The 72,089-nt window shown below is 42.2% G+C and overlaps 1 protein-coding gene across 1 annotated transcript; it reads right to left on the bottom strand.

Annotated features, from left to right (window-relative positions):
- Window positions 1-24,889: 24,889 nt before the first annotated feature.
- LOC140406288 (uncharacterized) lies at window positions 24,890-30,831 on the bottom strand (the record flags this gene model as incomplete). The annotated part of the gene is made up of 2 exons (XM_072494401.1): window positions 30,174-30,831; window positions 24,890-27,387 (listed from the first exon to the last, which is right to left on the bottom strand). A coding segment is annotated over exon 2 (2,450 nt), but the record flags the coding sequence as incomplete, so codon positions are not given.
- Between the last annotated feature and the right edge of the window lie 41,258 nt (window positions 30,832-72,089).

The following is a 72,089-nucleotide window of genomic DNA, read 5'->3' on the forward strand; positions in this document are numbered from 1 at the left end:
TCTATGACCCCTTCTGCCTCCCGAATGATCCGAAGTTCTTCCAACTCCAGCTCCAGTTCCCTAACTCGGTCTTGGAGGAGCTGGAGATGGCAGCACTTCCTGCAGGTAAAATCAGCAGGGACACTAACTGCATCCCTCACCTCAAACATCCTGCAGGAGGAACATTGCACTCCCTTCCCTGCCATTCCTCTAACTTTCTACCAAGATCTGGCTAACAACTAAATTAAATTTTTATTAAAAAAATAATAATATAATAAAATATGGTACTTACCTCAGACCAATGGGTTTTATTATTAGGTTAGAGGAGGAGGGTGGGTGGGAGACACTACACGTGTAGTGTCTCGGGTTACCTCTCCACCAGAATTTATTGGTGAGGGTCTTCCCAGACGTCCGCGGGTCGACTTCCTATTCCCGCCTAAAAAACTAATTTAAAAAAAAAGAAAAATTCTCAGCTCCTGCTGAAATTGACTAAGCAGCCAGCTCCACTCCCGCCGAAATCGACTGGCCTGCCCCTGCAAAGACAAGTGTTTTTAAAGGACAGACTTACCTCCCAGCAACCTCCTTCCGCAATGCTCCCGCTGAAACTGACTCACCAGCTGTTCTCCCGCCGAAATCGACTGGCCTGCCCCTGGAAAGACAAGTGCTTTTAAAGGTTGACTTACCTCCCAGCAACCTCCTTCCGCAATGCTCCCGCTGAAACTGACTCACCAGCTGTTCTCACATCGAAATCGACTGGCCTGCCCCTGCAAAGACAAGTGCTTTTAAAGGTTGACTTACCTCCCAGCAACCTCCTTCCGCAATGCTCCCGCTGAAACTGACTCACCAGCTGTTCTCACGCCGAAGTCGACTGGCCTGCCCCTGCAAAGGCAAGTGCTTTTAAAGGTTGACTTACCTCGCAGCAGCCATTTCCGCAATGCTCCCGCTGAAACTGACTCACCAGCTGATTCTCCCGCCGAAATCGACTGCCCTGCCCCTGCAAAGAAAAGTGCTTTTAAAGGTTGCCTTACCTCCCAGCAACCTCCTTCCGCAATGCTCCCGCTGAAACTGACTTACCAGCTGTTCTAACGCCGAAATCGACTGGCCTGCCCCTGCAAAGACAAGTGCTTTTAAAGGTTGACTTACCTCCCAGCAACCTCCTTCCGCAATGCTCCCGCTGAAACTGACTCACCAGCTGTTCTCACGCCGAAATCGACTGGCCTGCCCCTGCAAAGACAAGTGCTTTTAAAGGTTGACTTACCTCCCAGCAGCCACTTCCGCAATGCTCCCGCTGAAACTGACTCACCAGCTGATTCTCCCGCCGAAATCGACCACTGCGAGTATGATCACGGAAGTCCTTTATATACAACGTGTCCATGTGTGACGACCGCGTCAGGTTTAGATCGCTGGTTACTTCACAGCATCAACTTAATTGGAAGTTTGAACCTGTCTTACCGTCAGCGCTGATGGCGGTTTCCACATTTCCAAAACATGTTTGTTTAAACTAGTATGGCAGGGGGGTGGGCAAGGGAGCAATAGGTCAGAAGGTGAGAGCATTGAGGGAGAACTAGGGAATAGGGACACTGTGGCTCAGAGGCAGAGCAGACAGGGAGACGTTGCTGAACACAGCGGGCCTGGTGGCCTAAAGTGCATATGTTTCACTGCAAGAAGTATTACGGGTAAGGCAGATGAACTTAGAGCTTGGATTAGTACTTGGAACTATGATGTTGTTGCCATTACAGAGACCTGGTTGAGGGAAGGGCAGGATTGGCAGCTAAACGTTCCAGGATTTAGATGTTTCAGGTGGGAGAGAGGGGGATGTAAAAACGGAGGCGGAGTTGCGCTACTGGTTCGGGAGAATATCACAGCTGTACTGCGAGAGGACACCTCAGAGGGCAGTGAGGCTATATGGGTAGAGATCAGGAATAAGAAGGGTGCAGTCACAATGTTGGGGTTATACTACAGGCCTCCCAACAGCCAGCGGGAGATAGAAGAGCAGAGAGGTAGACAAATTTTGGAAAAGAGTAAAAACAACGGGGTTGTGGTGATGGGAGACTTCAACTTCCCCAATATTGACTGGGACTCACTTAGTGCCAGGGGCTTAGACGGGGCGGAGTTTGTAAGGGGCATCCAGGAGGGCTTCTTAAAACAATATGTAGACAGTCCAACTAGGGAAGGGGCGGTACTGGACCTGGTATTGGGGAATGAGCCCGGCCAGGTGGTAGATGTTTCAGTAGGGGAGCATTCCGGTAACAGTGACCACAATTCAGTAAGCTTTAAAGTACTGGTGGACAAGGATAAGAGTGGTCCTAGGATGAATGTGCTAAATTGGGGGAAGGCTAATTATAACAAAATTAGGCGGGAACTGAAGAACATAGACTGGGGGCGGATGTTTGAGGGCAAATCAACATTTGACAAGTGGGAGGCTTTCAAGTGGCAGTTGAAAGGAATACAGGACCGGCATGTTCCTGTGAGGAAGAAGGATAAATACTGCAATTTTCGGGAAACTTGGATGACGAGAGATATTGTAGGCCTCGTCAAAAAGAAAAAGGAGTCATTTGTCAGGGCTAAAAGGCTGGGAACAGACGAAGCCTGCGTGGAATATAAGGAAAGTAGGAAGGAACTTAAGCAAGGAGTCAGGAGGGCTAGAAGGGGTCACGAAAAGTCATTGGCAAATAGGGTTAAGGAAAATCCCAAGGCTTTTTACACGTACATAAAAAGCAAAATGGTAGCCAGGGAAAGGGTTGGCCCACTGAAGGATAGGCAAGGGAATCTATGTGTGGAGCCAGAGGAAATGGGCGAGGTACTAAATGAATACTTTGCATCGGTATTCACCAAAGAGAAGGAATTGGTAGATGTTGAGTCTGGAGAAGGGGGTGTAGATAGCCTGGGTCACATTGTGATCCAAAAAGACGAGGTGTTGGGTGTCTTAAAAAATATTAAGGTAGATAAGTCCCCAGGGCCTGATGGGATCTACCCCAGAATACTGAAGGAGGCTGGAGAGGAAATTGCTGAGGCATTGACAGAAATCTTTGGATCCTCGCTGTCTTCAGGGGATGTCGCGGAGGACTGGAGAATAGCCAATGTTGTTCCTCTTTTTAAGAAGGGTAGCAAGGATAATCCCGGGAACTACAGGCCGGTGAGCCTTACTTCAGTGGTAGGGAAATTACTGGAGAGAATTCTTCGAGACAGGATCTTCTCCCATTTGGAAGCAAATGGACGTATTAGTGAGAAGCAGCACGGTTTTGTGAAGGGGAGGTCGTGTCTCACTAACTTGATAGAGTTTTTCGAGGAGGTCACTAAGATGATTGATGCAGGCAGGGCAGTGGATGTTGTCTATATGGACTTCAGTAAGGCCTTTGACAAGGTCCCTCATGGTAGACTAATACAAATGGTGAAGTCACACGGGATCAGGGGTGAGCTGGCAAGGTGAATACAGAACTGGCTGGGCCATAGAAGGCAGAGAGTAGCAATGGAAGGATGCTTTTCTCATTGGAGGGCTGTGACCAGTGGTGTTCCACAGGGATCAGTGCTGGGACCTTTGCTCTTTGTAGTATATAGAAATGATTTGGAGGAAAATGTAACTGGTCTGGTTAGTAAGTTTGCAGACGACACAAAGGTTGGTGGAATTGCGGATAGCCATGAGGACTGTCGGAGGATACAGCAGGATTTAGATTGTCTGGAGACTTGGGCGGAGAGATGGCAGATGGAGTTTAATCCGGACAAATGTGAGGTAATGCATTTCGGAAGGACTAACGCAGGTAGGGAATATACAGTGAATGGTAGAACCCTCAAGAGTATTGAAAGTCAAAGAGATCGAGGAGTACAAGTCCACAGGTCATTGAAAGGGGCAACACAGGTGGAGAAGGTAGTCAAGAAGGCATACGGCATGCTTGCCTTCATTGGCCGGGGCATTGAGTATAAGAATGGGCAAGTCATGTTGCAGCTGTATAGAATCTTAGTTAGGCCACACTTGGAGTATAGTGTTCAATTCTGGTCGCCACACTACCAGAAGGATGTGGAGGCTTTAGAGAGGGTGCAGAAGAGATTTACCAGAATGTTGCCTGGTATGGAGGGCATTAGCTATGAGGAGCGGTTGAATAAACTCGGTTTGTTCTCACTGGAACGAAGGAGGTTGAGGGGAGACCTGATAGAGGTATACAAAATTATGAGGGGCATAGACAGAGTGGATAGTCAGAGGCTTTTCCCCAGTGTAGAGGGGTCAATTACTAGGGGGCATAGGTTTAAGGTGAGAGGGGCAAGGTTTAGAGTAGATGTACGAGGCAAGTTTTTTACGCAGAGGGTAGTGGGTGCCTGGAACTCGCTACCGGAGGAGATGGTGGAAGCAGGGACGATAGTGACATTTAAGGGGCATCTTGACAAATACATGAATAGGATGGGAATAGAAGGATACGGACCCAGGAAGTGTAGAAGATTGTAGTTTAGTCGGGCAGCATGGTCGGCGCGGGCTTGGAGGGCCGAAGGGCCTGTTCCTGTGCTGTACATTTCTTTATTCTTTGTTCTTTGCATAAACAAAAGCAGCAGCACATTTATAATTAGACGAAGGTGTGTTCTTTTCAGAGATTGCATTGTTCTGTTTTAAAAAGAGCCTTGTGCCACCTGATCTCATAGTGCGGAAACCCAAGTTCGATTCCAGCTCTGTACAATAACTGACCTACCAAACTTTGTCAATTACTCACAACCTAAATGGAGGAAAAGAGCATTAACGATTATCTATGATAGTTTCCTTGAAATTTCGCAACAAGATTGGTTACGCAGGCAAATTGATTAATCCATTTTCTTCGACGTGAAACGCTGCTCCCCAGATCCCAAGAACACTCAGGGATTTGGAAAGCATCCAGCACCAAGCAGTGCGTTTGATTGCTCCTCCTGCCACAAGCATTCAATCCCTCCGTCACAACCATCCCAAAATGCACCGCTATAACTCAACAAAGTTCCCCGGGCAATTGTTCCTCAGGTAGAACCTCCACACCTCCGACCACTATCATTCTGAAGAACTAGACGAGCCCCTACTTGGGCCAATCACCAACTGGAATTTCCTCTCCAAATCACTGACCAGTCCCTCTTGGAACCACATAAACGTTCCTGCAGGTTAACGGGGAAACATCATTTGGCTTCATCCCGAAAATCACTTTGGGTTTACCCAAACGTCAGGGCCAGCAACGATTCAAGAAAGCAGCTCACCACCACCTTCTGAAGGGCAACAAGGGATGGACAATAAATTCTGTCCCAACCAGCATCTCTAACATCCAGTAAAAGTGATCGTATTAATACATTGGTGCTTTGAACTTCTGGGGCCTGGGATGAACAGTTCTCCATTCATTAAAAAAAAAAACATCGAGTATCCAATTCATGTTTTCCAATTACGGGGCAATTTGTGGCCAATTCATCTACCCTGCTCATCTTTGGGTTGTGTGGAAGAAACCCACGCAAAAACGGGGAGAAAGTGCAAGCTCCACACGGAGAGTGACCCAGAGACGGGATTGAATCTGAAAATTTGGCGCCCTGAGTCAGCAGTGCTAACCACTGCGCCACCGTGCTGCCCCTGTTTGTCATTTTACCGGTGGAATGAATCATGTAACTTCTGCTTCAGAGGATACTGGATCGAAGTTATTTCTAACAGCATGAATCCTGGAAGACAGAAACAATGTGCTTGCTGCAGTAAGGTGGAAGGGAGTGATTTGCAATGTACTCCAGCATTAAACGCTCTCTCCCCCTTTCTCTCTTTACCACTCTCCTTTATTCTGTTTCTGTTTTGTTTCTATTGGGATCGGGTGAAGTTTTGATTTGCTGTGAGTCTCTTGAACAAGATATTCTTGTTCATCGTTTTCCAGTCAGACACATTCTGCGACTTTGTTGCTTTTTGCAACCACAGCAAACATGATGAATAATTGGAAATTCACAGCACTGAAGGATGCTCTTTGCTCCACAATTAGTGTGCCTGCCCATTATTACTATTCTACAGATACATGGTCAGATTATTGAAGACAGGAGTTGGGACGTCGTGCTGAAGTTGTACAAGAAATTGGGAAGGACACAGTTGGAATACTGTGTACAGTTCTGGTCACACTAAGATAGAAAGGATATTATTAACCTAGAAAGAGGGCAGGAAAGATTTGCTGGGCTCCTAGCGAACATGATAGTTTGAGTTAAACGGAGCAGCTGGTCAGACTGGAACATTTTTCTTGGCGGCTAGGGATGATCTTGACGTCGGCTATAAAATAATGAGGGGCATTAATGAAGTAAATTTTCCCAAAGGTAATGGAATCCAAAACTAGAGGGCATAGGTTTAAGGTGAGAGGGGAGAGATACAATAGGGTCCAGATGAACAATTGTTTCCAACAGAGGTTGGTGAGTGTCTGGAACGAGCTGGCAGAGGCAGCAGTAGAGGCGTGTACAATTCTGCCTTTAACAAGCATTGAGATAGTTATATGGAGAAGATGCGTATAGAGGAATATGACCAAATGTGGACAACTGGACAGGCTTTGTGTATCAAAAACTGGGCGGCATGGACAAGTTAGGCCGAAGGGCCTATTTCCATGCTGTAAACTTCGATGACTCTATGACCTGTCCCCCGTCCAGATCTGTGGCGCTGCAGATTCGAGCACACCATCGAAAGTCCAAATCGGTTTGAAATGTTGCTGTGGGTGTCTGCCTCGTTTTATCTGAACGACAGTGAACTTTGAGAGAATGAAAGTATCTTAGGAACAGGCATGAAATTACATTGAGGCAGAAGCTCAGTTGTGATCAAACTGAATGTTGGGGCAGGAGTGAGTGGCCCTGTTGTAATTTTCTATCAGTTCCAGTTGCCACAGCACTCGCAGCTCACAGGTGAATATAACTGCGAGGTAAGATTTTTAAGTTACATCTTTCGAACAATTATTACAATGTGCTGGGATAGATTTCAGTTACCTGGTCTGCACTGTCTGTGAGATTGGCGGAGGCAGATACAACAGTGGCTTTCGAATTTCAATGCGAGAAACAACAGCAATCAAATGCATGCCTCTGGGGATAGTTCGGTCGAGTGGGATTGAATGATTTGCTAATCTAAAGAGGCGCTGAGGTTAAACGGAATGAATGTCCTCCGTTGTTACTTCACGCACCTTTACATTTTTGGTCACGTCTGGCTGTGAGGTGATGTGCAGCGACACCTGGAGATTCCCCTCAATGCTCCCCACCACGGCGAGTGTGATCACAGTAATCCTTTATATACAATGTGTCCGGCTTGGACGTCAGCGTCAGCTTTAGCTTACTGCTTACTTCACAGCATCAACTTTCGAGTACGTTCGAGCCTGTCTCACCGTGGGCAATGCCTGGCGGTTTTTATATTTTCAAAACATGTGTGGTGCATAAATAAAAGCAGCAGCACATTTATAATTAGAAGTAGGTGTACTTCGTGACAGGCTGCATTGATCTGTTTTCAAAAGCAGCTTATGCCACGTCTTTACTTTCTGGGCTCGCACTGCGGAAACCCGAGTTCGATTCCAGCTCTGTACAATAACTGACCTGTCACACTTTGTCAATTACTCACTACCTAAATGGAGGAAAAGAGCATTAACGATTATCTATTATACATTTTTTGAAATTTTGGAACAAGATTGTTTACTCAGGCAAATTGATTAATCCATTTTCTTCACGTGAAGCGCTGTTCCCCAGATCTCCAAGAACATTCAGGTAGTTCGAAAGCATCCAGGACCAAGCAGTGCGCTTGATTGCTCGTCCTGCCACAAGCATTCAATCCCTCCGCCACAGACATCCCAAAATGCACTGCAATAACTCAACAAAGTTCCTCAGGCAATTGTTCCTTCGGCAGCATCTTCCAGACCTACGACCACTGTCATTTTGAAGAACTAGACAACCCCCTACTTGGGAAAATCACCAACTGCAATTCCCCCTCCAAATCACTCACCACTCCCACTTGGAATCATATAAAAGTTCCTTCACGGTAAAGGGAAACAAATCATTTAGCTTCCTCTCTTAAAGCACGTGGGTGTACCCAAACCTCAGGGCCCACAACGATTGAAGAAAGCAGCTCACCACCACCTTCTGGATGGTAACCAGGGATGGGCAATAAATTCTATCCCAACCAGCACCCCTCCCAACCAGTAAAAGTGATCTTGTTAATGCGTTGATGCTTTGAATTTCTGGTGCCTGGGAATGAACTGTTCTCCAATCTTCAAAAAAAAAATACAGTGCCCAATTCCTTTTTTCCAATTAAGGCGCAATTTCGTGTGGCCAGTCCACTACCCTGCACATCGTTGGTTGTGGTGGAGAAACCCACGCAAAATTGAGGAGAATGCGCAAACTCCACACGGAAAGTGACCCAGAACCGGAATCGAACCGAAGAACTCTTCAGCGTGATGCATTTAATGCTAACCACTGGGCCATCCTGCTGTCCCTATTTGTCATTCTAACGGTGGAATGAATCATGTAATTTCTGCTTCAGAGGAAAGTGAATCTAATGTATTTCTAACAGCATGAATCTTTGAAGATAGAAACAATGTGCTTGCTGCAGTCAGATGGAAGGGAGTGGAGTGCAATATATTCCAGGATTAAACGCTCCCTCCCCCTTTCTCTCTTTACCATTCTCCTTTATTCTCTTTCTGTTTTGTTTCTATTGGTGTCGGGTTAAGATTTCATTAGCTGTGGGTCTCGTGTGCAAGATATTCTTCTACGTTTTTTCAAGTCAGACACATTCTGCGACTTTGTTGCTTTTTGCAACCACAGCAAACATGATGAATAACTGAAAGTTCACAGCACTGAAGGAGGCTCCTTGTTCCACAATTACTGTGCCTGTGGCCGTTATTACTATTCTACAGATACATGGTCAGATTATTGGATACAGGAGTTGGGACGTCTTGCTGAAGTTCTGCAGGGCTTTGGGAAGAACACACTTCGAATACTGTGTACAGTTCTGGTCACCCTAAGATAGAAAGGATATTATTAACCTAGAATGAGGGTAGAAAAGATTTGCGAGGCTGCTACCGGACTTCATGATTTGAGTTATAAGGATCGGCTGGATAGACTGGAATATTTTTCGAGGCTAGGGATGATCTTGACATCGGCTATAAAATAATGAGGGGCATAGATTAAGTAGGTTTTCCCAAAGGTAGTGGAATCTGAAACTAGAGGACATAGGTTTAACGTGAGAGGGGAGAGACTCAAAAGGGTCCAGAGGAACCATTGTTTCACACAGAGGGCGTTGAGTGTCTGGAACGAGCTGGCAGAGGCAGTAATGGAGGCGTCTACAATTCTGCCTTTAAAAAGTATTTACATAGATATATGGAGAAGATGGGTATAGAGGAATATGACCAAATGTGGGCAATCGGCAGGCTTTGGGTAGTAAAAACTGGGCTGCATGGAGAAGTTAGGCCAAAGGGCCAATTTCCATGCTGTAAACTTCGATGACTCTCTGACCTGTCCCACCTTCCACATCTGTGTCGCTGCAGATTCGAGCACACCACCTAATGTCCAAATCGGTTTGAAATTTAGCTCTGGGTGTCTGCCTCGATTTATCTTTCCGACAGTGAACTTTGAGGGAATGAAAGTATCTGAAAAAGGCAGGAATTGACATTGAGGCAGAAGCTCAGCTGTGATCAAACTGAATGTTGGGCCAGGAGTGACCGGCCTTGTAGTTTCCTTATGTTGTAATTTCCTATCAGTTCCAGTTGGCACAGCACTCGCAGCTCGCAGATGAATATAACTGCGAGATAAGATATTTAAGGTGCATCTTTCGAATAATTATTTCAATGTTCTGGGATACAGTTCAATTATCTGGTCTGCACTGCCTGTGAGTTTGGTGAACGCAGGCACAGCAGAGGCTTTCAAATTTCAATACGATAAACGACAGCAATGAAATGCATGCCTCTGGGGAAAGGTCGATCCAGTGGGATTGAATGAACCACTAATTTAAAGAGCCGCTGATGTTAAACGGAATGAATGTCCCCCGTCGGTAATTCACGCACTTTTATGTTTTGGTCACGTCTGGCTGTGAGATGGTGTGCACCAACACCGAGAGTTTCCAGTCAATGTTACCGACCACGGCGAGTATGATCACGGTAATCATTTATATAAAATGTGCCCATGCGCGGAACGGACGTCAGCTTTAGCTCACTGGTTACTTCACAGATTCAACTTAGTTGTGCTTTCGGACATGTCTCACCATGGGCGCTGATGGCGTTTTTCACATTTCCAAAACATGTCTGTTGCACAACCAAAAGCAGCAGCACATTTATAATGAGAAGAAGGTGTTTATTTTCCAGTGATTGCTTTATTCTGTTTTAAAAAGAGCCTTGTGCCACCTGTTCACTTTCTGATCTCACACTGCGGTTACCCAAGTTCGATTCCAGCTCTGCACAATAACTGACCTATCAAACTTTGTCAATTACTCACACCCTAAATGGAGGAAAAGAGCATTAACGATTATCTATGATAGGGTCCTTGAAATTTCGGAACAAGATTGGTTACGCAGGCAAATTGATTACTCCATTTTCTTCGACGTGAAACGCTGCTCCCCAGATCTCCAAGAACACTCAGGGAGTTCGAAAGCATCCAGCACCAAGCAGTGCGCTTGATTGCTCCTCCTGCCACAAGCATTCAATCCCTCCGCCACAGCCATCCCGAAATACACCGCAATAACTCATCAAAGTTCATCGGGAATTGTTCCTCAGGCAGCACCTCCACACCTCCGACAACTATCATTTTGAAGAACTAGACAAGCCCCTACTTGGGCCAATCACCAACTGGAATTTCCCCTCCAAAATCACTGACCACTCCCTCTTGGAACCACATAAACGTTCCTGCAGGTTAACGGGGAAAAATCATTTGGCTTCCTCCCGAAAAGCGCTTTGGGTTTACCCTAACGTCAGGGTCAGCAACGATTCAAGAAAGCAGCTCACCACCACCTTCTGAAGGGCAACGAGGGATGGGCAATAAATTCTGACCCAACCAGCATCTCTAACATCCAGTAAAAGTGATATTTTTAATACATTGGTGCTTTGAATTTCTGGGGCCTGGGGTGAACTGTTCTCCATTCTTTAAAAAAAACCATTGAGTATCCAATTCATGTTTTCCAATTACGGGGCAATTTAGCGTGGCCAATTCATCTACCCTGCACATCTTTGGGTTGTGGGGAAGAAACCCACGCAAAAACGGGGAGAAAGTGCAAGCTCCACACGGAGAGTGACCCAGAGACGGGATCGAACATGAAAATTCGGAGTCCTGTCAGCAGTGCTAACCACTGCGCCACCTATTTATTCATTCTAACGGTGGAATAAATCATGTAACTTCTGCTTCCTGACACAGTATGTAGATAGGCCAACGAGAGGCGAGGCCGTATTGGATTTGTTACTGGGTAATGAACCAGGACAGGTGTTAGATTTGGAGGTAGGTGAGCACTTTGGTGATAGTGACCACAATTCGATTACGTTTACTTTAGTGATGGAAAGGGGTAGGTATATACCGCAGGGCAAGAGTTATATCGGGGGAAAGGCAATTATGATGCGATAAGGCAAGACTTAGGATGCATCGGATGGAGAGGAAAACTGCAGGGGATGGGCACAATGGAAATGTGGAGCTTGTTCAAGGAACAGCTACTGCGTGTCCTTGATAAGAATGTGCCTGTCAGGCAGTGGGAAAGTGGTCGAGCAAAGGGAACCGTGGTTTACTAAGGCAGTCAAAACACTTGTCAGGAGGAAGAAGGAGGCTTATGTAAAGATGAGACATGAAGGTTCAGTAAGGGCGCTCGAGAGTTACAAGTCAGCTAGGAAGGACCTAAATAGAGAGCTAAGAAGAGCCAGGAGGGGACATGAGAAGACTTTGGCAGGTAGGATCAAGGATAACCCTAAAGCTTTCTATAGATATGTCAGGAATAAAAGAATGACTAGGGTAAGAGTAGGGCCAGTCAAGGAGAGTAGTGGGAAGTTGTGCTTGGAGTCCGATGAGATAGGAGAGGTGCTAAATGAATATTATTCGTCAGTATTCACACAGTAAAAGACAATGTTGTCGAGGAGAATACAGAGATTCAGGCTACTAGACTAGAAGGGCTTGAGGTTCATAAGGAGGAGGAGTTAACAATTCTGGAAAGGGTGAAAATAGATAAGTCCCCTGGGCCGGATGGGATTTATCCAAGGATTCTTTGGGACTCTAGGGAGGAGATTGCTGAGCCTTTGGCTTTGATTTTTAAGTCATCTTTGTCAACAGGATTAGTGCCAGAAGACTGGAGGATAGCAAATGTTGTCCCCTTGTTCAAGAAGGGGAGTAGAGACAACCCCGGTAACTATAGACCAATGAGCCTTACTTCTGTTGTGGGCAAAATCTTGGAAAGGTTTATAGGAGATAGGGCGTATAATCATCTGGAAAGGAATAATTTGATTAGAGATAGTCAACACGGTTTCGTGAAGCGTACGTCGTGCCTCACAAACCTTATTGAATTCTTTGAGAAGGTGACCAAACAGGTGGATGAGCGTAAAACAGTTGATGTGGTGTATATGGATTTCAGTAAAGCGTTTGATAAGATTCCCCACGGTAGGCTACTGCAGAAAATACGGATGCATGGGATTCAGGGAGATTTAGCAGTTTGGATCAGAAATTGGCTAGCTGGAAGAACACAAAGGATGGTGGTTGATGGGAAGTGTTCATACTGGAGTCCGGTTACTAGCGGTGTACCACAAGGATCTGTTTTGGGGCCACTGCTGTTTGTCATTTTTATAAATGACCTGGAGGAGGGCGTAGAAGGATGGGTGAGTAAATTTGCAGATGACACTAAAGTCGGTGGAGTTGTGGACAGTGCGGAAGGATGTTACAAGTTACATAGGGACATAGATAAGCTGCACCGCTGGGCTGAGAGGTGGCAAATGGAGTTTAATGCAGAGAAGTGTGAGGTGATTCGTTTTGGAAGGAATAACAGGAAGACAGAGTACTGTGTTAATGGTAAGATTATTGGCAGTGTGGATGAGCAGAGAGATCTCGGTGCCCATGTACATAGATCCCTGAAATTTGCCACTCAGGTTGAGAGGGTTGTTCAGAAGGCGTACGGTGTGTTAGCTTTTATTGGTAGAGGGATTCAGTTTCGGAGCCATGAGGTCATGTTGCAGCTCTACAAAACTCTGGTGCGGCCGCATTTAGAGTATTGCGTGCAATTCTGGTCGCCGCAGTATAGGAAGGATGTGGAAGCATTGGAAAGTGTGCAGAGGAGGTTTACCAGAATGTTGCCTGGTATGGAGGGAAGATCTTATGAGGAATGGCTGAGGGACTTGAGGCTGTTTTCGTTAGAGAGAAGAAGGTTAAGAGGTGACTTAATTGAGGCATACAAGATTGTCAGATGATTGGATAGGGTGGACAGTGAGACCCTTTTTCCTCGGATGGTGATGTCTAGCACGAGGAGACATAGCTTTAAATCAGGGGAGATAGATATAAGACAGACGTCAGAGGTAGGTTCTTTAGTCAGAGAGTAGTAAGGGTGTGTAATGCCCTGCCTGCAACAGTGGTGGACTCGCCAACACTAAGGGCATTCAAATGATAATTAGACAGGCATATGGACGATAAGGGAATAGTGTAAATGGGCTTTAGAGTGGTTCACAGGTCGGCGCAACATCGAGGGCTGAAGGGCCTGTACTGCGCTGTAATGTTCTATGTTCTATGTGCTTCAGAAGAAGCTGGATCGAAGGTATTTCTAACAGCATGAATCCTGGAAGATAGAAACAATGTGCTTGCTGCAGTAAGTTGGAAGGGAGTGATGTGCAATGTATCCAGCAGTAAACGCTCTCTCCTCCTTTCTCTCTTTACCACTCCTTTATTCTGTTTCTGTTTTATTTCTATTGGTATCGGGTGAAGTTTTGATTTGCTGTGGGTCTCTTGAGCAAGATATTCTTGTTCATCTTTTTCCAGTCAGACACATTCTGCGACTTTGTTGCTCTTTGCAACCACAGCAAACATGATGAATAATTGGAAATTCACAACACTGAAGGAGGCTCTTTGTTCCACAATTACTATTATACAGATACATGGCCAGATAATTGAATACATGAGTTGGGACATCTTGCTGAAGTCGTACAAGAAATTGGGAAGGACACAGTTGGAATACTGTATACAGTTCTGGTCACCTTAATATAGAAAGTATAATATTAACCTAGAAAGAGGGCAGAAAAGATTTGCTAGGCTCCGACAGGACTTGATAATTTGAGTTAAACGGAGCGGCTGGATAGACTGGAACATTTTTCTTGGAGGCTAGGGGTGATCCTGACGGCGGCTATAAAATAATGAGGGGCATTGATGAAGTAGATTTTCCCAAAGGTAGTGGAATCCAAAACTAGAGGGCATAGGTTTAAGGTGAGAGCGGAGAGATACAAAAGGGTCCAGAGGAACAATTGTTTCACACAGAGGGTGGTGAGTGTCTGGAACGAGCTGGCAGAGACAGTAGTAGAGGCGTATACAATTCTGCCTTTAATATGCATCTGGATAGCTATATGGAGAAGATGAGTATAGAGGTATATGACCAAATGTGGACAACTGGACAGGGTTTGTGTAGTAAAATCTGGGCGGCATGGACAAGATAGGCCGAAGGGCCTATTTCCATGCTGTAACTTCGATTACTCTATGTCCTGTCCCACCTTACATGTCAGTGTCGCTGCAGATTTCAGCACACTAGCTAATGCCCAAATCGGTTTGAAATTTTGCTGTGGGTGTCTGCCTCGATTTATCTTAACGATAGTGAACTTTGAGGGATTGAAAGTATCTGAGGAACAGGCAGGAATTGACATTGAGGCAGAAGCTCAGCTGTGATCAAACTGAATTTTGGCGGAGGAGTGAGTGGCCCTGTTATAATTTTCTATCAGTTCCGGTTGCCACAGCACTCGCAGCTCGCAGGTCAATATAACTGCGAGGTAAGATTTTTAAGTTACATTTTTCGAACAATTATTACAATGTTCTGGGATACAGTTCAATTATCTGGTCTGCACTGCCTGTGAGATTGGTGGCGGCAGATACAACAATGACTTTCGAATTTGAAAGCCAGAAACAATCAAATGCATGCCTCTGGGAAAAGGTCGGTCGAGTGGGATTGAATGATCTGCTAATCTAAAGAGCCACTGATGTTAAACGGAATGAATGTCCTCCTTCGGTACTTCACGCACTTTTATGTTTTTGGTCACGTCTGGCTGTGAGGTGATGTGCAGCGACACCTGGAGTTTCCCCTCAATGCTACCCACCATGGCGAGTAGGATAACGGTAATCCTTTATATACAATGTGTCCATGCTTTAAGCCAGCGTCAGCTTTAGCTCACTGGTTACTTCACAGCATCAACTGAATTGTAAGTTCGGACCTCTCTCCCCATGGGCGCTGCCTGGTGTTTTTAATATTTCCAAAACATGTGTGTTGCATAAATAAAAGCAGCAGACATTTATAATTGGAAGTTGGTGTATTTTGTTTAGAGCTAACATTAACCTGTTTGAAAAAGGTGGTTATGCCACGCCTTTACTTTCTGATCTCACACTGCGCAAACCCAAGTTCGATTCCAGATCTGTACAATAACTGACCTATCACACATTGTCAATTACTCACAACGTAAATTGTGGAAAAGAGCATTATCAATCATCTATTATACATTTTGTGAAATTTCAGAACAAGATTGGTTACGCAGGCAAATTGATCAATCCATTTTTTGTCCAAGTGAAACGCTGTTCTCCAGATCTCCAAGAACGCTCAGGGAGTTCGAAAGCATCCAGGACCAAGCAATGCACTTGATTGCTCCTCCTGCCACAGGCATTCAATCCCTCCAACAGCCATTCCAAAATGCACCGCAATAACGCAACAAATTTCCTCAGGCAATTGTCCCTTAGACAGCACCTTCCATACCTACGACCACTATCATTTTGAAGAACTGGACAAGCCCTTACTTGGAAAAATCACCAACTGGAATTTCCCCTCAAAATCACTCACCACTCCCACTTGGACCCATATAAAGGTTCCTTCGCGGTAACGGGGGAAAAATCATTTAGCTTTCCCCACAAAAGCACGGTGGGTGTACACAAACCTCACGGACTGCAACGTTCCAAGAGCGCAGCTCACCACCACCTTCTGAAGGGCAACTGGGAATGGGCAATAAATTCTGTCCCAACCAGCAACTTTCACATCCAGTAAAAGTGATCTTTTTAATGCATTGATGCTTTGAATTTCTGGGGCCTGGGATGAACTGTTCTGCATTCTTTAAAAATAAATATAGAGTACTCAATTTATTTTTTTGAAAGCAGAGGCAATTTCGTGTGGCCAATTCCCTACCATGTACATCTTTGCTTGTGGGGGCGAAACCAACGCAAACACGGGGCCAATGTGCAAACTCCACACGGACAGAAGGGCAAGGTTTAGAGTAGATGAACGAGGCAAGTTTTTTTACACAGAGTGTAGTGGGTGCCTGGAACTCGCTACCGGAGGAGGTGGTGGAAGCAGGGACGATAGGGACATTCAAGGGGCATCTTGACAAATGTAGGAATAGGATGGGAATAGAGGGATACTGACCCAGGACGCGTAGAAGATTGTAGTTTAGTCGGGCAGCATGGTCGGCACGGGCTTGGAGGGCGGAAGGGCCTGTTCCTGTGCTGTACATTTCTTTGTTCTTTGTTCTTTGTTGACAGTGACCCAGAGCCGAGGTCGAACTTGAGAACTCGGCGTCGTGAGGCAGCAGTGCTAACCACTGGGCCATTGTGCTCTCTCTGTTTGTCGTTCTAACGGTGGAATGAATCATGTAACTTCTACTTCAGAGGAAACTGGATCTAAGCTATTTCTCAAGCATGAATGCTGGAAGATAGAAACATTGTGCTTGCTGCAGTAAGGTGGAAGGGAGTGGTGTGCAATGTACTCCAGCATTAAACGCTCTCTCCCCCTTTCTCTCTTTACCACTCTCCTTTATTCTGTTTCTGTTTTGTTTCTATTAGAATCGGGTGAAGATTTGATGAGCTGTGAGTCTCTTGATCAAGATATTCTTCTTCATTTTTCCCGTCAGACACATTCTGCGACTTTGTTGCTTTTTGGTACCATTGCAAACATGATGAATAATTGGAAATTCGCAACATAGAAGGAGACTCCTTGTTCCACAATTGCTGTGTATGTGCCCATTATTATACAGATGCATAGTCAGATAATTGAATACAGGAGTTGGGAGATCTTGCTGAACTTGAACAAGACTTTGGGAAGGACAAACATGGAATACTGTGTACAGTTCTAGTCACCCTAATATAGAAAGGATATTATTAACCTAGAATGAGGGCAGAAAAGATTTGCTAGGTTGCTACCGTACTTGATGGTTTGAGTTATAAGGAGAGGCTCGATAGGCTCGAACATTTTTCTTGGAGGCTCGGAGTGATCATGACGGCGACTATAAAATGATGCGGGGTATAGATATTGTAGATGTTCCCAAAGGTAATGGAATCCAAAACTAGAGGGCAAAGTTTTAAGGTGAGAGGGGAGAGATACAAAAGGGTCCAGGTGAACAATTTGTTCGCACTGAGGGTGGTGAGTATTTGAAATATTGGCAGTAGTACAGTCGTCTACAATTCTGCCTTTGTAAAAGTATTTAGATATTTCTGTGGAGAAGATGGGTATCGAGGAATATGACCAAATGTGTGCAATCGGGCAGGCTTTGTGTAGTAAAAACTGGGAGGCATGGGCAAGTTAGGCCGACGCACCTATTTCCATGCGGTGAACTTCGATGACTCTATCACCTGTCCCACCTTCCAGATCTGTGTCGCTGCAGATTGGAGTACTCCATCTATATGTCCAAATCGTTTTGCTGTGTGTTTCTGCCTCGATTTTTCTTAGCGACAGTGAACTTCGAGGGAATGAAAGTATCTGAGGAACAGGCAGCAAATTACATTGAGGCAAAAGCTCAGCTGTGATCAAACTGAATGTTGGGCAGGAGTGATATGCCGCGTGGTCTCCCGATGTTGTCATGTGCTATCAGTTGCAGTTCCCAGAGCACTCGTAGATGATGATATCTGCGAGATTAGATTGTTAAGTTACATGTTTCCAACAATTATTTCAATGTCCTGGGATACAGTTCAATTATCTGGTCTGCACTGCCTGTGAGATTGGCGGAGGCAGATACAACAGTGGCTTTCAAATTTCATTGCGAGAAACGACAGCAATCAAATACATGCCTGTGGGAAAAGCTCGGTCGAGTGGGGTTGAATGATCTGCTAATCTAAAGAGCCGCTGATGTTAAACAGAATGAATGTCCTCCTTCGGTACTTCACGCACTTTTATGTTTTTGGTCACGTCTGGCTGTGAGGTGATGTGCATCAACACCTGGAGTTTTCCCCGAATGTGACCCACCACGGCGAGTAGGATGACGGTAATCCTTTTCTACAATGTGTCCGTGCTTTAAGCCAATTTCAGCTTTAGCTCACTGGTTACTTCACAGCATCAACTTAATTGTAAGTACGGACCTGTCTCACCATGGGCGCTGCTTGGCGTTTTTAATATTTCCAAAACATGTGTGTTGCATAAATAAAAGCAGCAGCACATTTGTAATTGGAAGTTGGTGTATTTTGTTTCGAGGTAACATTAACCTGTTTGAAAAAGATGCTTCTGCCACGTCTTTATTTTCTGATCTCACACTGCGGAAACCCAAGTTCGATTCCAGCTCTGTACAATAACTGACCTATCACACATTGTCAATTACTCACAACGTAAATTGTGGAAAAGAGCATTAACAATCATCTATTATACATTTTGTGAAATTTCAGAACAAGATTGGTTACGCAGGCAAATTGATCAATCCATTTTTTGTCCAAGTGAAACGCTGTTCCCCAGATCTCCAAGAACGCTCAGGGAGTTCGAAAGCATCCAGGACCAAGCATTGCGCTTGATTACTCCTCCTGCCACAGGCATTCAATCGCTCCAACAGACATCCCAAAATTCACCGCAATAACTCAACAATGTTCCTCAGGCAATTGTCCCTTAGACAGCAGCTTACATACCTACGACCACTATCATTTTGAAGAACTAGACAAGCCCCTACTTGGGAAAATCACCAACTGGAATTTCCCATCAAAATCACTCACCACTCCCACTTGGATCCATATCAACGTTCCTTCGCGGTAACGGGGGAAAAATCATTTCGTTTCCTCCATAAAAGCACGTTTGCTGTACCCAAGCTTCACGGACTGCTTCGTTTCAAGAAAGCAGCTCACCACCACCGTCTGAAGGGCAACTGGGAATGGACAATAAATTCTGTCCTGACCAGCTACTTTCACATCCAGTAAAAGTGATTGTTTTAATGCATTGATGCTTTGAATTTCCGGGGCCTGGGATGAACTGTTCTGTATTCTTTAAAAATAAATATCGAGTACTCAATTCATTTTTTTCAAATAAGGGGCAACATCGTGTGGCCAATCCACCTATCCTGCACATCTTTGGTAGTGGGGGAAAAACCAACGCAAATACGGGACCAATGTGCAAACTCCACACGGACAGAAGGGCAAGGTTTTTGAGTAGATGAACGAGGCAAGTTTTATTACACACAGGGTAGTGGGTGCCTGCAACTCGCTACCGGATGAGGTGGTGGAAGCAGGGACGATAGTCACATTTGAGGGGCATCTTGACAATTACATGAAGAGGATGGGAATAGAAGGATACGGACCCAGGAAGTGTAGAAGATTGTAGTTTAGTCAGGCAGCATGGTCGACACGGGCTTGGAGGGCCGAAGGGCCTGTTCCTGTGCATTTCTTTGTCCTTTGTTCTTTGTTGACAGTGACCCAGAGCCGAGATCGAACTTGGGAACTCGGCGTCGTGAGGCAGCAGTGCTAACCAGTGGGCCATTGTGCTGTCTCTGTTTGTCGTACTAATGGTGGAATGAATCATGTAATTTCTACTTCAGAGGAAACTGAATCTAAGTTATTTCTAAGAGCATGAATCCTGGAAGATAGAAACAATGTGCTTGCTGCAGTAAGGTAGAAGGGAGTGGTGTGCAATGTACTCCACCATTAAACGCTCTCTGCCCCTTTCTCTCTTTACCACTCTCCTTTATTCTGTTTCTGTTTTGTTTCTATTAGTATCGGGTGAAGATTTGATTAGCTGTGAGTCTCCTGATCAAGATATTCTTCTATATTTTTCCCAGTCAGACACATTCTGCGACTTTGTTGTTTTTTTTAACCTCTGCAAACACGATGAATAATTGGAAATTCACAACACAGAAGCGGCTCTTTGTTCCGCAATTACTGTGTCTGTCGCCATTATTACTATTATACAGATACATGGTCAGATAATTAAATATAGGAGTTTGGAGATCTTGCTGAACTTGAAGAAGACATTGGGAAGGACACACTTGGAATGCTGTGTACAGTGCTGGTCACCCTAATATAGAAAGGATGTTATTAACCTCGAATGAGGGCAGAAAAGATTTGCTAGGTTCCTACCGAATTGATGGTTTGGAAGGAGAGGCTCGATAGGCTCGAACATTTGTCTTGGAGGCTCGGAGTGATCATGACGGCGACTATAAAATAATGGGGGGCATAGATATTGTAGATGTTCCCAAAGGTAATGGAATCCAAAGCTAGAGGGCAAAGGTTTAAGGTGAGAGGGAAGAAATACAAAAGGGTCCAGGTGAACATTTTTTTCGCACTGAGATATGTGAGTGTTTGAAACATTGGCAGTAGTACAGCCGTCTACAATTCTGCCTGTTAAAAAGTATTTAGATTTTTATGTGGAGAAGATGGGTATAGGGGAATAAGACCAAATGTGGGTAATTGGACAGGCTTTGTGTAGTGAAAACCGGGCGGCATGGACAGGTTAGGCCGAAGGGCCTATTTCTATGCTGTAAACTTCTATGACCCTATGATCTGTCCCACCTTCCAGATCTGTGTAGCTGCAGATTTGAGCACACCGTCTAATGCCCAAATGGGTTTGAAATTTTGCCTGTGGGTGTCTGCCTCCATTTTTCATATTGACAGCGAAATTCGAGGGAATGAATGTATCTGAGGAACAGGCAGGAAATGGCATTGAGACAGAAGCTCAGCTGTGATCAAACTGAGTGTTGGGGCAGGAGTGAGTGGCCGTGTAATCTCCCTATGTTGGCATTTGCGATCAGTTCCAGTTGCCACAGCACTCGCAGATGAAGATATCTGCGAGATAAGATTTTTAAGTTCCATGTTTCCAACAATTATTTCAATGACTTGGGATACAGTTCAATTATCTGGTCTGCACTGCCTGTGTGATTGGTGGAGGCAGATATAACAGTGGCTTTCATATTCCAATGCAAGAAACGTCAGCAATCAAATGCATGTCTCTGGGGAAAGGTAGGTCGAGTTGGATTGATTGATCTGCTAATCTTGTTGATCTCCAAATTTCTTTCTCTGTCAGTCTGGCCTCAATAAAAGTTGAGACGGATTCGCACGTAAACAGAAGTTATTTATTTAGCTTGCAAGCTTAATCATCTTACAGAATGTAACAGGACGTCCTGCCTCTTACACTCCAGAAAACGACTGAACTACCAGACAAAGGGATCTCTGCAAAATCAGTTCAAATGGTATCAAGTTTCACATACTCGACGGACATAGGTCAGCCTAGGTCCCTCCTGACCTGTTCGATCTATTCTGATTGGCTCACTTCCAATCCCTTTCTCTGGCCCCTATCAATGAAGCATCACCCTCATAGACACACCTCTTCCTGCTTTTTCCATGCGGTCTAAAATTCCTTTGTCCCTAACTGCAAAAATCAAAGTGGCTTATTTCTACATTACATTAACTAGTAACTCTAAAGTAACTATTTTATATCACATTCGTCATTCCCTCCTTTTATCATTCCATGATAACCGAACTATCCAATCTATAGCTACGGTTCCTCATCTAAAAAGATTCGTCGCTGCATTTCCAATTCCTGTCTTAGCCCCCCTTCATCTGCTTCACCCTCATGGATTTTAACAGTTAAATTTTTTTCTCGGTGATTGGGGCGGTGATCTGATCCAGTGCACCCAGCATTCTACCCATCACACATTTAAGGATGGCCAGGCCCACAAAGATGCAGCCGATAGCTACCACTAGATACATGGCCATATTTATCAACCAGTCCTTCCATCCTCCAAATCCCCAGTTACCCCAAGAGCCAGGATCCTGCATCCCGTCCAAGTGATCCCGTATGCGATCCATAAATTTAGTGATGTTAGCGGTCAAGTCTTGAACACCCATAATACACTTGCCCTGTACTATGGCGCATACCCCACCCTCACGGGCCAGAAGATAGTCAAGAGCATACCGGTTCTGCATTGCAAACAACCGTAGCTGAGACAACTCCTTAGTTATTGCCCCGAGGGCTCCCAAGGTTTCATTTCCCAAAAGGGTAAGGCCGCAAATAAAATAATTCCGATCACTAACAGCCAAGGAACCCCCCACACCTCCCAGTGTCAATACGCTCAGAATGCCCCACCCGGCTGAGTGGCCCCGGTTGGGTGCAAGAACCTGAGGTTTTTTCCAGTTCTCGCAAAATTCAGCAGAGACCTACCACAGTCCCCTGCCCTTCGGCGTGGAAATGGGGGTGACAAAACGTTGGTCGCCGTACCATTAAATAAAAAGTAGTATCCTTGTTCCGTGTGGAGACTAGCATCACAATCAGTATATCGGTTGCGTAAGGACCTCCCAGTAGCCCAGTTTATCCAATTTTGAAATGCCCATTCGGGCCGCCCAGCAATGCGGAAAGCCCTATTCCCGACAGTGATATGAGAGACATTCGCCCAGCCACAAAGGAGCTGGAGGCCAGCGTTCAATGGAACGCAAGTGGTGCTATAACAAACGCATTGGCCAGACGCCTGGGTGATATGGCACCTCCTGTCCGTACAGGTGGGAAACAGACATGTTATATTTGTGTCCACCTCTACCAGCAAACAGCCATATCCTTCACTGCTGAAGCAATTCTCGTACGACCGGGAATCCCTATTGGGAGTGAAGTGGCTAGGTATGTACGCCCTCCACCGTCGCAGCCTATCGTACTGTGAATGGGAATTATCCCGAGGGAGGGGAAGGCAAATAGCCGGTGGTGCTGAATCCGGATCGTAAGGAAGAGTGACTTGCTCGGGCAATGGCTCGGAACGCTGACAATGAACCACCGTTTGGGGAGTGCCCCAAAGCGGTGAAACAGAAAATAACCTAGACACCGCTGCGGGGTTTGGGTAGCAGACAACCCGTCCCTGGCCATACAGACGGTGGTAAATCTGGTAGAAGAGATTCATACTACCCGGGTTTTCCTCAGTTTGGCCTTTAATTAACTTAAGTGCATCTCCCGGTAACCTACGTTCTAGCTGTACTTCCCTTCTCACACGCCCCGTCCTCTCTCTAGTCCCTTTCTCTTTCTCATGGTCTCTTCCTACACTCTTCTGACAGCTTGATGTTACCTTTATTGTACCACTTTTAACACATCCAAAATCAAATTTACATGTATTCCAAAAACAAGGCAATGTCCATATAATGTTCCCTTCCCATCGCCGGGACCGGTGCAGCTGCTTCATGACTCCCGCATTCTCCTTAACTTTGATGACCTTCCATGAGTCGATACCATGTCCTCGTATATGGGGGCAGTGAAGAACATCACCTGTGCATAGGTGATGTATCCTTGTAGATTGGTTGGGGCTACACAGATACATAATATTCCCCTTTTCCATGTCCATCGCCAATAACACGCCAAGCGAAGTGAGGCCAAATATCAGACAGACGATGCGTAGCCACTCCATCATGCTCCACACCTGTAAAATAGCACTGGAGAAGGGAGGCAGGTTAGTATCCGACCTTTTACAGTAGTGGAGATGGGCTCAATTTACAGTGATGTAGGTGGACCCAAGCACTTCGCCCCTCCACTTTAACTGCTGTGGGGGTGGCAAGGAGAACTTGGAAGGGCCCGTCCCATCGCGGCTCCGACCCCTTCCTAGTCCAATTTTTGACCATTACATAACTACCGGGCTGGACTGAAAGTGAGCTCGGTACTGGGGGCAATGGCTGGTGAGCCGCGCAGACCTGGCCATGGAGTTCCTTGAGCACTTGCGTAAGGGCCAGAACATAGGTGGTCATTTCCTCAGTCATCTGATGAAACTGAACCCGTCTGGGAACCTGCAGGCTCCAAGGAGTTCTAAGAGGCCTGCCATAGAGAATCTCGGCGGGAGAGAGCCGGGCTGGTCCCGCAGGTGTAACCCGCAGCTGGAAGAGGGCAACGGGGAGCAACTTAAGCCATGTCAGTCCCGTGTCTGCTCTTAATTTAGCCAATTTAGTTTTGAGGGTCTGATTGTGTCTTTCAACCAACCCGGCTGCCTGCGGTCTGTAAGCACAGTGTAACTGCTGGCGTATGCCCAACTGGGAGCAAAACTCCTTGTTAATTTGTCCAATAAAATGAGGCCCATTATCAGAACTTAACTGAGCTGGTATACCGTACCGGGGAATGATTTCCCTCATCAAGACTTTAACCACAGTAGCAGCTTTACTATAGATAGTCGGATACGCCTCAACCCATCTGCTGAACACATCCACAATGACCAAAACATATTTATAACATTGACACCTTTCCAACTCAATGTAATCCATTTGGAGCGTCTCAAAGGGACCACTGGGCAACGGGGTTTGCCCCTTCCCACAAGGGATACCTTTTCCGGTGTTATATTGCTGACAAATCAAACACCGATTACTGATACTTTGGGCCAACCCCTGCATTTTAGGGTGCCACCAAGTGTCCAGCAACAAATCACTAGTCCCCCGAGCCCCACAATGAGTTGCAAAGTGTACACATTCGATGACCCATAAAGCCAGTACATCAGACATACAAGTCTGATGTGCAGGCGTGGTCCATAAAGAGGAAACAGAATCATATGTACAACCTAACCGTTTCCACATTTGTTTATCACTCTCAGGAGCGTCCTCCTGTAACCTTATGACGTCTTGGATGGTTGGCATTGGCTTGTCAGAAGCAGACACATTCATAGTAGATCGTTTAGTCTGACTTAACATTTTAGGCACCATCACTTGCTGAATTTGTGCGGCTGTGCGCGCTGCACGATCTGCTCGTTCATTACCAACGTCAACTGGGGTTGTACCATTCGTGTGGGCAGCGCATTTAATAACGGAAATCTGCGCTGGCAGAAGGAGGGCCTGCAGTAGGTCATTAACTAAACCCCGGTTGGATATTTCTGTACCAGCCGAGGTAAGGAATCCCCTATTCTTCCAGAGTTGTCCGAAGTCATGAACTACCCCGAAAGCATATCGGGAGTCAGTGTAGATATTTACCCGGCGATCTCCCCCAAGTATACATGCACGGGTGAGGGCAAAAAGTTCAGCTTGTTGTGCTGAGTAAGGGGTCTGGAAAGCTGCTGCTTCTAAAATCAGACCATCCTGATCTATGATTGCATAACCGGACAGTCTCCGGCCAGTGGGGCTTACTAATGCACTGCCATCAACATACATAATCATGTCAGGTTGTTCTAACGGAATATCACTCAGATCGTCCCTTATTGTTGTAGTTTCCTGAATCAAGGCTAAACAGTCGTGACCAGGCGCATCCTCATGGACCGGGGGACCGCTAAGAAAACAGGCTGGATTGATAGTGGTACAATATTTAAATGTCAGACGTGGATTGTTCAAAAGGTATATTTCATACCTATTCTGACGAGCTGCGGTAAGATGCTGAGTCTGCAGTTGCCCCAATAGTGCGATTACCGAGTGGGAGCTATACACCATAATATCCTGTTGTAGAGTGATGTTGGCAGCAGCTTGCAAACTATTGTATATCGCTGCCAGGATCTGGGTGCAAACAGGGTGACCCAACGCCACTGGGTCGAGTTTGGAAGAGTAATATGCTACGGGCCGGTGCTTGTCCCCATGTTTCTGAGTGAGTACCGCTGTTGAACATCCTTCCAGAACGGTACAGTATATCTGGAATGGTCGGTCGTATAGGGGCCTACCGAGGGCCGGTGCTTGTAGCAAGGCCTGCTTCAGGCAACGGAAGGCCTCGACTGCCTCGGTGGTGAGAGTAAAGTTTCCCTCTTCACTCGTATAAGGTGTCAGCAGCTTTGTATAGACAGCGATGTTTGGTATCCACTGCCGACAATAATTCACCATACCCAGCCAATGACGAACCTCTTTGGCTATTGTAGGGGCAGGGAATTGGCATATTGGTTCAATCCTACTGGGGTCGAGACTTCTTTCTGTGGCTGTAAGTAAAACTCCTAAGAACTTAACTTTTCTCTGAGCCACCAAGACCTTTGCTTGTGAAACAACATAACCCAACGAGGATAGGTGGTTCAGTAATTGGATCACATCATCCCTGTTACTGGGCTCGTCAGGACTTGCCACCAATATGTCATCTACATACTGCACTAGAGTGGAACCATGCTCCAATGTCAAGGCCTGCAGTTGGGTCTGCAAACATCTGGAGAAGAGTGTAGGGGAATTGACAAACCCCTGTGGCAGTCGGGTCCAGGTATACTGCTGCCCATTGTAAGTGAAGGCAAACAAATATTGACTTTCAGTCGCAAGTGGGAGGGCAAAGAAGGCGTGCTGAAGGTCAATTACGGCGAAGACCCGGGCTTGTGCTGGAATTTGAGCCAGTATGTGGGCAGGGTTAGGGACGAGAGCATGTAACGGCTGTGCGATGGCATTGATTGAACGTAAATCCTGTACTAATCGGTACTGGTCTGGTTTGGCTGGTTTAGGCACAGCAAGTATGGGGGTGTTACATTCTGATTGGCAAGGGACCAAAATACCCTGTTTCAATAGTTCTTGAATTAATTTATCTATTGATGGAGCAGCTTGAGATTTGAGGGGGTATTGCCGAATGGAAGGTAGCTTTGCATGATCCTTAATCATTACCTTGATAGGTGTAACATTTGTCTTTCCCACTTGTGATGGGTATTCCGCCCAGACCTGTGGATTGACATATTCCAACACATCATGTCCCCTGTGATGCTGCAGTCGAGTGTTAATCGTTTCAGGGACCTCAAAATATTTTATGGTAGTGCCGTCTGGCATGGCTTGAAGTGCGTAGTCTGTTGGATCTGAATGATCCACTGCCCTCCTGACCATTCGTCCCATATCCCTGGCATGGTACGGGTCATAGACCTGACGTGGAATGTGAGGGCTTACCGAAGCTGACTGTGGCCATAAATGTGGTGATATTGTAACAAAATCGGCTGTACCTTCTTTTCCCGTGACTGTGGCTGTAACCTTGACTGGCCATTCGGTCTCAAGTAATGGCCGGTATTTGTCCTCCAACTCCCTGTTTCGTCCAGTTCTGTCATAGGCCAGGGTAACGTGATGCAGTGACTGTTCAATGTCTAACGTCCACCACTGGGGGGTGATAGAAATATAGCACTGTTGTCTCATCCTCCATGATGTAACCGTTACCCCCTCATCTCCGCATTCTAGCTGTAGCTGGAAGATACACAGTAAATCTCGGGCCAACAAGTTACAGTCCAATCCAGTAGTCACTACAAACTGATGTTCTGCAGACGTATTCTCGTAAGTGACTGTCACAGGTTCAGAAATAGGATACTCACACACCTGTCCTTGGAACCCTGATAATTGCTGTGTGTGGTTGGATATTGGTAATTTAAGTGTTGATTGCACAGAAGACATCGCTGCCCCTGTGTCGATGACAAATGAGTGATGTTGATCTCCTATCTGCAGAGAGATAATAGGTTCCCTGTCGGATTGGAGAGTCCTGATGGCTAAATTAGCTAGTCAATCCTGTGTTGGGAAAGGGTTTTCCTGGGAGAAGTCAGTGTATCTCATCTGTCCTCCCCTTTGTGGGTACCCCCTCCTTTGGGTCGGATAATCTCCTTCTACTGTCTGTCTTTTAAAGGGGCATTCCTGTTGCCAGTGATCTGCACGGCCGCAATTAAAACATCCATTGTTCCCTTTATATCTGCCCCGGCCTCGTCTTCCAGTAGACCAATGGCCCCTCAGAGGGGGCTGCGGTTGTAGAGCTGTTGATTCATTCAGTGGACCATAAAAATGGGGTGAGGGTCCTTTTGGGTGGGTTTGGTATCCCCCTCTTCGCTGATCCACCCACCCAAAGTCACTATATTGGGGCTCCTGCTGGTAAACTACCATTTCTGCCCCTTGTTGGGGTCGCAGATCATCCTTTTTCATTACATACTCAGTCTTAACCTTTGTAACTGAGCCTCCTTCTGGGCCTACACCCTCCTTCCAGTAAAATCTGACTGCCCTTGCCATCTGGGAAGGGTTGTTCTCCGTCCAATTCATGTTATTACATTTCACAGCAGTAACCACAGAAGGTGGTAGGCAATGCATTAACATAGCACAGTATTGAGGGGAATTCTGACCATTTTGATACAGCAAATCGCCTGACTGCCCCCGGTAGATTTCATTAAAACGCCCCAGAAATTCCTCTGGGTCTTCATTCTTCTTAGGTTTTAGGTCTAAGATAACAGAAAGATTTATGGGCCTTTGAAATGTGCTATTCAATGCATTTAAGATCTGTGTCCTTCTATCGTCGTCTAACGCATAGGCCTGCTGGAGTGCGGCATGACTAGCATAATTCAGGTGGTTAAGACAAGTGCGGTACTCTGCTGGGGTTAAAATCTGCTGAACTAGGGCCCAGAGGTCCCTTGAATCAGCTTGATAAATTGAGATAGTAGTTCTCAATGAATCCACAAAGGCAGCAGGAGATTTTTTCTATCTGGGATTGTAGTCATAATAGCCATCATCTCACTGGGTGTCCATGGGAAGTAAACGTCTATTGTGGGGTTTGCAGCCGCCGTCCCTGGATCGGGGTTTCTCATCTTCCTAATCGGTAACTGTCTCCGAATGTCACCAGGGGGCACTCTAGGTATTTCCCCTGGTTGTTCCAAGACTTCAACGTCTCTCCCTGTCACTAGGGGGAGTTCTTTCTCTTCAACCGAAGTTGTTTCAGCTTTCTTTGTTCCCAACTCTTGTGATTTCTCCTTAGTTTGGGGAGACTGAGGTGATATGCTTAATTGTTTCTGGTGAGCTTCAAGCCCCTCTCTTGCTGTCCGAGATCTTGTCCTAGAGCTAACTGGGCTTGTGGGACAAAGTTCCTTTTGCTCTTTCGGTTGTGAAGTTGGTAAAACAGGACCCACACTATCACCCAAAAGGGCTTGAGTTTCTGGCATATTTGAAATCTGGGGAGCAATGGCTGGGTATATATTATTGTACTCTGGTGGTTCTGGAATGAGCGCAGACCATACTATGGGTGCAGACGGAATTTCTACTGACTTTTCCGACTTATTGAATTTTTCTTCTTCCGACAATTCAAGGCCAGCCATTGAACTACGTAGTTCACCTCTTGTGTGACCCGGGTCCTTCTTGTCTCTATTTGCTCTTTTTTTAAATGCACATTCCTTTTTCAAGATTTGTAATGTTTTTAGGTTACCCTGTTCACTAATTGAAATCCCCATTTTAAGTGCATTATCCTGCCAGCTGGACAACATAATCTTATCTTTTTCCTCTTGACAATATTGCCTCCATAATCCAATTAATTCTTTAGTTTTCATACTTTGATTTTTTTTCCATATCAGTCCCTGGATTTTCTTAACCATTTCTAGGTCTTTGGTTCCCCCTAGTGGCCATTCATCTCCCATTTTAGTTCTTAACTGTGCTGACAATTTTCTAAAGTCTTTAGCTTTGTCCGGATACTTATCACATAATATTTGCAGTGGCGTGCCTGGATCATTTGTGCTATCCAAGGAATTTCCCATAATCTCAACTAGTCCTTGGAACTGCGTTTTTTCGCCACTACAATCCAAGGAAAATTCTTTAACTTAATCAACTATATTTTTAACACACAGACATATAGAGGTGAACCATTTGTTTCAATTTCAAATGTTACATCTACCCCTCATAACATAACCCAGCCAAATTAACTCTCAATTAAAGTTGAACCATTTATCTTAAATGTTACATCAACAATATAGCCTTCCCCAGCCGAATTAACTCACAATTAAAGTTGAACCATTTATCTTAAATGTTACATCAACAATATAGCCTTCCCCAGCCGAATTAACTCACAATTAAAGTTGAACCATTTATCTTAAATGTTACATCAACAATATAGCCTTCCCCAGCCGAATTAACTCACAATTAAAGTTGAACCATTTATCTTAAATGTTACATCAACAATATAGCCTTCCCCAGCCGAATTAACTCACAATTAAAGTGCTTATCCCCAGACTGACCTGTGATTTCGTCGAGGCGGTCTTTCTGTGCCAACCGCGAGTGACCAGACTAATCAGACGATGAGAAGAGGGGGAACAATCAATGCTGGTCGTTTTCCATTTCTACATTGAGGGCCCTTTGTTCCCCGTCCTCCTGTTCATAATCAGTCTAATTCTGATTTCGCAGTTGGAACAGGATCGCCCTGAGAAATCCCGGTTTTCGGCACCAAATGTTGATCTCCTATTTTCTTTCTCTGTCAGTCTGGCCTCAATAAAAGTTGAGACGGATTCGCACGTAAACAGAAGTTATTTATTTAGCTTGCAAGCTTTATCATCTTACAGAATGTAACAGGACGTCCTGCCTCTTACACTCCAGAAAACGACTGAACTAACAGACAAAGGAATCTCTGCAAAATCAGTTCAAATGGTATCAAGTTTCACATACTCGACGGACATAGGTCAGCCTAGGTCCCTCCTGACCTGTTTAGTCCATTCTGATTGGCTCACTTCCAATCCCTTTCTCTGGCCCTTATCAATGCAGTCTCACTCTCATAGACACACCTCTTCCTGCTTTTTCCATGCGGTCCCAAATTCCTTTGTCCCTAACTAAAAGAATCAAAGTGGCTTATTTCTACATTACATTAACTAGTATCTCTAAAGTAACTATTTTATATCACATTCGTCACCTTGTTAGAATATCATTATTTACAGTGTCCCCTGGGTAGAATATCATTATTTACAGTGTTACCTGGTTAGAATATCATTAGATACAGTGGTCCCTGGGTAGAATATCATTATATACAGTGGTCCCTGGGTAGAGTATCATTATATACAGTGGTCCCTGGGTAGAATATCATTATATACAGTGGTCCCTGGGTCGTATATCATTATGTACAGTGATCCCTGTGTAGAATATCATTATATACAGTGGTCCCTGAGTAGAATATCATTATTTACAGTGTTCCCTGGGTTGTATATCATTATTTACAGTGGTCTCTGTGCAGAATATAATTATTTACAGTAGTCTCTGGGCAGTCTGTCATTACTTACAGTTGTCCCTGGTTAGAATATCATTATTTACAGTGTTCCCTGGGTAGAATATCATTATTTACAGTGGTCCCTGGTTAGAATATCATTATTTACAGTGTTCCCTGGGTAGAATATCATTATTTACAGTGTTCCCTGGGTAGAATATCATTATTTTCAGTGTTCCCTGGTTAGAATATCAATATTTACAGTGTTCCCTGCGTAGAATATCATTATTTACAGTGGTCCCTGGTTAGAATATCATTATTTTCAGTGTTCCCTGGTTAGAATATCATTATTTACAGTGTTCCCTGGGTAGAATATCATTATTTTCAGTGTTCCCTGGGTAGAATATCATTATTTTCAGTGTTCCCTGGTTAGAATATCATTATTTACAGTGTTACCTGTGTAGAATATCATTATTTACAGTGTTCCCTGGGTGGAATATCATTATTTTCAGTGTTCCCTGATTAGAATATCAATATTTACAGTGTTCCCTGAGTAGAATATCATTATTTACAGTGGTCCCTGGTTAGAATATCATTATTTGCAGTGGTCCCTGGGCAGTATATCATTATTTGCAGTGGTCTCTGGATAGGATATCATTATTTGCAGTGGTCCTTGGGTAGAATAACATTATTTCTAGTGGTCCCTGGATAGTATATCATTATTTTCAGTGGTCCCTGGTTAGAATATCATTATTTACAGTGTTCCCTGGGTAGAATATCATTATTCAGAGTGTTCCCTGGTTAGAATATCATTATTTACAGTGTTCCCTGGGTAGAATATCATTATTTACAGTGGTCCCTGGGTAGTGTATCATTATATACAGTGTCCCTGGGTAGAATATCATGAGATACAGTGGTCCCTGGGTAGTATATCATGATGTACAGTGGTCCCTGGGTCGTTTACCATTATTTACAGTTGTCCCTGGGAAGTATATCATTAGATACAGTGGTCCCTGGGTAGAATATCATTATATACAGTGGTCCCTGGGTAGTGTATAATTATATACAGTGGTCCCTGGGTAGAATACCATTATATACAGTGGTCCCTTGTTAGAATATCATTATTTACAGTGTCCCCTGGGTAGAATATCATTATTTACAGTGTTACCTGGTTAGAATATCATTAGATACAGTGGTCCCTGGGTAGAATATCATTATATACAGTGGTCCCTGGGTAGAGTATCATTATATACAGTGGTCCCTGGGTAGAATATCATTATATACAGTGGTCCCTGGGTCGTATATCATTATGTACAGTGATCCCTGTGTAGAATATCATTATATACAGTGGTCCCTGGGTAGAATATCATTATTTACAGTGTTCCCTGGGTTGTATATCATTATTTACAGTGGTCTCTGTGCAGAATATAATTATTTACAGTAGTCTCTGGGCAGTCTGTCATTACTTACAGTTGTCCCTGGTTAGAATATCATTATTTACAGTGTTCCCTGGGTAGAATATCATTATTTACAGTGGTCCCTGGTTAGAATATCATTATTTACAGTGTTCCCTGGGTAGAATATCATTATTTACAGTGATCCCTGGGTAGAATATCATTATTTTCAGTGTTCCCTGGTTAGAATATCAATATTTACAGTGTTCCCTGCGTAGAATATCATTATTTACAGTGGTCCCTGGTTAGAATATCATTATTTTCAGTGTTCCCTGGTTAGAATATCATTATTTACAGTGTTCCCTGGGTAGAATATCATTATTTTCAGTGTTCCCTGGGTAGAATATCATTATTTTCAGTGTTCCCTGGTTAGAATATCATTATTTACAGTGTTCCCTGTGTAGAATATCATTATTTACAGTGTTCCCTGGGTGGAATATCATTATTTTCAGTGTTCCCTGATTAGAATATCAATATTTACAGTGTTCCCTGAGTAGAATATCATTATTTACAGTGGTCCCTGGTTAGAATATCATTATTTGCAGTGGTCCCTGGGCAGTATATCATTATTTGCAGTGGTCTCTGGATAGTATATCATTATTTGCAGTGGTCCTTGGGTAGAATAACATTATTTCTAGTGGTCCCTGGATAGTATATCATTATTTTCAGTGGTCCCTGGTTAGAATATCATTATTTACAGTGTTCCCTGGGTAGAATATCATTATTTACAGTGTTCCCTTGGTAGTATATCATTATTTACAGTGGTCCCTGGGTAGTGTATCATTATATACAGTGGTCCCTGGGTAGAATATCATTAGAAACAGTGGTCCCTGGGTAGTATATCATTATGTACAGTGGTCCCTTGGTCGTTTACCATTTTTTACAGTGGTCCCTGGGTAGTATATCATTAGATACAGTGGTCCCTGGGTAGACTATTATGATATACAGTGGTCCCTGTGTAGAATATCATTATTTACAGTGTTCCCTGGGTAGAATATCATTATTCAGAGTGTTCCCTGGTTAGAATATCATTATTTACAGTGTTCCCTGGGTAGAATATCATTATTTACAGTGGTCCCTGGGTAGTGTATCATTATATACAGTGTCCCTGGGTAGAATATCATGAGATACAGTGGTCCCTGGGTAGTATATCATGATGTACAGTGGTCCCTGGGTCGTTTACCATTATTTACAGTTGTCCCTGGGAAGTATATCATTAGATACAGTGGTCCCTGGGTAGAATATCATTATATACAGTGGTCCCTGGGTCGTGTATAATTATATACAGTGGTCCCTGGGTAGAATACCATTATATACAGTGGTCCCTTGTTAGAATATCATTATTTACAGTGTCCCCTGGGTAGAATATCATTATTTACAGTGTTACCTGGTTAGAATATCATTAGATACAGTGGTCCCTGGGTAGAATATCATTATATACAGTGGTCCCTGGGTAGAGTATCATTATATACAGTGGTCCCTGGGTAGAATATCATTATATACAGTGGTTCCTGGGTCGTATATCATTATGTACAGTGATCCCTGTGTAGAATATCATTATATACAGTGGTCCCTGGGTAGAATATCATTATTTACAGTGTTCCCTGGGTTGTATATCATTATTTACAGTGGTCTCTGTGCAGAATATAATTATTTACAGTAGTCTCTGGGCAGTCTGTCATTACTTACAGTTGTCCCTGGTTAGAATATCATTATTTACAGTGTTCCCTGGGTAGAATATCATTATTTACAGTGGTCCCTGGTTAGAATATCATTATTTACAGTGTTCCCTGGGTAGAATATCATTATTTACAGTGTTCCCTGGGTAGAATATCATTATTTTCAGTGTTCCCTGGTTAGAATATCAATATTTACAGTGTTCCCTGCGTAGAATATCATTATTTACAGTGGTCCCTGGTTAGAATATCATTATTTTCAGTGTTCCCTGGTTAGAATATCATTATTTACAGTGTTCCCTGGGTAGAATATCATTATTTTCAGTGTTCCCTGGGTAGAATATCATTATTTTCAGTGCTCCCTGGTTAGAATATCATTATTTACAGTGTTCCCTGTGTAGAATATCATTATTTACAGTGTTCCCTGGGTGGAATATCATTATTTTCAGTGTTCCCTGATTAGAATATCAATATTTACAGTGTTCCCTGAGTAGAATATCATTATTTACAGTGGTCCCTGGTTAGAATATCATTATTTGCAGTGGTCCCTGGGCAGTATATCATTATTTGGTGGTCTCTGGATAGTATATCATTATTTGCAGTGGTCCTTGGGTAGAATAACATTATTTCTAGTGGTCCCTGGATAGTATATCATTATTTTCAGTGGTCCCTGGTTAGAATATCATTATTTACAGTGTTCCCTGGGTAGAATATCATTATTCAGAGTGTTCCCTGGTTAGAATATCATTATTTACAGTGTTCCCTTGGTAGTATATCATTATTTACAGTGGTCCCTGGTTAGTGTATCATTATATACAGTGGTCCCTGGGTAGAATATCATTAGAAACAGTGGTCCCTGGGTAGTATATCATTATGTACAGTGGTCCCTTGGTCGTTTACCATTTTTTACAGTGGTCCCTGGGTAGTATATCATTAGATACAGTGGTCCCTGGGTAGACTATTATGATATACAGTGGTCCCTGGGTAGAATATCATTATATGCAGTGGTCCCTGGGTAGTGTATCAATATATATAGTGTTCCCTGGGTAGAATATCATTATTTACAGTGGTCCCTGGTTAGAATATCATTATTTACGGTGGTCCCTGGGAAGCATATCGTTATTTACTGCAGTCCCTGTGCAGTATATCAATATGCACAGTGGTCCCTGGGTAGAATACCATTATATACAGTGGTCCCTGGTTAGAATATCATTATTTACAGTGTTCCCTTGGTAGAATATCATTATTTTCAGTGTTCCCTGGTTAGAATGTCATTATTTACAGTGTTCCCTGGGTAGAATATCATTATTTACAGTGGTCCCTGGGTAGTGTATCATTATATACAGTGTCCCTGGGTAGAATATCATGATGTACAGTGGTCCCTGGGTCGTTTACCATTATTTACAGTTGTCCCTGGGAAGTATATCATTAGATACAGTGGTCCCTGGGTAGAATATCATTATATACAGTGGTCCCTGGGTAGTGTATAATTATATACAGTGGTCCCTGGGTAGAATACCATTATATACAGTGGTCCCTTGTTAGAATATCATTAGATACAGTGGTCCCTGGGTAGACTATCATTATATACAGTGGTCCCTGGGTAGAGTATCATTATATACAGTGGTCCCTGGGTAGAATATCATTATATACAGTGGTCCATGGGTCGTATATCATTATGTACAGTGATCCCTGTGTAGAATATCATTATATACAGTGGTCCCTGGGTAGGGTATCATTATATACAGTGGTCCCTGGGTAGTTTACCATTATTTACAGTGGTCACTGGGCAGTATATCATTATTTACTGTGGTCCCTGGGTAGAATATCATTATATACAGTGGTCCCTTGGTAGTGTATCATTATTTACCGTGGTCTCTGGGTTGTGTATCTTATCTACAGTGTGCCCTGGGTAGTTTACCATTATTTACAGTGGTCCCTGGGTAATATATCATTATATACAGTGGTCCATGTGTAGTGTATCGTTATTTACAGTGGTCTCAGGGTAGTGTATCATTATATACAGTGGTCCCTGGGTAGAATATCATGAGATACAGTGGTCCCTGGGTAGTATATCATGATGTACAGTGGTCCCTGGGTCGTTTACCATTATTTACAGTGGTCCCTGGGTAGAGTATCATTATATACAGTGGTCCCTGGGTAGAATATCATTATATACAGTGCTCCCTGGGTAGGGTATCATTATATACAGTGGTCCCTGGGTAGTTTACCATTATTTACAGCGTTCCCTGGGCAGTATATCATTATTTACAGTGTCCCCTGGGTAGAATATCATTATTTACAGTGTTACCTGGTTAGAATATCATTAGGTACAGTGGTCCCTGGGTAGAATATCATTATATACAGTGGTCCCTGGGTAGAGTATCATTATATACAGTGGTCCCTGGGTAGAATACCATTATATACAGTGGTCCCTGGGTCGTATATCATTATGTACAGTGATCCCTGGGTAGAATATCATTATATACAGTGGTCCCTGGGTAGGGTATCATTATATACAGTGGTCCCTGGGCAGTTTACCATTATTTACAGTGGTCCCTGGGCAGTATATCATTATTTACAGTGGTCCCTGGGTAGAATATCATTATATACAGTGGTCCCTTGGTAGTGTATCATTATTTACCGTGGTCTCTGGGTTGTGTATCTTATCTACAGTGTGCCCTGGGTAGTTTACCATTATTTACAGTGGTCCCTGGGTAATATATCATTATATACAGTGGTCCATGTGTAGTGTATCGTTATTTACAGTGGTCTCTGGGTAGTGTATCATTATATACAGTGGTCCCTGGGTAGATTATCATTATGTACAGTGGTCCCTGGGTAGAATATCATTATGTACAGTGGTCCCTGGGTAGTTTACCAGAATTTACAGTGGTCCCTGGGTAGTATATCATTAGATACAGTGGACACTGCGTAGTGTATCATTATTTACAGTGGTCTCGGGATAGTGTATCATTTTATACAGTGGTCCCTGTGTAGTGTATCATTATATACAGTGTTCCCTGCGTAGAATATCATTATTTACTGTGGTCCCTGGTTAGAATATCATTATTTACAGTGGTCCCTGGTTAGAATATCATTAATTAATGTGGTCCCTGGGAAGCATATCGTTATTTACTGTGGTCCCTGTGCAGTATACCATTATGCACAGTGGTCCCTGGGTAGAATACCATTATTTACAGTGGTCCCTGGTTTGAATATCATTATTTACAGTGGTCCCTGGGTAGAATATCATTATTTACAGTGTTCCCTGGGTTGTATATCATTATTTACAGTGGTCCCTGGGTAGAATATCATTATTTACAGTGTTCCCTGGGTTGTATATCATTATTTACAGTGGTCTCTGTGCAGAATATAATTATTTACAGTAGTCTCTGGGCAGTCTGTCATTACTTACAGTTGTCCCTGGTTAGAATATCATTATTTACAGTGTTCCCTGGGTAGAATATCATTATTTACAGTGGTCCCTGGTTAGAATATCATTATTTACAGTGTTCCCTGGGTAGAATATCATTATTTACAGTGTTCCCTGGGTAGAATATCATTATTTTCAGTGTTCCCTGGGTAGAATATCAATATTTACAGTGTTCCCTGAGTAGAATATCATTATTTACAGTGTTCCCTGGTTAGAATATCATTATTTTCAGTGTTCCCTGGTTAGAATATCATTATTTACAGTGTTCCCTGGGTAGAATATCATTATTTACAGTGTTCCCTGTGTAGAATATCATTATTTACAGTGTTCCCTGGGTAGAATAACATTATTTTCAGTGTTCCCTGGTTCGAATATCAATATTTACAGTGTTCCCTGAGTAGAATATCATTATTTACAGTGTTCCCTGGTTAGAATATCATTATTTTCAGTGTTCCCTGGTTAGAATATCATTATTTACAGTGTTCCCTGGGTAGAATATCATTATCTTCAGTGTTCCCTGGGTAGAATATCATTATTTTCAGTGTTCCCTGGTTAGAATATCATTATTTACAGTTTTCCCTGTGTAGAATATCATTATTTTCAGTGTTCCCTGGGTAGAATATCATTATTTTCAGTGTTCCCTGGTTAGAATATCAATATTTACAGTGTTCCCTGAGTAGAATATCATTATTTACAGTGTTCCCTTGGTAGTATATCATTTTTTACAGTGGTCCCTGGGTAGTGTATCATTATATACAGTGGTCCCTGGGTAGAATACCATTAGAAACAGTGGTCCCTGGGTAGTATATCTTTATGTACAGTGGTCCCTTGGTCGTTTACCATTTTTTACAGTGGTCCCTGGGTAGTATATCATTAGATACAGTGGTCCCTGGTAGACTATTATGATATACAGTGGTCACTGGGTAGTGTATCATTATATACAGTGGTCCCTGGGTAGAATATCATTATATACAGTGGTCACTGGGTCGTATATCATTATGTACAGTGATCCCTGGGTAGAATATCATTATATACAGTGGTCCCTGGGTAGTGTATCATTATATACAGTGGTCCCTGGGTTGTTTACCATTATTTTCAGTGGTCCCTGGGCAGTATATCATTATTTACAGTGGTCACTGGGTAGTATATCATTATATACAGTGGTCCCTTGGTAGTGTATCATTATTTACAGAGGTCTCTGGGTTGTGTATCTTATTTACATTGTGCCCTGGGTAGTTTACCATTATTTACAGTGGTCTCTGGGTTGTGTATCTTCTTTACATTGTGCCCCGGGTAGTTTACCATTATTTACAGTGGTCCCTGGGTAGTATCTCATTATATACAGTGGTCCGTGTGTAGTGTATCGTTATTTACAGTGGTCTCTGGGTAGTGTATCATTATATTCAGTGGTCCCTGGGTTGAAAATCATTATATACAGTGGTCCCTGGGTAGAATATCCTTATATACAGAGGTCCCTGGGTGGTATATCATTATGTACAGTGGTTCCTGGGTAGTTTACCATTATTTACAGGGGACCCTGGGTAGTATATCATTAGATACAGTGGTCCCTGTGTAGTGTATCATTATTTACAGTGTTCTCTGGATAGTGTATCATTATATACAGTGGTCCTTGGGTAGAATATAATTATATGCAGTGGTCCCTGGGTAGTGTATCATTATATACCGTGGTCCCTGGGTAGTTTACCATTATTTACATGGGTCCCTGGGCAGTATATCATTATATACAGTGGTCCCTGGGTAGAATATCATTATGTACAGTGGTCCCTGGGTAGAATATTATTATATACAGTGGTCCCTGGGTCGTATATCATTATGTACAGTGATCCCTGGGTAGAATATCAATATATACAGTGGTCCCTGGGTAGAATGTCATTATATGCAGTGGTCCCTGGGTAATGTATCAATATATATAGTGTTCCCTGGGTAGAATATCATTATTTACAGTGGTCCCTGGTTAGAATATCATTATTTACGGTGGTCCCTGGGAAGCATATCGTTATTTACTGCGGTCCCTGTGCAGTATATCAATATGCACAGTGGTCCCTGGGTAGAATACCATTATATACAGTGGTCCCTGGTTAGAATATCATTATTTACAGTGTTCCCTTGGTAGAATATCATTATTTTCAGTGTTCCCTGGTTAGAATATCATTATTTACAGTGTTCCCTGGGTAGAATATCATTATTTACAGTGGTCCCTGGGTAGTGAATCATTATATACAGTGTCCCTGGGTAGAATATCATGAGATACAGTGGTCCCTGGGTAGTATATCATGATGTACACTGGTCCCTGGGTCGTTTACCATTATTTACAGTTGTCCCTGGGAAGTATATCATTAGATACAGTGGTCCCTGGGTAGAATATCATTATATACAGTGGTCCCTGGGTAGTGTATAATTATATACAGTGGTCCCTGGGTAGAATACCATTATATACAGTGGTCCCTGGTTAGAATATCATTATTTACAGTGTCCCCTGGGTAAAATATCATTATTTACAGTGTTACCTGGTTAGAATATCATTAGATACAGTGGTCCCTGGGTAGAATATCATTATATACAGTGGTCCCTGGGTAGAGTATCATTATATACAGTGGTCCCTGGGTAGAATATCATTATATACAGTGGTCCCTGGGTAGGGTATCATTATATACAGTGGTCCCTGGGTAGTTTACCATTATTTACAGTGGTCCCTGGGCAGTAAATCATTATTTACAGTGGTCCCTGGGTAGAATATCATTATATACAGTGGTCCCTTGGTAGTGTATCATTATTTACCGTGGTCTCTGGGTTGTGTATTTTATCTACAGTGTGCCCTGGGTAGTTTACCTTTATTTACAGTGGTCCCTGGGTAATATATCATTATATACAGTGGTCCATGTGTAGTGTATCGTTATTTACAGTGGTCTCTGGGTAGTGTATCATTATATACAGTGGTCCCTGGGTAGATTATCATTATGTACAGTGGTCCCTGGGTAGTATATCATTATGTACAGTGGTCCCTGGGTAGTTTACTATAATTTACAGTGGTCCCTGGGTAGTATATCATTAGATACAGTGGACACAGCGTAGTGTATCATTATTTACAGTGGTCTCTGGATAGTGTATCATTTTATACAGTGGTCCCTGGGTAGTGTATCATTATATACAGTGTTCCCTGGGTAGAATATCATTATTTACTGTGGTCCCTGGTTAGAATATCATTATTTACAGTGGTCCCTGGTTAGAATATCATTAATTACAGTGGTCCCTGGGAAGCATATCGTTATTTACTGTGGTCCCTGTGCAGTATACCATTATGCACAGTGGTCCCTGGGTAGAATACCATTATTTACAGTGGTCCCTGGTTAGAATATCATTATTTACAGTGTTCCCTGGGTTGTATATCATTATTTACAGTGGTCCCTGGGTAGAATATCATTATTTACAGTGTTCCCTGGGTTGTATATCATTATTTACAGTGGTCTCTGTGCAGAATATAATTATTTACAGTAGTCTCTGGGCAGTCTGTCATTACTTACAGTTGTCCCTGGTTAGAATATCATTATTTACAGTGTTCCCTGGGTAGAATATCATTATTTACAGTGGTCCCTGGTTAGAATATCATTATTTACAGTGTTCCCTGGGTAGAATATCATTATTTACAGTGTTCCCTGGGTAGAATATCATTATTTTCAGTGTTCCCTGGTTAGAATATCAATATTTACAGTGTTCCCTGAGTAGAATATCATTATTTACAGTGTTCCCTGGTTAGAATATCATTATTTTCAGTGTTCCCTGGTTAGAATATCATTATTTACAGTGTTCCCTGGGTAGAATATCATTATTTACAGTGTTCTCTGTGTAGAATATCATTATTTACAGTGTTCCCTGGGTAGAATAACATTATTTTCAGTGTTCCCTGGTTCGAATATCAATATTTACAGTGTTCCCTGAGTAGAATATCATTATTTACAGTGTTCCCTGGTTAGAATATCATTATTTTCAGTGTTCCCTGGTTAGAATATCATTATTTACAGTGTTCCCTGGGTACAATATCATTATCTTCAGTGTTCCCTGGGTAGAATATCATTATTTTCAGTGTTCCCTGGTTAGAATATCATTATTTACAGTTTTCCCTGTGTGGAATATCATTATTTTCAGTGTTCCCTGGGTAGAATATCATTATTTTCAGTGTTCCCTGGTTAGAATATCAATATTTACAGTGTTCCCTGAGTAGAATATCATTATTTACAGTGTTCCCTTGGTCGTTTACCATTTTTTACAGTGGTCCCTGGGTAGTATATCATTAGATACAGTGGTCCCTGGTAGACTATTATGATATACAGTGGTCACTGGGTAGTGTATCATTATATACAATGGTCCCTGGGTAGAATATCATTATATACAGTGGTCCCTGGGTCGTATATCATTATGTACAGTGATCCCTGGGTAGAATATCATTATATACAGTGGTCCCTGGGTAGTGTATCATTATATACAGTGGTCCCTGGGTTGTTTACCATTATTTTCAGTGGTCCCTGGGCAGTATATCATTATTTACAGTGGTCACTGGGTAGTATATCATTATATACAGTGGTCCCTTGGTAGTGTATCATTATTTACAGAGGTCTCTGGGTTGTGTATCTTATTTACATTGTGCCCTGGGTAGTTTACCATTATTTACAGTGGTCTCTGGGTTGTGTATCTTCTTTACATTGTGCCCCGGGTAGTTTACCATTATTTACAGTGGTCCCTGGGTAGTATCTCATTATATACAGTGGTCCGTGTGTAGTGTATCGTTATTTACAGTGGTCTCTGGGTAGTGTATCATTATATTCAGTGGTCCCTGGGTTGAAAATCATTATATACAGTGGTCCCTGGGTAGAATATCCTTATATACAGAGGTCCCTGGGTGGTATATCATTATGTACAGTGGTTCCTGGGTAGTTTACCATTATTTACAGGGGACCCTGGGTAGTATATCATTAGATACAGTGGTCCCTGTGTAGTGTATCATTATTTACAGTGTTCTCTGGATAGTGTATCATTATATACAGTGGTCCTTGGGTAGAATATAATTATATGCAGTGGTCCCTGGGTAGTGTATCATTATATACCGTGGTCCCTGGGTAGTTTACCATTATTTACATGGGTCCCTGGGCAGTATATCATTATATACAGTGGTCCCTGGGTAGAATATCATTATGTACAGTGGTCCCTGTGTAGAATATTATTATATACAGTGGTCCCTGGGTCGTATATCATTATGTACAGTGATCCCTGGGTAGAATATCATTATATACAGTGGTCCCTGGGTAGAATGTCATTATATGCAGTGGTCCCTGGGTAATGTATCAATATATATAGTGTTCCCTGGGTAGAATATCATTATTTACAGTGGTCCCTGGTTAGAATATCATTATTTACGGTGGTCCCTGGGAAGCATATCGTTATTTACTGCGGTCCCTGTGCAGTATATCAATATGCACAGTGGTCCCTGGGTAGAATACCATTATATACAGTGGTCCCTGGTTAGAATATCATTATTTACAGTGTTCCCTTGGTAGAATATCATTATTTTCAGTGTTCGCTGGTTAGAATATCATTATTTACAGTGTTCCCTGGGTAGAATATCATTATTTACAGTGGTCCCTGGGTAGTGTATCATTATATACAGTGTCCCTGGGTAGAATATCATGAGATACAGTGGTCCCTGGGTAGTATATCATGATGTACAGTGGTCCCTGGGTCGTTTACCATTATTTACAGTTGTCCCTGGGAAGTATATCATTAGATACAGTGGTCCCTGGGTAGAATATCATTATATACAGTGGTCCCTGGGTAGTGTATAATTATATACAGTGGTCCCTGGGTAGAATACCATTATATACAGTGGTCCCTGGTTAGAATATCATTATTTACAGTGTCCCCTGGGTAAAATATCATTATTTACAGTGTTACCTGGTTAGAATATCATTAGATACAGTGGTCCCTGGGTAGAATATCATTATATACAGTGGTCCCTGGGTAGAGTATCATTATATACAGTGGTCCCTGGGTAGAATATCATTATATACAGTGGTCCCTGGGTAGGGTATCATTATATACAGTGGTCCCTGGGTAGTTTACCATTATTTACAGTGGTCCCTGGGCAGTAAATCATTATTTACAGTGGTCCCTGGGTAGAATATCATTATATACAGTGGTCCCTTGGTAGTGTATCATTATTTACCGTGGTCTCTGGGTTGTGTATTTTATCTACAGTGTGCCCTGGGTAGTTTACCTTTATTTACAGTGGTCCCTGGGTAATATATCATTATATACAGTGGTCCATGTGTAGTGTATCGTTATTTACAGTGGTCTCTGGGTAGTGTATCATTATATACAGTGGTCCCTGGGTAGATTATCATTATGTACAGTGGTCCCTGGGTAGTATATCATTATGTACAGTGGTCCCTGGGTAGTTTACCATAATTTACAGTGGTCCCTGGGTAGTATATCATTAGATACAGTGGACACAGCGTAGTGTATCATTATTTACAGTGGTCTCTGGATAGTGTATCATTTTATACAGTGGTCCCTGGGTAGTGTATCATTATATACAGTGTTCCCTGGGTAGAATATCATTATTTACTGTGGTCCCTGGTTAGAATATCATTATTTACAGTGGTCCCTGGTTAGAATATCATTAATTACAGTGGTCCCTGGGAAGCATATCGTTATTTACTGTGGTCCCTGTGCAGTATACCATTATGCACAGTGGTCCCTGGGTAGAATACCATTATTTACAGTGGTCCCTGGTTAGAATATCATTATTTACAGTGTTCCCTGGGTTGTATATCATTATTTACAGTGGTCCCTGGGTAGAATATCATTATTTACAGTGTTCCCTGGGTTGTATATCATTATTTACAGTGGTCTCTGTGCAGAATATAATTATTTACAGTAGTCTCTGGGCAGTCTGTCATTACTTACAGTTGTCCCTGGTTAGAATATCATTATTTACAGTGTTCCCTGGGTAGAATATCATTATTTACAGTGGTCCCTGGTTAGAATATCATTATTTACAGTGTTCCCTGGGTAGAATATCATTATTTACAGTGTTCCCTGGGTAGAATATCATTATTTTCAGTGTTCCCTGGTTAGAATATCAATATTTACAGTGTTCCCTGAGTAGAATATCATTATTTACAGTGTTCCCTGGTTAGAATATCATTATTTTCAGTGCTCCCTGGTTAGAATATCATTATTTACAGTGTTCCCTGGGTAGAATATCATTATTTACAGTGTTCCCTGTGTAGAATATCATTATTTACAGTGTTCCCTGGGTAGAATAACATTATTTTCAGTGTTCCCTGGTTCGAATATCAATATTTACAGTGTTCCCTGAGTAGAATATCATTATTTACAGTGTTCCCTGGTTAGAATATCATTATTTTCAGTGTTCCCTGGTTAGAATATCATTATTTACAGTGTTCCCTGGGTAGAATATCATTATCTTCAGTGTTCCCTGGGTAGAATATCATTATTTTCAGTGTTCCCTGGTTAGAATATCATTATTTACAGTTTTCCCTGTGTAGAATATCATTATTTTCAGTGTTCCCTGGGTAGAATATCATTATTTTCAGTGTTCCCTGGTTAGAATATCAATATTTACAGTGTTCCCTGAGTAGAATATCATTATTTACAGTGTTCCCTTGGTAGAATATCATGTTTTACAGTGGTCCCTGGGTAGTGTATCATTATATACAGTGGTCCCTGGGTAGAATACCATTAGAAACAGTGGTCCCTGGGTAGTATATCTTTATGTACAGTGGTCCCTTGGTCGTTTACCATTTTTTACAGTGGTCCCTGGGTAGTATATCATTAGATACAGTGGTCCCTGGTAGACTATTATGATATACAGTGGTCACTGGGTAGTGTATCATTATATACAGTGGTCCCTGGGTAGAATATCATTATATGCAGTGGTCCCTGGGTCGTATATCATTATGTACAGTGATCCCTGGGTAGAATATCATTATATACAGTGGTCCCTGGGTAGTGTATCATTATATACAGTGGTCCCTGGGTTGTTTACCATTATTTTCAGTGGTCCCTGGGCAGTATATCATTATTTACAGTGGTCACTGGGTAGTATATCATTATATACAGTGGTCCCTTGGTAGTGTATCATTATTTACAGAGGTCTCTGGGTTGTGTATCTTATTTACATTGTGCCCTGGGTAGTTTACCATTATTTACAGTGGTCTCTGGGTTGTGTATCTTCTTTACATTGTGCCCCGGGTAGTTTACCATTATTTACAGTGGTCCCTGGGTAGTATCTCATTATATACAGTGGTCCGTGTGTAGTGTATCGTTATTTACAGTGGTCTCTGGGTAGTGTATCATTATATTCAGTGGTCCCTGGGTTGAAAATCATTATATACAGTGGTCCCTGGGTAGAATATCCTTATATACAGAGGTCCCTGGGTGGTATATCATTATGTACAGTGGTTCCTGGGTGGTTTACCATTATTTACAGGGGACCCTGGGTAGTATATCATTAGATACAGTGGTCCCTGTGTAGTGTATCATTATTTACAGTGTTCTCTGGATAGTGTATCATTATATACAGTGGTCCTTGGGTAGAATATAATTATATGCAGTGGTCCCTGGGTAGTGTATCATTATATACCGTGGTCCCTGGGTAGTTTACCATTATTTACATGGGTCCCTGGGCAGTATATCATTATATACAGTGGTCCCTGGGTAGAATATCATTATGTACAGTGGTCCCTGTGTAGAATATTATTATATACAGTGGTCCCTGGGTCGTATATCATTATGTACAGTGATCCCTGGGTAGAATATCATTATATACAGTGGTCCCTGGGTAGAATGTCATTATATGCAGTGGTCCCTGGGTAATGTATCAATATATATAGTGTTCCCTGGGTAGAATATCATTATTTACAGTGGTCCCTGGTTAGAATATCATTATTTACGGTGGTCCCTGGGAAGCATATCGTTATTTACTGCGGTCCCTGTGCAGTATATCAATATGCACAGTGGTCCCTGGGTAGAATACCATTATATACAGTGGTCCCTGGTTAGAATATCATTATTTACAGTGTTCCCTTGGTAGAATATCATTATTTTCAGTGTTCCCTGGTTAGAATATCATTATTTACAGTGTTCCCTGGGTAGAATATCATTATTTACAGTGGTCCCTGGGTAGTGTATCATTATATACAGTGTCCCTGGGTAGAATATCATGAGATACAGTGGTCCCTGGGTAGTATATCATGATGTACAGTGGTCCCTGGGTCGTTTACCATTATTTACAGTTGTCCCTGGGAAGTATATCATTAGATACAGTGGTCCCTGGGTAGAATATCATTATATACAGTGGTCCCTGGGTAGTGTATTATTATATACAGTGGTCCCTGGGTAGAATACCATTATATACAGTGGTCCCTGGTTAGAATATCATTATTTACAGTGTCCCCTGGGTAAAATATCATTATTTACAGTGTTACCTGGTTAGAATATCATTAGATACAGTGGTCCCTGGGTAGAATATCATTATATACAGTGGTCCCTGGGTAGAGTATCATTATATACAGTGGTCCCTGGGTAGAATATCATTATATACAGTGGTCCCTTGGTAGTGTATCATTATTTACCGTGGTCTCTGGGTTGTGTATTTTATCTACAGTGTGCCCTGGGTAGTTTACCTTTATTTACAGTGGTCCCTGGGTAATATATCATTATATACTGTGGTCCATGTGTAGTGTATCGTTATTTACAGTGGTCTCTGGGTAGTGTATCATTATATACAGTGGTCCCTGGGTAGATTATCATTATGTACAGTGGTCCCTGGGTAGTATATCATTATGTACAGTGGTCCCTGGGTAGTTTACCATAATTTACAGTGGTCCCTGGGTAGTATATCATTAGATACAGTGGACACAGCGTAGTGTATCATTATTTACAGTGGTCTCTGGATAGTGTATCATTTTATACAGTGGTCCCTGGGTAGTGTATCATTATATACAGTGTTCCCTGGGTAGAATATCATTATTTACTGTGGTCCCTGGTTAGAATATCATTATTTACAGTGGTCCCTGGTTAGAATATCATTAATTACAGTGGTCCCTGGGAAGCATATCGTTATTTACTGTGGTCCCTGTGCAGTATACCATTATGCACAGTGGTCCCTGGGTAGAATACCATTATTTACAGTGGTCCCTGGTTAGAATATCATTATTTACAGTGTTCCCTGGGTTGTATATCATTATTTACAGTGGTCCCTGGGTAGAATATCATTATTTACAGTGTTCCCTGGGTTGTATATCATTATTTACAGTGGTCTCTGTGCAGAATATAATTATTTACAGTAGTCTCTGGGCAGTCTGTCATTACTTACAGTTGTCCCTGGTTAGAATATCATTATTTACAGTGTTCCCTGGGTAGAATATCATTATTTACAGTGGTCCCTGGTTAGAATATCATTATTTACAGTGTTCCCTGGGTAGAATATCATTATTTACAGTGTTCCCTGGGTAGAATATCATTATATACAGTTTTCCCTGGGTAGAATATCATTATTTACTGTGGTCCCTGGTTAGAATATCATTATTTACAGTGGTCCCTGGTTAGAATATCATTAATTACAGTGGTCCCTGGGAAGCATATCGTTATTTACTGTGGTCCCTGTGCAGTATACCATTATGCACAGTGGTCCCTGGGTAGAATACCATTATTTACAGTGGTCCCTGGTTAGAATATCATTATTTACAGTGTTCCCTGGGTTGTATATCATTATTTACAGTGGTCCCTGGGTAGAATATCATTATTTACAGTGTTCCCTGGGTTGTATATCATTATTTACAGTGGTCTCTGTGCAGAATATAATTATTTACAGTAGTCTCTGGGCAGTCTGTCATTACTTACAGTTGTCCCTGGTTAGAATATCATTATTTACAGTGTTCCCTGGGTAGAATATCATTATTTACAGTGGTCCCTGGTTAGAATATCATTATTTACAGTGTTCCCTGGGTAGAATATCATTATTTACAGTGTTCCCTGGGTAGAATATCATTATTTTCAGTGTTCCCTGGTTAGAATATCAATATTTACAGTGTTCCCTGAGTAGAATATCATTATTTACAGTGGTCCCTGGTGAGAATATCATTATTTTCAGTGTTCCCTGGTTAGAATATCATTATTTACAGTGTTCCCTGGGTAGAATATCATTATTTTCAGTGTTCCCTGGGTAGAATATCATTATTTTCAGTGTTCCCTGGTTAGAATATCATTATTTACAGTGTTCCCTGTGTAGAATATCATTATTTACAGTGTTCCCTGGGTGGAATATCATTATTTTCAGTGTTCCCTGGTTAGAATATCAATATTTACAGTGTTCCCTGAGTAGAATATCATTATTTACAGTGGTCCCTGGTTAGAATATCATTATTTGCAGTGGTCCCTGGGCAGTATATCATTATTTGCAGTGGTCTCTGGATAGTATATCATTATTTGCAGTGGTCCTTGGGTAGAATAACATTATTTCTAGTGGTCCCTGGATAGTATATCATTATTTTCAGTGGTCCCTGGTTAGAATATCATTATTTACAGTGTTCCCTGGGTAGAATATCATTATTCAGAGTGTTCCCTGGTTAGAATATCATTATTTACAGTGTTCCCTTGGTAGTATATCATTATTTACAGTGGTCCCTGGATAGTGTATCATTATATACAGTGGTCCCTGGGTAGAATATCATTAGAAACTGTGGTCCCTGGGCAGTATATCATTATGTACAGTGGTCCCTTGGTCGTTTACCATTTTTTACAGTGGTCCCTGGGTAGAATATCATTATATGCAGTGGTCCCTGGGTAGTGTATCAATATATATAGTGTTCCCTGGGTAGAATATCATTATTTACAGTGGTCCCTGGTTAGAATATCATTATTTACGGTGATCCCTGGGAAGCATATCGTTATTTACTGCAGTCCCTGAGCAGTATATCAATATGCACAGTGGTCCCTGGGTAGAATACCATTATATACAGTGGTCCCTGGTTAGAATATCATTATTTACAGTGTTCCCTTGGTAGAATATCATTATTTTCAGTGTTCCCTGGTTAGAATATCATTATTTACAGTGTTCCCTGGGTAGAATATCATTATTTACAGTGGTCCCTGGGTAGTGTATCATTATATACAGTGTCCCTGGGTAGAATATCATGAGATGCAGTGGTCCCTGGGTAGTATATCATGATGTACAGTGGTCCCTGGGTCGTTTACTATTATTTACAGTTGTCCCTGGGAAGTATATAATTAGATACAGTGGTCCCTGGGTAGAATATCATTATATACAGTGGTCCCTGGGTAGTGTATAATTATATACAGTGGTCCCTGGGTAGACTACCATTATATACAGTGGTCCCTTGTTAGAGTATCATTATTTACAGTGTCCCCTGGGTAGAATATCATTATTTACAGTGTTACCTGGTTAGAATATCATTAGATACAGTGGTCCCTGGGTAGAATATCATTATATACAGTGGTCCCTGGGTAGAGTATCATTATATACAGTGGTCCCTGGGTAGAATATCATTATATACAGTGGTCCCAGGGTCGTATATCATTATGTACAGTGATCCCTGTGTAGAATATCATTATATACAGTGGTCCCTGGGTAGGGTATCATTATATACAGTGGTCCCTGGGTAGTTTACCATTATTTACAGTGGTCCCTGGGCAGTATATCATTATTTACAGTGGTCCCTGGGTAGAATATCATTATATACAGTGGTCCCTTGGTAGTGTATCATTATTTACCGTGGTCTCTGGGTTGTGTATCTTATCTACAGTGTGCCCTGGGTAGTTTACCATTATTTACAGTGGACCCTGGGTAATATATCATTATATACAGTGGTCCATGTGTAGTGTATCGTTATTTACAGTGGCCTCTGGGTAGTGTATCATTATATACAGTGGTCCCTGGGTAGAATATCATGAGATACAGTGGTCCCTGGGTAGTATATCATGATGTACGGTGGTCCCTGGGTCGTTTACCATTATTTACAGTTGTCCCTGGGAAGTATATCATTAGATACAGTGGTCCCTGGGTAGAATATCATTATATACAGTGGTCCCTGGGTAGTGTATAATTATATACAGTGGTCCCTGGGTAGAATACCATTATATACAGTGGTCCCTGGTTAGAATATCATTATTTACAGTGTCCCCTGGGTAGAATATCATTATTTACAGTGTTACCTGGTTAGAATATCATTAGATACAGTGGTCCCTGGGTAGAATATCATTATATACAGTGGTCCCTGGGTAGAGTATCATTATATACAGTGGTCCCTGGGTAGAATATCATTATATAGTGGTCCCTGGGTCGTATATCATTATGTACAGTGATCCCTGGGTAGAATATCATTATATACAGTGGTCCCTGGGTAGGGTATCATTATATACAGTGGTCCCTGGGTAGTTTACCATTATTTACAGTGGTCCCTGGGCAGTATATCATTATTTACAGTGGTCCCTGTGTAGAATATCATTATATACAGTGGTCCCTTGGTAGTGTATCATTATTTACCGTGGTCTCTGGGTTGTGTATCTTATCTACAGTGTGCCCTGGGTAGTTTACCATTATTTACAGTGGTCCCTGGGTAATATATCATTATATACAGTGGTCCATGTGTAGTGTATCGTTATTTACAGTGGTCTCTGGGTAGTGTATCATTATATACAGTGGTCCCTGGGTAGATTATCATTATGTACAGTGGTCCCTGGGTAGTATATCATTATGTACAGTGGTCCCTGGGTAGTTTACCATAATGTACAGTGGTCCCTGGGTAGTATATCATTAGATACAGTGTTCCCTTGGTAGTATATCATTTTTTACAGTGGTCCCTGGATAGTGTATCATTTTATACAGTGGTCCCTGGGTAGTGTATCATTATATACAGTGTTCCCTGGGTAGAATATCATTATTTACTGTGGTCCCTGGTTAGAACATCATTATTTACAGTGGTCCCTGGTTAGAATATCATTAATTACAGTGGTCCCTGGGAAGCATATCGTTATTTACTGTGGTCCCTGTGCAGTATACCATTATGCACAGTGGTCCCTGGGTAGAATACCATTATTTACAGTGGTCCCTGGTTAGAATATCATTATTTACAGTGTTCCCTGGGTTGTATATCATTATTTACAGTGGTCACTGGGTGGAATATCATTATTTACAGTGTTCCCTGGGTTGTATATCATTATTTACAGTGGTCTCTGTGCAGAATATAATTATTTACAGTAGTCTCTGGGCAGTCTGTCATTACTTACAGTTGTCCCTGGTTAGAATATCATTATTTACAATGTTCCTGGGTAGAATATCATTATTTGCAGTTGTCCCTGGTTAGAATATCATTATTTACAGTGTTCCCTGGGTTGTATATCATAATTTACAGTGGTCTCTGTGCAGAATATAATTATTTACAGTAGTCTCTGGGCAGTCTGTCATTACTTACAGTTGTCCCTGGTTAGAATATCATTATTTACAGTGTTCCCTGGGTAGAATATCATTATTTACAGTGGTCCATGGTTAGAATGTCATTATTTACAGTGTTCCCTGGGTAGAATATCATTATTTACAGTGTTCCCTGGGTAGAATATCATTATTTTCAGTGTGCCCTGGTTAGAATATCAATATTTACAGTGTTCCCTGAGTAGAATATCATTATTTACAGTGTTCCCTGGTTATAATATCATTATTTTCAGTGTTCCCTGGTTAGAATATCATTATTTACAGTGTTCCCTGGGTAGAATATCATTATTTTCAGTGTTCCCTGGGTAGAATATCATTATTTTCAGTGTTCCCTGGTTAGAATATCATTATTTACAGTGTTCCCTGTGTAGAATATCATTATTTACAGTGTTCCCTGGGTAGAATATCATTATTTTCAGTGTTCCCTGGTTAGAATATCAATATTTACAGTGTTCCCTGAGTAGAATATCATTATTTACAGTGTTCCCTTGGTAGTATATCATTTTTTACAGTGGTCCCTGGGTAGTGTATCATTATATACAGTGGTCCCTGGGTAGAATATCATTAGAAACAGTGGTCCCTGAGTAGTATATCATTATGTACAGTGGTCCCTTGGTCGTTTACCATTTTTTACAGTGGTCCCTGGGTAGTATATCATTAGATACAGTGGTCCCTGGGTAGAATATCATTATATACAGTGGTCCCTGGGTAGTATATCATTATGTACAGTGATCCCTGGGTAGAATATCATTATATACAGTGGTCCCTGGGTAGTGTATCATTATATACAGTGGTCACTGGGTAGTATATCATTATATACAGTGGTCCCTTGGTAGTGTATCATTATTTACAGTGGTCTCTGGGTTGTGTATCTTATTTACATTGTGCCCTGGGTAGTTTACCATTATTTACAGTGGTCCCTGGGTAGTATCTCATTATATACAGTGGTCCGTGTGTAGTGTATCGTTATTTACAGTGGTCTCTGGGTAGTGTATCATTATATTCATTGGTCCCTGGGTTGAAAATCATTATATACAGTGGTCCCTGGGTAGTTTACCATTATTTACAGGGGACCCTGGGTAGTATATCATTAGATACAGTGGTCCCTGTGTAGTGTATCATTATTTACAGTGTTCTCTGGATAGTGTATCATCATGTACAGTGGTCCTTGGGTAGAATATAATTATCTGCAGTGGTCCCTGGGTAGTGTATCATTATATACCGTGGTCCCTGGGTAGTTTACCATTATTTACATGGGTCCCTGGGCAGTATATCATTATATACAGTGGTCCCTGGGTAGAATATCATTATATACAGTGGTCCCTGGGTAGAATATTATTATATACAGTGGTCCCTAGGTCGTAGATCATTATGTACAGTGATCCCTGGGTAGAATATCATTATTTACAGTGTTCCCTGGGTGGAATATCATTATTTTCAGTGTTCCCTGGTTAGAATATCAATATTTACAGTGTTCCCTGAGTAGAATATCATTATTTACAGTGGTCCCTGGTTAGAATATCATTATTTGCAGTGGTCCCTGGGCAGTATATCATTATTTGCAGTGGTCTCTGGATAGTATATCATTATTTGCAGTGGTCCTTGGGTAGAATAACATTTTTTCTAGTGGTCCCTGGATAGTATATCATTATTTTCAGTGGTCCCTGGTTAGAATATCATTATTTACAGTGTTCCCTGGGTAGAATATCATTATTCAGAGTGTTCCCTGGTTAGAATATCATTATTTACAGTGTTCCCTTGGTAGTATATCATTATTTACAGTGGTCCCTGGGTAGTGTATCATTATATACAGTGGTCCCTGGGTAGAATATCATTAGAAACAGGGGTCCCTGGGCAGTATATCATTATGTACAGTGGTCCCTTGGTCGTTTACCATTTTTTACAGTGGTCCCTGGGTAGTATATCATTAGATACAGTGGTCCCTGGGTAGACTATTATGATATACAGTGGTCCCTGGGTAGAATATCATTATATGCAGTGGTCCCTGGGTAGTGTATCAATATATATAGTGTTCCCTGGGTAGAATATCATTATTTACAGTGGTCCCTGGTTAGAATATCATTATTTACGGTGGTCCCTGGGAAGCATATCGTTATTTACTGCAGTCCCTGTGCAGTATACCAATATGCACAGTGGTCCCTGGGTAGAATACCATTATATACAGTGGTCCCTGGTTAGAATATCATTATTTACAGTGTTCCCTTGGTAGAATATCATTATTTTCAGTGTTCCCTGGTTAGAATATCATTATTTACAGTGTTCCCTGGGTAGAATATCATTATTTACAGTGGTCCCTGGGTAGTGTATCATTATATACAGTGTCCCTGGGTAGAATATCATGAGATGCAGTGGTCCCTGGGTAGTATATCATGATGTACAGTGGTCCCTGGGTCGTTTACTATTATTTACAGTTGTCCCTGGGAAGTATATAATTAGATACAGTGGTCCCTGGGTAGAATATCATTATATACAGTGGTCCCTTGGTAGTGTATAATTATATACAGTGGTCCCTGGGTAGACTACCATTATATACAGTGGTCCCTTGTTAGAGTATCATTATTTACAGTGTCCCCTGGGTAGAATATCATTATTTACAGTGTTACCTGGTTAGAATATCATTAGATACAGTGGTCCCTGGGTAGAATATCATTATATACAGTGTTCCCTGGGTAGAGTATCATTATATACAGTGGTCCCTGGGTAGAATATCATTATATACAGTGGTCCCAGGGTCGTATATCATTATGTACAGTGATCCCTGTGTAGAATATCATTATATACAGTGGTCCCTGGGTAGGGTATCATTATATACAGTTGTCCCAGGGTAGTTTACCATTATTTACAGTGGTCCCTGGGCAGTATATCATTATTTACAGTGGTCCCTGGGTAGAATATCATTATATACAGTGGTCCCTTGGTAGTGTATCATTATTTACCGTGGTCTCTGGGTTGTGTATCTTATCTACAGTGTGCCCTGAGTAGTTTACCATTATTTACAGTGGACCCTGGGTAATATATCATTATATACAGTGGTCCCTGGGTAGAATATCATTATATACAGTGGTCCCTGGGTAGTGTATAATTATATACAGTGGTCCCTGGGTAGAATACCATTATATACAGTGGTCCCTGGTTAGAATATCATTATTTACAGTGTCCCCTGGGTAGAATATCATTATTTACAGTGTTACCTGGTTAGAATATCATTAGATACAGTGGTCCCTGGGTAGAATATCATTAGATACAGTGGTCCCTGGGTAGAGTATCATTATATACAGTGGTCCCTGGGTAGAATATCATTATATACAGTGGTCCCTGGGTCGTATTTCATTATGTACAGTGATCCCTGGGTAGAATATCATTATATACAGTGGTCCCTGGGTAGGGTATCATTATATACAGTGGTCCCTGGGTAGTTTACCATTATTTACAGTGGTCCCTGGGCAGTATATCATTATTTACAGTGGTCCCTGTGTAGAATATCATTATATACAGTGGTCCCTTGGTAGTGTATCATTATTTACCGTGGTCTCTGGGTTGTGTATCTTATCTACAGTGTGCCCTGGGTAGTTTACCATTATTTACAGTGGTCCCTGGGTAATATATCATTATATACAGTGGTCCATGTGTAGTGTATCGTTATTTACAGTGGTCTCTGGGTAGTGTATCATTATATACAGTGGTCCCTGGGTAGATTATCATTATGTACAGTGGTCCCTGGGTAGTATATCATTATGTACAGTGGTCCCTGGGTAGTTTACCATAATGTACAGTGGTCCCTGGGTAGTATATCATTAGATACAGTGTTCCCTTGGTAGTATATCATTTTTTACAGTGGTCCCTGGATAGTGTATCATTTTATACAGTGGTCCCTGGGTAGTGTATCATTATATACAGTGTTCCCTGGGTAGAATATCATTATTTACTGTGGTCCCTGGTTAGAATATCATTATTTACAGTGGTCCCTGGTTAGAATATCATTAATTACAGTGGTCCCTGGGAAGCATATCGTTATTTACTGTGGTCCCTGTGCAGTATACCATTATGCACAGTGGTCCCTGGGTAGAATACCATTATTTACAGTGGTCCCTGGTTAGAATATCATTATTTACAGTGTTCCCTGGGTTGTATATCATTATTTACAGTGGTCACTGGGTGGAATATCATTATTTACAGTGTTCCCTGGGTTGTATATCATTATTTACAGTGGTCTCTGTGCAGAATATAATTATTTACAGTAGTCTCTGGGCAGTCTGTCATTACTTACAGTTGTCCCTGGTTAGAATATCATTATTTACAATGTTCCTGGGTAGAATATCATTATTTGCAGTTGTCCCTGGTTAGAATATCATTATTTACAGTGTTCCCTGGGTTGTATATCATAATTTACAGTGGTCTCTGTGCAGAATATAATTATTTACAGTAGTCTCTGGGCAGTCTGTCATTACTTACAGTTGTCCCTGGTTAGAATATCATTATTTACAGTGTTCCCTGGGTAGAATATCATTATTTACAGTGGTCCATGGTTAGAATGTCATTATTTACAGTGTTCCCTGGGTAGAATATCATTATTTACAGTGTTCCCTGGGTAGAATATCATTATTTTCAGTGTGCCCTGGTTAGAATATCAATATTTACAGTGTTCCCTGAGTAGAATATCATTATTTACAGTGTTCCCTGGTTATAATATCATTATTTTCAGTGTTCCCTGGTTAGAATATCATTATTTACAGTGTTCCCTGGGTAGAATATCATTATTTTCAGTGTTCCCTGGGTAGAATATCATTATTTTCAGTGTTCCCTGGTTAGAATATCATTATTTACAGTGTTCCCTGTGTAGAATATCATTATTTACAGTGTTCCCTGGGTAGAATATCATTATTTTCAGTGTTCCCTGGTTAGAATATCAATATTTACAGTGTTCCATGAGTAGAATATCATTATTTACAGTGTTCCCTTGGTAGTATATCATTTTTTACAGTGGTCCCTGGGTAGTGTATCATTATATACAGTGGTCCCTGGGTAGAATATCATTAGAAACAGTGGTCCCTGGGTAGTATATCATTATGTACAGTGGTCCCTTGGTCGTTTACCATTTTTTACAGTGGTCCCTGGGTAGTATATCATTAGATACAGTGGTCCCTGGGTAGAATATCATTATATACAGTGGTCCCTGGGTAGTATATCATTATGTACAGTGATCCCTGGGTAGAATATCATTATATACAGTGGTCCCTGGGTAGTGTATCATTATATACAGTGGTCACTGGGTAGTATATCATTATATACAGTGGTCCCTTGGTAGTGTATCATTATTTACAGTGGTCTCTGGGTTGTGTATCTTATTTACATTGTGCCCTGGGTAGTTTACCATTATTTACAGTGGTCCCTGGGTAGTATCTCATTATATACAGTGGTCCGTGTGTAGTGTATCGTTATTTACAGTGGTCTCTGGGTAGTGTATCATTATATTCATTGGTCCCTGGGTTGAAAATCATTATATACAGTGGTCCCTGGGTAGTTTACCATTATTTACAGGGGACCCTGGGTAGTATATCATTAGATACAGTGGTCCCTGTGTAGTGTATCATTATTTACAGTGTTCTCTGGATAGTGTATCATCATGTACAGTGGTCCTTGGGTAGAATATAATTATCTGCAGTGGTCCCTGGGTAGTGTATCATTATATACCGTGGTCCCTGGGTAGTTTACCATTATTTACATGGGTCCCTGGGCAGTATATCATTATATACAGTGGTCCCTGGGTAGAATATCATTATATACAGTGGTCCCTGGGTAGAATATTATTATATACAGTGGTCCCAAGGTCGTAGATCATTATGTACAGTGATCCCTGGGTAGAATATCATTATTTACAGTGTTCCCTGGGTGGAATGTCATTATTTTCAGTGTTCCCTGGTTAGAATATCAATATTTACAGTGTTCCCTGAGTAGAATATCATTATTTACAGTGGTCACTGGTTAGAATATCATTATTTGCAGTGGTCCCTGGGCAGTATATCATTATTTGCAGTGGTCTCTGGATAGTATATCATTATTTGCAGTGGTCCTTGGGTAGAATAACATTTTTTCTAGTGGTCCCTGGATAGTATATCATTATTTTCAGTGGTCCCTGGTTAGAATATCATTATTTACAGTGTTCCCTGGGTAGAATATCATTATTCAGAGTGTTCCCTGGTTAGAATATCATTATTTACAGTGTTCCCTTGGTAGTATATCATTATTTACAGTGGTCCCTGGGTAGTGTATCATTATATACAGTGGTCCCTGGGTAGAATATCATTAGAAACAGTGGTCCCTGGGCAGTATATCATTATGTACAGTGGTCCCTTGGTCGTTTACCATTTTTTACAGTGGTCCCTGGGTAGTATATCATTAGATACAGTGGTCCCTGGGTAGACTATTATGATATACAGTGGTCCCTGGGTAGAATATCATTATATGCAGTGGTCCCTGGGTAGTGTATCAATATATATAGTGTTCCCTGGGTAGAATATCATTATTTACAGTGGTCCCTGGTTAGAATATCATTATTTACGGTGGTCCCTGGGAAGCATATCGTTATTTACTGCAGTCCCTGTGCAGTATATCAATATGCACAGTGGTCCCTGGGTAGAATACCATTATATACAGTGGTCCCTGGTTAGAATATCATTATTTACAGTGTTCCCTTGGTAGAATATCATTATTTTCAGTGTTCCCTGGTTAGAATATCATTATTTACAGTGTTCCCTGGGTAGAATATCATTATTTACAGTGGTCCCTGGGTAGTGTATCATTATATACAGTGTCCCTGGGTAGAATATCATGAGATGCAGTGGTCCCTGGGTAGTATATCATGATGTACAGTGGTCCCTGGGTCGTTTACTATTATTTACAGTTGTCCCTGGGAAGTATATAATTAGATACAGTGGTCCCTGGGTAGAATATCATTATATACAGTGGTCCCTTGGTAGTGTATAATTATATACAGTGGTCCCTGGGTAGACTACCATTATATACAGTGGTCCCTTGTTAGAGTATCATTATTTACAGTGTCCCCTGGGTAGAATATCATTATTTACAGTGTTACCTGGTTAGAATATCATTAGATACAGTGGTCCCTGGGTAGAATATCATTATATACAGTGGTCCCTGGGTAGAGTATCATTATATACAGTGGTCCCTGGGTAGAATATCATTATATACAGTGGTCCCAGGGTCGTATATCATTATGTACAGTGATCCCTGTGTAGAATATCATTATATACAGTGGTCCCTGGGTAGGGTATCATTATATACAGTGGTCCCTGGGTAGTTTACCATTATTTACAGTGGTCCCTGGGCAGTATATCATTATTTACAGTGGTCCCTGGGTAGAATATCATTATATACAGTGGTCCCTTGGTAGTGTATCATTATTTACCGTGGTCTCTGGGTTGTGTATCTTATCTACAGTGTGCCCTGGGTAGTTTACCATTATTTACAGTGGACCCTGGGTAATATATCATTATATACAGTGGTCCATGTGTAGTGTATCGTTATTTACAGTGGCCTCTGGGTAGTGTATCATTATATACAGTGCTCCCTGGGTAGAATATCATGAGATACAGTGGTCCCTGGGTAGTATATCATGATGTACAGTGGTCCCTGGGTCGTTTACCATTATTTACAGTTGTCCCTGGGAAGTATATCATTAGATACAGTGGTCCCTGGGTAGAATATCATTATATACAGTGGTCCCTGGGTAGTGTATAATTATATACAGTGGTCCCTGGGTAGAATACCATTATATACAGTGGTCCCTGGTTAGAATATCATTATTTACAGTGTCCCCTGGGTAGAATATCATTATTTACAGTGTTACCTGGTTAGAATATCATTAGATACAGTGGTCCCTGGGTAGAATATCATTAGATACAGTGGTCCCTGGGTAGAGTATCATTATATACAGTGGTCCCTGGGTAGAATATCATTATATACAGTGGTCCCTGGGTCGTATATCATTATGTACAGTGATCCCTGGGTAGAATATCATTATATACAGTGGTCCCTGGGTAGGGTATCATTATATACAGTGGTCCCTGGGTAGTTTACCATTATTTACAGTGGTCCCTGGGCAGTATATCATTATTTACAGTGGTCCCTGTGTAGAATATCATTATATACAGTGGTCCCTTGGTAGTGTATCATTATTTACCGTGGTCTCTGGGTTGTGTATCTTATCTACAGTGTGCCCTGGGTAGTTTACCATTATATACAGTGGTCCCAGGGTCGTATATCATTATGTACAGTGATCCCTGTGTAGAATATCATTATATACAGTGGTCTCTGGGTAGGGTATCATTATATACAGTGGTCCCTGGGTAGTTTACCATTATTTACAGTGGTCCCTGGGCAGTATATCATTATTTACAGTGGTCCCTGGGTAGAATATCATTATATACAGTGGTCCCTTGGTAGTGTATCATTATTTACCGTGGTCTCTGGGTTGTGTATCTTATCTACAGTGTGCCCTGGGTAGTTTACCATTATTTACAGTGGACCCTGGGTAATATATCATTATATACAGTGGTCCATGTGTAGTGTATCGTTATTTACAGTGGCCTCTGGGTAGTGTATCATTATATACAGTGGTCCCTGGGTAGAATATCATGAGATACAGTGGTCCCTGGGTAGTATATCATGATGTACAGTGGTCCCTGGGTCGTTTACCATTATTTACAGTTGTCCCTGGGAAGTATATCATTAGATACAGTGGTCCCTGGGTAGAATATCATTATATACAGTGGTCCCTGGGTAGTGTATAATTATATACAGTGGTCCCTGGGTAGAATACCATTATATACAGTGGTCCCTGGTTAGAATATTATTATTTACAGTGTCCCCTGGGTAGAATATCATTATTTACAGTGTTACCTGGTTAGAATATCATTAGATACAGTGGTCCCTGGGTAGAATATCATTATATACAGTGGTCCCTGGGTAGAGTATCATTATATACAGTGGTCCCTGGGTAGAATATCATTATATACAGTGGTCCCTGGGTCGTATATCATTATGTACAGTGATCCCTGGGTAGAATATCATTATATACAGTGGTCCCTGGGTAGGGTATCATTATATACAGTGGTCCCTGGGTAGTTTACCATTATTTACAGTGGTCCCTGGGCAGTATATCATTATTTACAGTGGTCCCTGTGTAGAATATCATTATATACAGTGGTCCCTTGGTAGTGTATCATTATTTACCGTGGTCTCTGGGTTGTGTATCTTATCTACAGTGTGCCCTGGGTAGTTTACCATTATTTACAGTGGTCCCTGGGTAATATATCATTATATACAGTGGTCCATGTGTAGTGTATCGTTATTTACAGTGGTCTCTGGGTAGTGTATCATTATATACAGTGGTCCCTGGGTAGATTATCATTATGTACAGTGGTCCCTGGGTAGTATATCATTATGTACAGTGGTCCCTGGGTAGTTTACCATAATGTACAGTGGTCCCTGGGTAGTATATCATTAGATACAGTGTTCCCTTGGTAGTATATCATTTTTTACAGTGGTCCCTGGATAGTGTATCATTTTATACAGTGGTCCCTGGGTAGTGTATCATTATATACAGTGTTCCCTGGGTAGAATATCATTATTTACTGTGGTCCCTGGTTAGAATATCATTATTTACAGTGGTCCCTGGTTAGAATATCATTAATTACAGTGGTCCCTGGGAAGCATATCGTTATTTACTGTGGTCCCTGTGCAGTATACCATTATGCACAGTGGTCCCTGGGTAGAATACCATTATTTACAGTGGTCCCTGGTTAGAATATCATTATTTACAGTGTTCCCTGGTTTGTATATCATTATTTACAGTGGTCACTGGGTGGAATATCATTATTTACAGTGTTCCCTGGGTTGTATATCATTATTTACAGTGGTCTCTGTGCAGAATATAATTATTTACAGTAGTCTCTGGGCAGTCTGTCATTACTTACAGTTGTCCCTGGTTAGAATATCATTATTTACAATGTTCCTGGGTAGAATATCATTATTTGCAGTTGTCCCTGGTTAGAATATCATTATTTACAGTGTTCCCTGGGTTGTATATCATAATTTACAGTGGTCACTGTGCAGAATATAATTATTTACAGTAGTCTCTGGGCAGTCTGTCATTACTTACAGTTGTCCCTGGTTAGAATATCATTATTTACAGTGTTCCCTGGGTAGAATATCATTATTTACAGTGGTCCATGGTTAGAATGTCATTATTTACAGTGTTCCCTGGGTAGAATATCATTATTTACAGTGTTCCCTGGGTAGAATATCATTATTTTCAGTGTGCCCTGGTTAGAATATCAATATTTACAGTGTTCCCTGGGTAGAATATCATTATTTTCAGTGTTCCCTGGGTAGAATATCATTATTTTCAGTGTTCCCTGGTTAGAATATCATTATTTACAGTGTTCCCTGTGTAGAATATCATTATTTACAGTGTTCCCTGGGTAGAATATCATTATTTTCAGTGTTCCCTGGTTAGAATATCAATATTTACAGTGTTCCCTGAGTAGAATATCATTATTTACAGTGTTCCCTTGGTAGTATATCATTTTTTACAGTGGTCCCTGGGTAGTGTATCATTATATACAGTGGTCCCTGGGTAGAATATCATTAGAAACAGTGGTCCCTGGGTAGTATATCATTATGTACAGTGGTCCCTTGGTCGTTTACCATTTTTTACAGTGGTCCCTGGGTAGTATATCATTAGATACAGTGGTCCCTGGGTAGAATATCATTATATACAGTGGTCCCTGTGTAGTATATCATTATGTACAGTGATCCCTGGGTAGAATATCATTATATACAGTGGTCCCTGGGTAGTGTATCATTATATACAGTGGTCACTGGGTAGTATATCATTATATACAGTGGTCCCTTGGTAGTGTATCATTATTTACAGTGGTCTCTGGGTTGTGTATCTTATTTACATTGTGCCCTGGGTAGTTTACCATTATTTACAGTGGTCCCTGGGTAGTATCTCATTATATACAGTGGTCCGTGTGTAGTGTATCGTTATTTACAGTGGTCTCTGGGTAGTGTATCATTATATTCATTGGTCCCTGGGTTGAAAATCATTATATACAGTGGTCCCTGGGTAGAATATCCTTATATACAGAGGTCCCTGGGTGGTATATCATTATGTACAGTGGTCCCTGGGTAGTTTACCATTATTTACAGGGGACCCTGGGTAGTATATCATTAGATACAGTGGTCCCTGTGTAGTGTATCATTATTTACAGTGTTCTCTGGATAGTGTATCATTATGTACAGTGGTCCTTGGGTAGAATATAATTATCTGCAGTGGTCCCTGGGTAGTGTATCATTATATACCGTGGTCCCTGGGTAGTTTACCATTATTTACATGGGTCCCTGGGCAGTATATCATTATATACAGTGGTCCCTGGGTAGAATATCATTATATACAGTGGTCCCTGGGTAGAATATTATTATATACAGTGGTCCCTAGGTCGTATATCATTATGTACAGTGATCCCTGGGTAGAATATCATTATATACAGTGGTCACTGGGTAGGGTATCATTATATACAGTGGTCCCTGGGTAGTTTACCATTATTTACAGTGGTCCCTGGGCAGTATATCATTATTTACAGTGGTCCCTGGGTAGAATATCATTATATACAGTGGTCCCGTGGTAGTGTATCATTATTTACCGTGGTCTCTGGGTTGTGTATCTTATCTACAGTGTGCCCTGGGTAGTTTACCATTATTTACAGTGGTCCCTGGGTAACATATCATTATATACAGTGGTCCATGTGTAGTGTATCGTTATTTACAGTGGTCTCTGGGTAGTGTATCATTATATACAGTGGTCCCTGGGTAGATTATCATTATGTACAGTGGGCCCAGGGTAGTATATCATTATGTACAGTGGTCCCTGGGTAGTTTACCATAATTTACAGTGGTCCCTGGGTAGTATAATCATTAGATACAGTGGACACTGCGTAGTGTATCATTATTTACAGTGGTCTCTGGATAGTGTATCATTTTATACAGTGGTCCCTGGGTAGTGTATCATTATATACAGTGTTCCCTGGGTAGTATATCATTATGTACTGTGGTCCCTGGTTAGAATATCATTATTTACAGTGGTCACTGGTTAGAATATCATTAATTACAGTGGTCACTGGGAAGCATATCTTTATTTACCGTGGTCCCTGTGCAGTATACCATTATGCACAGTGGTCCCTGGGTAGAATACCATTATTTACAGTGGTCCCTGGTTAGAAGATCATTATTTACAGTGTTCCCTGGGTTGTATATCATTATTTACAGTGGTCCCTGGGTAGAATATCATTATTTACAGTGTTCCCTGGGTTGTATATCATTATTTACAGTGGTCTCTGTGCAGAATATAATTATTTACAGTAGTCTCTGGGCAGTCTGTTATTACTTACAGTTGTCCCTGGTTAGAATATCATTATTTACAGTGTTCCTGGGTAGAAAATCATTATTTGCAGTGGTCCCTGGTTAGAATATCATTATTTACAGTGTTCCCTGGGTTGTATATCATAATTTACAGTGGTCTCTGTGCAGAATATAATTATTTACAGTAGTCTCTGGGCAGTCTGTCATTACTTCCAGTTGTCCCTGGTTAGAATATCATTATTTACAGTGTTCCCTGGGTAGAATATCATTATTTACAGTGGTCCCTGGTTAGAATATGATTATTTACAGTGTTCCCTGGGTAGAATATCATTATCTACAGTGTTCCCTGCGTAGAATATCATTATTTTCAGTGTTCCCTGGTTAGAATATCAATATCTACAGTGTTCCCTGAGTAGAATATCATTATTTACAGTGGTCCCTGGTTAGAATATCATTATTTTCAGTGTTCCCTGGTTAGAATATCATTATTTACAGTGTTCCCTGGGTAGAATATCATTATTTTCAGTGTTCCCTGGGTAGAATATCATTATTTTCAGTGTTCCCTGGTTAGAATATCATTATTTACAGTGTTCCCTGTGTAGAATATCAATATTTACAGTGTTCCCTGGGTAGAATATCATTATTTTCAGTGTTCCCTGGTTAGAATATCAATATTTACAGTGTTCCCTGAGTAGAATATCATTATTTACAGTGGTCCCTGAATAGTATATCATTATGTACAGTGGTCCCTTGGTCGTTTACCATTTTTTACAGTGGTCCCTGGGTAGTATATCATTAGATACAGTGGTCGCTGGGTAGACTATTATGATATACAGTGGTCCCTGGGTAGTGTATCATTATATACAGTGGTCCCTGGGTAGAATATCATTATATACAGTGGACCCTGGGTTGTATATCATTATGTACAGTGATCCCTGGGTAGAATATCATTATATACAGTGGTCCCTGGGTAGTGTATCATTATATACAGTGGTCCCTGGGTAGTTTACCATTATTTTCAGTGGTCCCTGGGCAGTATATCATTATTTACAGTGGTCACTGGGTAGTATATCATTATATACAGTGGTCCCTTGGTAGTGTATCATTATTTACAGTGGTCTCTGGGTTGTGTATCTTATTTACATTGTGCCCTGGGTAGTTTACCATTATTTACAGTGGTCCCTGGGTAGTATCTCATTATATACAGTGGTCCGTGTGTAGTGTATCGTTATTTACAGTGGTCTCTGGGTAGTGTATCATTATATTCAGTGGTCCCTGGGTTGAAAATCATTATATACAGTGGTCCCTGGGTAGAATATCCTTATATACAGAGGTCCCTGGGTGGTATATCATTATGTACAGTGGTCCCTGGGTAGTTTACCATTATTTACAGGGGACCCTGGGTAGTATATCATTAGATACAGTGGTCCCTGTGTAGTGTATCATTATTTACAGTGGTCTCTGGATAGTGTATCATTATATACAGTGGTCCCTGGGTAGAATATAATTATATGCAGTGGTCCCTGGGTAGTGTATCATTATATACCGTGGTCCCTGGGTAGTTTACCATTATTTACATGGGTCCCTGGGCAGTATATTATTATATACAGTGGTCCCTGGGTAGAATATCATTATATACAGTGGTCCATGTGTCGTATGTCATTATGTACAGTGATCCCTGGGTAGAATATTATTATATACAGTGGTCCCTGGGTCGTTTCTCATTATGTACAGTGATCCCTGGGTCGAATATCATTATATACAGTGGTCCCTGGGTAGTGTATCAAGATATACAGTGGTCCCTGGGTAGTTTACCATTGTTTTCAGTGGTCTCTGGGCAGTATATCATTATTTACAGTGGTCCCTGGGTAGAATATCATTACATACAGTGGTCCCTTGGTAGTGTATCATTATTGACAGTGGTCTCTGGGTTGTGTATCTTATTTACATTGTGGCCAGGGTAGTTTACCATTATTTACAGTGGTCCCTGGGTAGTATCTCATTATATACAGTGGTCCGTGTGTAGTGTATCGTTATTTACAGTGGTCTCTGGGTAGTGTATCAAAGAACAAAGAACAAAGAAATGTACAGCACAGGAACAGGCCCTTCGGCCCTCCAAGCCCGTGCCGACCATACTGCCCGACTAAACTACAATCTTCTACACTTCCTGGGTCCGTATCCTTCTATTCCCATCCTATTCATATATTTGTCAAGATGCCCCTTAAATGTCCCTATCGTCCCTGCTTCCACTACCTCCTCCGGTAGCGTGTTCCAGGCACCCACTACCCTCTGCGTTAAAAACTTGCCTCGTACATCTACTCTAAACCTTGCCCCTCTCACCTTAAACCTCTGCCCCCTAGTAATTGACCCCTCTACCCTGGGGAAAAGCCTCTGACTATCCACTCTGTCTATGCCCCTCATATTTTTGTATACCTCTATCAGGTCGCCCCTCAACCTCCTTCGTTCCAGTGAGAACAAACCGAGTTTATTCAATCGCTCCTCATAGCTTATGCCCTCCATACCAGGCAACATTCTGGTAAATCTCTTCTGCACCCTCTCTAAAGCCTCCACATCCTTCTGGTAGTGTGGCGACCAGAATTGAACACTATACTCCAAGTGTGGCCTAACTAAGGTTCTATACAGCTGCAACATGACTTGCCAATTCTTATACTCAATGCCCCGGCCAATGAAGGCAAGCATGCCGTATGCCTTCTTGACTTCCTTCTCTACCTGTGTTGCCCCTTTCAATGACCTGTGGACCTGTACTCCTAGATCTCTTTGACTTTCAATACTCTTGAGGGTTCTACCATTCACTGTATATTCCCTAACTGCACTAGACCTTCCAAAATGCATTACCTCACATTTGTCCGGATTAAACTCCATCTGCTATCTCTCCGCCCAAGTCTCCAGACAATCTAAATCCTGCTGTATCCTCAGACAGTCCTCATCGCTATCCGCAATTCCACCAACCTTTGTGTCGTCTGCAAACTTACTAATCAGACCAGTTACATTTTCCTCCAAATCATTTATATATACTACAAACAGCAAAGGTCCCAACACTGATCCCTGTGGAACACCACTGGTCACAGCCCTCCAATTAGAAAAGCATCCCTCCATTGCTACCCTCTGCCTTCTATGGCCTAGCCAGTTCTGTATCCACCTTGCCAGTTCACCCCTGATCCCGTGTGACTTCACCTTTTGTACTAGTCTACCATGAGGGACCTTGTCAAAGGCCTTACTGAAGTCCATATAGACAACATCTACTGCCCTACCTGCATCAATCATCTTAGTGACCTCCTCGAAAAACTCTATCAAGTTAGTGAGACACGACCTCCCCTTCACAAAACCGTGCTGCCTCTCACTGATACGTCCATTTGCTTCCAAATGGGAGTAGATCCTGTCTCGAAGAATTCTCTCCAGTAATTTCCCTACCACTGAAGTAAGGCTCACCGGCCTGTAGTTCCCGGGATTATCCTTGCTACCCTTCTTAAACAGAGGAACAACATTGGCTATTCTCCAGTCCTCCGGGACATCCCCTGAAGACAGCGAGGATCCAAAGATTTCTGTCAAGGCCACAGCAATTTCCTCTCCAGCCTCCTTCAGTATTCTGGGGTAGATCCCATCAGGCCCTGGGGACTTATCTACCTTAATATTTTTTAAGACACCCAACACCTCGTCTTTTTGGATCACAATGTGACCCAGGCTATCTACACCCCCTTCTCCAGACTCAACATCTACCAATTCCTTCTCTTTGGTGAATACTGATGCAAAGTATTCATTTAGTACCTCGCCCATTTCCTCTGGCTCCACACATAGATTCCCTTGCCTATCCTTCAGTGGGCCAACCCTTTCCCTGGCTACCCTCTTGCTTTTTATGTACGTGTAAAAAGCCTTGGGATTTTCCTTAACCCTATTTGCCAATGACTTTTCATGACCCCTTCTAGCCCTCCTGACTCCTTGCTTAAGTTCCTTCCTACTTTCCTTATATGCCACACAGGCTTCGTCTGTTCCCAGCCTTTTAGCCCTGACAAATGCCTCCTTTTTCTTTTTGACGAGGCCTACAATATCACTCGTAATCCAAGGTTCCCGAAAATTGCCGTATTTATCTTTCTTCCTCACAGGAACATGCCTGTCCTGTATTCCTTTCAACTGACATTTGAAAGCCTCCCACATGTCAGATGTTGATTTGCCCTCAAACATCCGCCCCCAATCAATGTTCTTCAGTTCTCGCCTAATATTGTTATAATTAGCCTTCCACAAATTTAGCACATTCATCCTCGGACCACTCTTATCCTTGTCCACCAGTACTTTAAAACTTACTGAATTGTGGTCACTGTTACCAAAATGCTCCCCTACTGAAACATCTACCACCTGGCCGGGCTCATTCCCCAATACCAGGTCCAGTACCGCCCCTTCCCTAGTTGGACTGTTTACATATTGTTTTAAGAAGCCCTCCTGGATGCTCCTTACAAACTCCGCCCCGTCTAAGCCCCTGGCACTAAGTGAGTCCCAGTCAATATTGGGGAAGTTGAAGTCTCCCATCACCACAACCCTGTTGTTTTTACTCTTTTCCAAAATCTGTCTACCTATCTGCTCCTCTATCTCCCACTGGCTGTTGGGAGGCCTGTAGTATACCCCCAACATTGTGACTGCACCCTTCTTATTCCTGATCTCTACCCATATAGCCTCACTGCCCTCTGAGGTGTCCTCTCGCAGTATAGCTGTGATATTCTCCCGAACAAGTAGCGCAACTCCGCCTCCCCTTTTACATCCCCCTCTATCCCGCCTGAAACATCTAAATCCTGGAACGTTTAGCTGCCAATCCTGCCCTTCCCTCAACCAGGTCTCTGTAATGGCAACAACATCATATTTCCAAGTAGTAATCAAAGCTCTAAGTTCATCTGCCTTACCCGTAATGCTCCTTGCATTAAATCATATGCACTTCAGGCCACCAGACCCGCTGTGTTCAGCAACTTCTCCCCGTCTGCTCTGCCTCAGAGCCACACTGTCCCTATTCCCTAGTTCTCCCTCAATGCTCTCACCTTCTGACCTATTGCTCCCGTGCCCACCCCCCTGCCATACTAGTTTAAACCCTCCCGTGTGACACTAGCAAACCTCGCGGCCAGGATATTTATGCCTCTCCGGTTTAGATGCAAACCGTCCATCTTATACAGGTCACACCTGCCCCGGAAGAGCTCCCAGTGGTCCAGATAACGGAAACCCTCCCTCCTACACCAGCTGTTTAGCCACGTGTTTGTCTGCTCTATCTTCCTATTTCTAGCCTCACTGGCACGTGGCACAGGGAGTAATCCCGAGATTACAACCCTCAATGTCCTGTCTTTTAACTTTCTGCCTAGCTCCCTGAACTCCTGCTGCAGGACCTCATGCCCCTTCCTGCCTATGTCGTTAGTACCAATATGTACAACGACCTCTGCCTGTTTGCCCTCCCCCTTCAGGATTCCCTCTACCCGTTCGGAGACATCCTGGACCCTGGCACCAGGGAGGCAACATACCATCCTGGAGTCTCTTTCAGGTCCACAGAAGCGCCTATCTGTGCCCCTGACTATAGAGTCCCCTATTACTATTACTCTTCTGCGCTTTGACCCTCCCTTCTGAACATCAGAGCCAGCCGTGGTGCCACTGCTCTGGCTGCTGCTGTTTTCCCCTGATAGGCTATCCCCCCCGACAGTATCCAAAGGGGTATATATGTTCGAGAGGGAGACAACCACAGGGGATTCCTGCACTGACTGCCTGCCCTTTCTGGGGGTCACCCATTTCTCTGCCTGCACCTTGGGTGTGACCACATTTACATAACTGCGATCTTTGACGCTTTCCGCCAACTGCATGCTCCTCAGTGCATCCAATTGCTGCTCCAACCGAACCATGCGGTCTGTGAGGAGCTGTGGTTGGGTGCACTTTCTGCAGATGAAGCCATCCGGGACGCTGGAAGCCTCCCGGACCTGCCACATCTCACAGTCAGAGCACAGCACCCCTCTAACTGACATTGCGTCAATTAATTAAAATGTGTCTTTTTTTTTTTTAATACTTTTTTTTTTAATTGCAAAGTTACTGTCAACTATCGGTTTCCTAGCACTAGAATTCTAATAGAAATGCGATAGCTAACTATAATACTCTCCGATCTCTGGCTTAGATATCCTCTAAATTATAATTAAGTTATTATGTTTAATTAGTTCCCAAATACTCAATTTTTTAAAAAAAATTTAGATTAGAATCCCAACCAGCCACTCAGGTCACAGCTTTTCTGTGATGTCACTTCAGTTTCCCCCCGACACACACAATTTGAAAAAAGGTATAAAAGTAAAAATCACTTACTTACCTTCTGAGTGTCTGAGATGTTCTCAGGTTCTCTCGCTGACAGAGACTGCTCCTCCACCTCCGATCCTTGACCTGCACAATGCTAATAATATAATAATATAATATGGCACTTACCTTACACCAATGGGTCTTATTATTAGGTTAGAGGAGGAGGGCGGGTGGGAGACACTACACGTGTAGTGTCTCGGGTTTCCTCTCCACCAGAATTTATTGGTTGGGGTGGGGGGGGGACTTGCCAGAGGTCGAACTTCCGGTTCCCGCCGTATATAAAAACAAATAAAACAGAAAAGAACAGACACGGGACCAGGCAAGGCTTTTTAAATTCACTACTCACCTCCCAGAAGGTCCCTGCACACCGCTGCCGCCGAAATCCAAAGGGCTGCTCCTGTAAAGGTAAGGTTTTTAAATACACTACTCACCTCCCAGAAGGCCCCTGCGCACCGCTGCCGCCGTAATCCAAAGGGCTGCTCCTGTAAAGGTAAGGTTTTTAAATACACTACTCACCTCCCAGAAGGCCCCTGCGCACCGCTGCCGCCGTAATCCAAAGGGCTTCTCCTGTAAAGGTAAGGTTTTTAAATACACTACTCACCTCCAAGAAGGCCCCTGCGCACCGCTGCCGCCGAAATCCAAAGGGCTGCTCCTGTAAAGGTAAGGTTTTTAAATACACTACTCACCTCCAAGAAGGCCCCTGCGCACCGCTGCCGCCGAAATCCAAAGGGCTGCTCCTGTAAAGGTAAGGTTTTTAAATACACTACTCACCTCCCAGAAGGCCCCTGCGCACCGCTGCCGCCGTAATCCAAAGGGCTGCTCCTGTAAAGGTAAGGTTTTTAAATACACTACTCACCTCCCAGAAGGCCCCTGCGCACCGCTGCCGCCGTAATCCAAAGGGCTTCTCCTGTAAAGGTAAGGTTTTTAAATACACTACTCACCTCCAAGAAGGCCCCTGCGCACCGCTGCCGCCGAAATCCAAAGGGCTGCTCCTGTAAAGGTAAGGTTTTTAAATACACTACTCACCTCCAAGAAGGCCCCTGCGCACCGCTGCCGCCGA

The sequence above is a fragment of the Scyliorhinus torazame genome, unplaced genomic scaffold (genome assembly GCF_047496885.1).
Source record: "Scyliorhinus torazame isolate Kashiwa2021f unplaced genomic scaffold, sScyTor2.1 scaffold_432, whole genome shotgun sequence".
NCBI classification, from domain to species: Eukaryota; Metazoa; Chordata; class Chondrichthyes; order Carcharhiniformes; family Scyliorhinidae; genus Scyliorhinus; species Scyliorhinus torazame.